At 41.0% G+C, this 72,089-nt stretch overlaps 1 long non-coding RNA gene across 2 annotated transcripts; it reads right to left on the bottom strand.

Annotated features, from left to right (window-relative positions):
- Positions 1–12,054: 12,054 nt before the first annotated feature.
- On the bottom strand, positions 12,055–66,237 carry LOC116499801. 2 transcript variants are annotated; one of them, XR_004254251.1, is made up of 4 exons: positions 66,208–66,237; positions 16,639–16,744; positions 16,013–16,063; positions 12,055–13,329 (listed from the first exon to the last, which is right to left on the bottom strand). It is a non-coding gene; the product is annotated as an uncharacterized LOC116499801 (long non-coding RNA). The 2 variants fall into 2 exon arrangements; XR_004254250.1 differs by lacking the exon at positions 66,208–66,237 and adding an exon at positions 56,454–56,492.
- Between the last annotated feature and the right edge of the window lie 5,852 nt (positions 66,238–72,089).

Below are 72,089 nucleotides of genomic sequence, written 5' to 3'. Positions count from 1 at the left end.
AAGAGGCCAAAAATTCTAATTAATTCTGCATTAACTAATTTGGACATCAACACTGATAAAATTTTGACATGAATGTCACTGAAGATGATTATTCTCCCATGCAATCAAAAGCTTCCAAATCATACAGAGAGCAACAGCGTCTTAATAAGGAGCATATTCTTTATCATAATCACCTCTTTCTTTGTCTCTCACCGGCTTTGACTAGAAAACGCATTACTGCTACGGAGCACAAAACCACAGGAACTCATGCATCACCATTGCTCAGCACCCTGCCATTGCACCGTGCCGTGCCGCAGGTCGAAGCAAGCCACGGCGGGTACCACAGTGGGGCAGGCAGCTGCGTGCGGGGGCAGCTCCACCCTCCACCCTCAGAGCAAGATGGGTTAACGATCCCTCTCCAAACATGGCAAGTGAGTGAGAAACTTCTAAATCAGCCAGCAAAATTGTGGATCTGGGGATAGATGTGTGCCCTGCACACTTTAAATGGGTATCATTGTTTCAGTCCTGTTACATCCTCTTGAAAGCTGAAGTAATTTTTTCTTTTTTTCCTCTGAGTCCAGCACACACATCCGGGGATTCACAGGGCTGTGTGGGCTCCTCAGTTTCATGGGTAGATGCACATACACATGCACCTTTCAGTTTCTACCTTAACACTGCATAAAATTCACAATGCAGGCTGCTGCTGAAAATCCACTGCGTATCCTCCAGTGCACACAGCACACTCAGCCATCTTTAAACACTTCTACTCCTGTTACCTTAGTAACAGCCCAAGGGAAATCCCTAAGTAATTAATCAAGCTGCTTAGCTGGTTAAGGTTTCTTACAGGGGAAGCTGTTCTCCAGCTTCTTTGTCATTGCTGGCAAAAAAAATCTGTATTTAGAAAAGAAATGGCATGCAGGCTCATTTAGGGAACCTCATTTGTCTATTTTGTGGGGGAAGGAGGGTAAGTGTCCGTGTGTACCTTGTCAAGCCATTTATGTGGAGCATGTATACATGCTTAGCAACTGATACCTCAAAGGGCTCTGTGATGCAGCTATCAGGCTGGATTTCTTCAAACATCTCAATACACTTTCAACAGACCATCCTGGTTTCTTCCTCCAGCGCCATATTCAGAAATCACTGCCATGTTCACCAGTTCATAACCTAGCCAGACTGCAAGAAACCACTGTGATCTTTAGTCTGAGTTCCCATACAATACACCCTACAGAAAATCACTGTTTCTTTTTTCTGTATTAGTTTGTAAACTAAAAAACATAACTGAGACTACCAGACTGTAGAGACCACAAGGTCTGCCCTACAGAAAGACATATGCCTTGACTCTATCCTCTAAACACTTAATTCAGAGACAATTAGGGAAAACTGTATGGAAAATGGACTGTCCTCCTTCCTTTGAGGACATCGGCTAACACAATAATGTCAACCGTGTTTCATGGTGTGGATCCCTAAGGATTTTGAATCTGAGGTTCTGTGCAGAGTGACTATAGACCAAGTCACTTTCCTGAGTTACCTGCCAAGGTCCCACTTAGGAGCAGTCCACAACAGTCACAACAAAGATAAAAATCCCAGCCTGGTCCCGTAGGGTATGACTAGGCCAAGTCACTAACTTTTCAGTACAGTGCTGCAACATCCCCACCCCTGCCCCCAGAATCTTCATAGGAGCTTGCATCTTGCATCATTTTTCCATAGCAAGGCTATCCAGACTCTGCAGGGTGACTGAGACCCCACCGGAGGGGAGCCAGTCTGCAGAGGGCACTGACCAGGGAAAAGGATGATGGTGAGTCAAGCCTTTGCTCATCCCAAGCAAGCTTAGTGCCTCAAGCTTCACCTCTCAATATCCTCCCTCAGTGCTCTAAATAGTGGTACCAGCTACAAGGTCTCTCCCATGTGTCCTGACAGCCTTTGAAAGCCTACTGGTATCTTTGTACAGGAAGGGAAAATGTCTGAAGTCTCAAATATGTTCAGAGGAAGAGATAGCAGCAGCTGTCAGATGTATCTTTCTGTGACCTTTGCTGTGCCAGAAGGGTACTGATTAACATTAGTTTGCTTGTTTTGTGTGCTGAACCTCAATGCTACCAGTCTCCACACTGACCTACGCTTTCTGCTCTTTAAGGCTTGAAGATTTGTATCTGCTTCGTTGTTAAGTACCACTTTATTTTTGGATTAGTCAATTCTGGAGTAGTAAAGCACTTCACACCTATTAGAGATTGTCTCTAACATCAATGAAACTTAAGAAAACAAGTATACTTTTAACAAAACAAGGGATATCAAAAAATATTATGGAAAAGCTACAAAGAAGGAAAAATATATACCAGTAAAACTGAGTTATAAATTCAGTTTTATAGTAGATTTTTCCTAAGTGCTCAGGGTCTCGGCTGACCTGTTGGGTGGGCCAGCTTTCCTCTCTCCCCCTGTCTGTGCAGCATTTTGAGCTCCCCACAGCCCCCTCTGAAAACTGTCTCACAGCTTTCCTGTAACAAAGATACAACTCCTTATGCTAAATACAGCTGTGGTGACTCTCAGTTTTCTCCTCCCATTTTCTCAGAGATTTATTTCTGAAATACTAGCAGTGAAAGCAAAATTTGATATTTTTCTCTCCCATAGGACTTTCTCTGCATTTACATTGGTATGCTGTGCCTGAACTAGCATATTTTTTCTACTCTAACTAGTCTCCCTGCTGATTATGACATTTGCAGCATGGCTACAGCTCTCTATAAACATTTTGATAAGCGTTCACTTTATAAGTAATTTACTAATCCCTCAGAATAGGATTCACCCCATTCAACTCTATCTTCTTATAAGTTAGGCAGCTAGTCTCAGTCACCCTGGCTCCCTCACATGGAGGCCCAGATGAACAGGGATGATGCACTCCACCACCCTTTGTCAGTGCCTGTTTTTCTTCTCTGACTAGAGAAGGAAGCCTTTGACTTAGGCTTTCATGGCACTTGCATTTTAGGTCACTCAAACTGGGCAAGAAGAACCTCACCAGTGAACCCTAGGGCCTGTAGAGACTTTACACGAGACTGCAAAATGTACTTGGATATTTCAGGTAATGGACTTGACTTTGAATTATCCCATACCTGTCCTTCAAAGATTTAGTTCACTTGATTCTAATATATAAGAATGTACTATTAGTATCAATACAATAATAGTAGCGACAGGTTTGATGTTTATTTTTCACGGTCCATCTAAAGGACAGATTTTTCACTTTGGAAGATGGTCATTCTTAGATAAACTCTTCCTCCATGAGTCCAATACAAAGGTCAAACATCCATTAGTTTTCAGAAGACCTGAGGTCATTTTGCTGTCATTATCTGAAACTGGAGAAATACAGATTCTTAACTGGGCTGTTCCCACTGACCTCCCATATATATGGGGATGGCTATATACATTCAGGGGGCTAATTTCACAGAAATGCTGAAAATTGTCTATGATTAGCAGTGCCTGCTGCTGTCTGCTCAGAGCTGTTCATCTCTGTCCAGCCTGGGTTGAAAGTTGTCTTGAAAATGAGTCTCCCTTGCATTTTCATTTCCCTGTTTCTTTTGTTTTGATCTAAACCTCACAAAATGTGAAAGTGCTCACTTTTGCACTCCACAAACGAGTACTAAAGAGGTCATTAAACTTTGATGACTGTCCATTTATGCGGCACACCTTTGGACAAAGCTATGGTTTCAGTCCTGAGGGAAGGCAGCTTTTCAGTCCTGAACTCCAGGCAGATTGTAGCTAGGCAACGCCTCGGTGGGCAGAAGGCTCACTTTATGTGGTTGATTAGGAATTCACCTGATGAGAAATTACAAATTAAGTATTTTGGAATGAGAACAGCCAGAAAGGAGGAAAAAAAAAAAAAAAAAAAAAAAAAGGAAATGGAGGAAAGAAGGAAAGAAGGAAAGAAGGAAGGAAGAAAAAGAAAGAAAGAAAGAAAGAAAGAAAGAAAGAAAGAAAGAAAGAAAGAAAGAAAGAAAGAAAGAAAGAAAGAAAGAAAGAAAGAAAGAAAGAAAGAAAGAAAGAAAGAAAAAAATAAGCACCCCCAGCAGCAGCAGAGATCTCTTGCAGGAGTCAGCAGAACACAAAGGAGAAGTCCAAGATAAAAGGAGAGAGAAACAAGGAACAAGGCACTGCATAAGACTTTGCTCTCAATGTGAGAAAAGCTCTGGAGACCTGACAAAAGTGAAACAAGGAAATCTGTGCAGGTTTTGTCAAGATATCCACATTTTTTGTGTTAACTATATAAAGAGTGTTCGGGGCCTTGGAGATTTCTCAGACTTGGTGCATCTATTCCTTTGGTTAGCACATTGATGAGAAGGATGACTTGTGTGCCAACACAAAAAACCGTGAGCTTTTGGAAGAGAGATCATGATGTACCTGGGAGATAAGAGAGTCCCATGGGCTGCTCACATCCTATTTCTGTGAAGAACTCAGAGGTAGGCAGACAGACAGTGGCCAGCAGTCGGGCAAGGCACGAAGCAGCACCGCAGCCCATGGGGATGCTAACAGACTGGCTGTGCATCGTCCCAGCATGGGAACCTGCCAGGGTCCAACCAGCTCCATGGCCATCATCCTGCTCCGACACACACTGCTGCTGCAAAGGCTGCATGGTTAAGGAGCTAAGAAGTCGCCTAATTAGGCATACTGGGTTTTCATTTAACGCTCATTGGAAACAAACGATCTTTGTTCTTTTTCCTGTAGGGATCAGAGGATTAGTTCTCATACACAAACTATGCCTTTGACAAACAAAAGAGAAATCAATATATAGCATAGCAGGTGTCTCACCAGTGGAATATGAAAACATGGTGAATCCCAGCAGAGGCTGCTTTTGCAGAAGTGGCTAGTCATCGATCACTGCCATCCGGCTCTCAGAGATGTGATGTAGGCTGTGCGGCTTACAACCGGAGAACACTAAACCTCTTGATTTAAATGAGTATGTTTATTTTTTTTTTTCAAGACTGAGTGTAGGGGAAGATCTGAGAGTCTCAAAATGGCTGCAGCTTTGCTTCAGTCTCCCTCTCGCAGACTTTGTCTGCACGCAGCTTGCCCAGCAGTCATTGATTTTCCCTTTCTCTTCCAAGTGTAAATCAATATGTCTGCAACTGGAGGTAAAATCACAGTATCTCTAATGAGGAACGTAAGAGAGGATGAGTTCTTAAATTCTAATTCAAATACCCCATGAAAATAACCTTAATTTTAAGCACACACAAAAATAAATTGCTGAATCAGGATTTACAAAGAACTCTGTGGAGATGCATAATAGCTGATGTACCGGGTAAGCTAAAGAAAGAAGATTTAAGGGAAGATTTCCCTTTTGCCTGAAACAGTGTGAAGGATGAGAGCTGCCGATTCCTCTCTCCCCGCCCCCCACCCCCCCACCCCCCAGCAGAGTGATCTCAGCCACATTACAACCAGGCGTTTGTGAAGCCAACACATAGAATATCCTCTCTGAATCAGCCTTTCCATTGCCATTAACTGAATGGAGCTGAGAGCTGGTCTAGGCTGTGGAAGAAAAGTGTAGCATCACACCCTGCAGAGCTGTTAGCTAGCCTGATTAGCCTATCTGCAACCAGTAATTAACTATGGCAAAATAACAGGCCTATTCAAATAATTTCCTTCCCTTTGTCCCCATTTAAAGCATATAATTAAATAGCACTTCAATCTTCTTTTTCATATTACAGCATCCTGACCTACAGGCTTGGAAAACCATCTTGTCTGGAGTTCCTAGTGCGTCTCCATCCGTAGGCTGGCTGAGACATGATCCCAGGAGCACTGTCTGTTAGCGTGGGGCACTCACCTCCATGTGCTTGCTGTGCGTGCACCAGGACTTTATGAACTTCACTTGTGAGAAGTGGTGCTCTAATAGGGCACATTAAGGGAGAAAATTCTCTATTTACATTCTGGCTCAGCTGCTGAAAAACATATTCAGAAAACCACCGAGGTCTGATTCACACACAACCAAGTGGGGAATGTTCAGAAATCATTTTAGGAGCCTCATAGTATGACAAAGAACAGGGCCAGGCAAGTGGATTGCAGCGGTAAGCACATGCAACTACATCCAGGAATTGTGTGTGTGATCCCCCATTTAATGAAGAACCGCTACAGAGCAGGGCAGAAAGGCCAGTCCAGAGGAAAGGGAAGAGCTGCTATTGTGAAATGCAGACAAAAAAAATCAAAGGATGACCACAGAGGTGCCTTAACGACAGCTGAAGAAAACAGTAACAAGCAAAAGAAAAGAAGGATGTGAACTCAAATGAAACTCAAGCTCCTGAAGTCAGTTGACACTTTTATATTTAATATTTTCCATATTCTTCAAACAAAATGTCACATCAAGTACTCATCAAATCTGCAACCACATCTAGGTTTGTTTACCTGTACATTCACTTTTTAAATGACTCTCTTAATTTTATTGTCCAGAGGTTTTCACCTCACAAACCTACACTCAGGACCCAGCCCTGAAGCTGCATATGCCCTGAAGGCTGCTGATACCTACCCCCTGCCCCATGCTCCCCCACACCCTTGCCCACTCTACCATGCATCCAGTCCTGTAGCCACCTGTTCTGCCCTCTCATAAAAAGATGCAAAACCAAACAAAAAAATAAATCCCTGTTTCTCCAATACTGTTTTCCTGTTAGATGACTTCAGCAGCAAGGCTTAGCACCAGCTCCTAGTATTGCTGTTGTTCAAATGAGGAAAGACCTGGGTTCCAGGTATTAGTAGCCACCTGTGACTATTGCATGTGCCACCTAACCACCTCCTGACTCTTCCTAATCAAGACCATGCACGTCTTGCTGCAAAAGCCTAAATTTAGCAAATATGCCACAGGATTTCTGTGCTGTATTCAATGAAAATGCTGATTAAAGAGACAAAAAAATAGAGGAGTGAGAAAGAAACCCCTGTGGAAAATCTCTCTCCATAGCCTGCACATTGTTTATCCTGATATTAACTGCGACATATTTAATACTGCCCACATTCTCAGTTTGCAGAGTGCTACTGATTTTCTCCTTGATGAGATACAATTACATCGAAATTGCTTGGTGTGAAGATGCAAGTTTGTGCAGCTGGGCTTGCAAGCACCTGCAGACACGAGAGGTGGTTCGATACCATGGGATAAAATGGATTCATCTTTTAAGTGATCAAAAGCAAAATACTTCATCACGGTCCTACTTGAGTTGTTAGCTCTATACTGAGGAGGTAATAATCCCACTGCGATGCGTGAGATTGTTTACTTCCCAGAGCTGTGGCTTCATGCCTCCTGCAGATTCGGTAGGACATTGCTATATTTGTTTTGCTTGATTCCCATGTAGTCTGCAGGCAGTGAGCTGGAGCACAGCTTCACATCAAGGGGACAGTCGCTAAAAGTCCCTCATAAATTCAGCAGAAGGGCTTTCCTCAAACCGGGGTCTCAGCATCACTTCTTGTGCACCTGGTTGTGCCAGCTGCTTTGCAAGGTCAGCTGTTTCTGCAACAGGAATCATATCCAGGAGTCAAGTACCAGGAGTCAGCCTGGAGATCTCAAAAAACAGGTTTAGCTTTGGCCCGTGATAGTAAGTGTAATTAATGAAGTTCCTCCATGTGAATCAAGAAATTAATAGATTTCTCCTATTGTCTATCCTGACTGTCACAACATGTGTCAGGTCCATAATGTTTTACTTGTTTCTCTGCACTTTCTGACTCAATTGAACTCATTAAGCTCTGTCCCAAAATGTGCTTTCCCCTTCATACTCCCAATTGTTGCAATTTCCAGAGGAAATTGTCACCTGTCCTGTGAGCTGTGGGTTTGGGAAGGCACACAGGAGTGCTGCTGGCATTTTCATGGGGACCTTGCTTGACCAAGAAAAGCAGGAGACCACAGGGTCCTGCTCCCTCTCCACCTGCAGTTGCAGAACCTCTCTGTGGGCTGCAGCAGGCCCAGAGTCATGCTGCACTGAGATACAGCAAGAGCTGTCTGAGGGCGTGCTCTTCACAGCAGTTTCAGATGACCATCACCACAACTGGTTGAGGCTCTAGGAAAAAGCCTTTCCAGCTATTTTCTGAAGCTCAAGGAGTTTTTGCCACAATCAGGCTCCTGGCCAAGTTTTCTGGCTCTGAGCCCTCGCAAGGGCATTCCCTGGATCTCCGTCAGCAGCCAAGGGATGGTATCTCTCTGAACAGCATCAATATGCATATTAACCTCATCTCAAATCCTCGAAAGTACCTGCTGTGTGCAGCTCCCGTGGCAGCACAGCTGTCTCTCAACCAGCACTGCCCCCCAGTTACAAACACAGCCACAGCTACATCTTAGACATGGCTGTCACTTCTGTGGTCCTGCGAATGGAGTTGTTATGACATTTTGCTGTTGTTGCTGTTGTTGGTAATTCATTTCCTCCCCCAAAGGTGAGTGCCAGACATAAATTTACTGAACCCACTAGTTCACACCCTTTGCAGGGGCAAGCTTCCTTTTCATTCTTCTGTGCCCACACTTCCCAGTTACGGCCCATCTGCATGACTGATCCTCTTCTGACAGAGTTCTGGTATGTGCTCCTGCCCCTATAGCATGTTTTACTCTTTTCTACAAAGAAAGCACTCCTGACACATTCAGGAAGATAACTTTCTCGTGTCTGTCACCTCCCCAGCTTCTACCCTCCCCACAAAGCAAATACTCTTTGCACTCCCCCAGAAGGGCACAAAAGCTGTGAAGAAGCTCCTTCTTTCTCCTTGGATTTGGTAGTCAGCTACTGTAAGTGCTTGCATGTTTTTCCCTCAGTGAGAAAACAACAACACAGCAGCTAAAGCTGCCTTACTAGCTGACTGCAGCTTGTTGTTTACCTGCATCTAACTTTGCAATTGGACAGATTCTTCAACCTGAGCTTACAAAAATAAATAAATAAATAAATAATTATTTAAAAAAAAAGGCAGAAAGGAGAGGAAGTGTTCATGGTTTGAGAGTGGTTTTTTTGTTTGTTTGTTTTTGTTTTTGTTTGTTTGTTTGTTTGTTTTTAATCTCTTTATTTGTGCCTGTTTAACTGGTTTTGGTGACAGGTTGGAGCAGAGCCCAGTCACAGTGATGGAGAGGGCAGCACATCAGCACAAGTGGTGGCTGAGCAGGGTGGAGGCTGCAGGAGCTGCAGCAGCCTTCTCCCCCTGGGTACCTTCCCTTGCAAGTGGAAGTGCAGGCAAACAACAGGGCAGGTTGTTCTTAAGGCCCCCTTACTCAGTATCTATAGGAGGCAGGGACCAGTCAAAGTTACAGCTAGACTAAATGTCCCCTATCATTTTTCCTGGCATGGGAAACTCAAAAGCTTCAAGCAATGCTGCAAAATCATCTCTCTTACTCTTCTGAAGTAATGACTTTCATTTCGCTAAGGCTTTTGAAAATGGCACCAAAAAAAAAGGGAGATGATACTTTAAATTGTGTATACCATGTGAATACAGCTTTATCGTAAGTCCATTTCGGTTTATTGATTTTGTTGTACAGAGTCACCATGACTTGAAGACCAGGATGAGAAATCCAGCTGCATTCCTTGATAGGGGCAGCCATAATATACAGTGGAGGATGCCGAAGATGTCATCCAAGTTTAAAATAACCTTAATAAATTCAGTACACAAACACTGCTGGAAGGATCATATTCTCAGCTAATAACTGCTGTTGCCAAGTTTTAAAAAGTATTCCTCCTCCACATAAAACATCTACAAAGGTGATGACCATGTTAGTTACTTGGATTGATTTAATAGGAGGCAGTGTAGGTGAGTCAGACTGTTCCCATTGCGGCTCAAACCTAAAATAGCTTGCTGTAAATAATCTTTTATGCTTAACAAAAGCTTGTACAATTCCTGATAATTAATTCATCACCCACACTGACATTCAAAAGGCTGAGATCTTTTCTAGTGTTGTCTGGTTCACCGTGAAGACATGTCCAAAGAAATGACTGAAGACCGACATTTTAGAGATAACTGTTTATGTTCTTAGGGCCAAATTCATTACTTGTGTAAACTGACCTATTTCCTTCAAAGCCAACTGAGGCTTTCTGAGCACAGAAAGTTAATTAAAAGCGTTACAGCAGGTCTCTGGGTTTCTTGTGAAGAGGGCAAATCAGCTGACCCACAAAGATGGTCTGTGGGTGCAGCATAGGATAGCTCCGTTGCTCTCAAACTTGGGCACAGCTGATGAACCAGACTGCTGTTGAACTGATCCTAAAATATTTATTGTATTTATGATCCTAAATATTTTAGGATCAGTAACAGGGGAAAATAATCCCTCTGTTCACTCTCTCCTGTTTTAGGTGCAGTTCTCTGTCATTAAAATTAACACCTTCAGCCATGGCCATTCAGCTGCTGCCTGCATGCCTGGAGAAGGTGGTGGTGAACGGGCAGAGATGAGGACAGAAGCAGAGCAGAGGGACAGTGGTCATCAGATGCAAACTGGGTCTTTATCAGAGACACTTAAACCCTTAGAGATTGCTTGCTTCTACAAGTCTTCATGCTTTGCACAACAGCAGTGACACAGGATGTAGCACAGCTCTCCGCAGAGCTTGCGTGCTAAACTGGTGAGACAGGCGTGAGGAGAGAAAGAGGATGGACATAACCAAGGTTATTTGGCAGGACCAGAACAAAGGTGAGGCCAGAGCACAACCTTCATGTTTACCTTATCCCCTTGCAGCTGCACGCCGGGCAGGGACATGCAGCCATGCTCACCACACTGCAGGTTTCTGGATTTCCTGCAGTGTGATGTCCACATCTGGTCAGTCCAGCAAACAAATCCGCGTGACTGATCACAGCAATGATTTGAAACAAAAAGGGACTGAGCTTTATTACAGACTGCAATTTTACTGAGCTAGAGGAGAGACGTAGAAGAGCCTTTCATGGTCATGTGTTACAAAGGGAATTTCTAAATGGGAGAAGAAGGAACTTTATAGCACACAGAACAACTATAAAGCCCGTTTCTTAAAATTACCTAGAAGCATAAGTATTGGCAGCCAGAAATATATTTACCTCCCCATTCTCTCCCCCAATTCTTTCTGTTGTTAAACCCATACAAACGAAACACATGCATATAATTCTGCAAACATCGCATTTAATTCAAAACAGTACCTGTTTCCTTTTAAGGCAAAGTGAAATATGTACTAAAGATGCAGTACTAATTTCATCTGTTGGAAAATGGCTTTTTTCCCCAGGCATACTAATAGTCACGCAAGCATTTTGGTTGATAAATTTCTTTTTTTCTGCTTCATGCTTGCTCAAGTCTAGCCTTCCTTCTCAGCGTAAAAAGCATTGCACACAAAGCAAACAGATGACAATTCCGTCTCTCTACCAGTTTTCCTGTCATGCATTTAAAAGTACATTTTTCCTTTAATGTCCTCTCAGTCACCCAGCAGTGTGGTTCACCACAACTGTGATGGGTAATCATTTTCTGAGGGTCATTTTTGTCTATAAGGGGGTGCTCAAACCAACTCTGGCATGCAGCCAGGCAAGCCATGACACATATGATTTTTTTTTAATTACCATGTTCTGCTGAATAACATTGTAAGAAGTATGCTGGGCATCGGGAACATTGCATAGTCATGAGAAAAAATGACATCCACAGTCCTAAGTAGGATTCAGCTGCAGGGCCTCTGCATGATAGAAAAGGGAAAAGTAGCCACTGCAGTGTTTCTCATAAAAGCCAGCACTAAGAGCATCTACTTAACATACTTTATTTTGGAGATAAAGGAGATCAATAACTTAGAAGCATCTAGTTGCTGTCTTTCATGTCTTCCATTCAGCTTGGGAACATACTTATTAACCTGAAGCTATAAAAAATAAAATAAAATTACCAAACTCTTTTTTCAGGGGGTCCAGAAAAGGATCTTTCAAGGGAAATGACATCTGTTTTGAACTAAGGAAAGGCATGTGCTATGCATGAATGCAGCTTGTCAGCATCACGTGGCCGAAGTGCTCTGGTTCAGCTGTGTGACATTTAGCAGTCCTTGAACACAACACACGCGCTCTTGGTGCATGCACACACAGAGGAGACAACTGGAAAGGGGAACATGACAGTGTTTTTTCTTTATATTTCACAAACTGCTCTGACAAAAGAAAAAAGAAATGGGCTTGACAAGAGAAAATAAAACAGAATAAGATAGGAAGGAATTACCAAAACAGCAGAGCTAACAGCACAGGTTATCCTTTCTCCTCTGGCAGTGCTGCCTCCCATTATTCACAGACCTGAATCAGAACAGGCAGAACTGATTCCAAGGCATAAAACATCATCAAGGAGGATTACTATATGCTGTGCCTGATGGTGTGAATTACATCTGAAACTCCGGGCTGTCTTGGTGATCCCACTGCAAACCAGACCTCCCTCTTCTGCTTTAAAGATACCACTGGGCTGTTTAGGAAAACATGAGCACTGCATGTTCTCATCTGCTACAGCCCCTCTTCTGTTACCCATAATAAAGTTTATATATCCAGGCCATCTGCTCTTTTAGCAATTTATATTCGTAGGGATAAATGCAGCGAAAAAGATGGTGGTGAGAGAGATTTCACATCGTGCCCAGGTGTGCAATTTCTTCTTTGAATGCTGGAAACCACAAACAGGCAGCTACTGCTAGAAAAGCCACGAGCATAAAAGGAAGAGAGAGGGCAGAGCCAATGTAGGTAGCTTCCTTGTTACTTTGCACTGACAATAACAAATCAAAGCAGATATCATGCGAAACTGGAGCTACAAGGTAGAGTACTCATCTGCACTGTACCTGGGATGGATAGTCCCACTTCTCAGAAGTGAACCTTGATGCGATGGCTGAAGATGCCCGTGGTCCTCAGAGCTAACTCCAGATCTCCTATGCGTCTGCTTCTCCCATGGCAGGGCTGGCAGAGGTCAACATGGTCTGTGGGCACCATCCAGTGTCTTTGAAGCAGCTCCTTCAGTGATTTGTGCTCAGGTATAGGATGCCATGGAAAGAGATGCCGTCTTGTTGACTCTGGGACAGTAGTGACCTCTGGCAGAGGGGCAAAGCAGGCAACTGGCAATGACTTTTTACCAAACAGTCATGCAAGATTATCCATATATTATGGGACAACACCCAAAACCATTCTGCACAACTCAGGCCCCTCTCTACCTCACCTTGTTTGAAGGAAAGGATTTACAAGCCCAGCCTGGAGCAGGAGGCAAGACTGCACCAGGTGCTGTTCCTCTGTGGGACTGTGTGCTTGGCCCATGGCCTCGGCCCATGCTCCTGCTCAACGTTTGAGTAGGAGTTCAAACCCATTGTGGGCCACTCCCGAATAAACATGGAATATTTCTTCTAGTATAAATGTAGCCTGAAAAGCTGTACTGTAATTCTGTCATGTTACACCGAGGTCTCAGAAACTTCAGGTCCAGTCCATAGCCTGTGAAAATAATGGTAAGAGCAATAGTGAAGAGAGCTGTATAGGCTTTCATGGGGTCTAAAATGAATTACATGCTGTTACATTTGTGATCAACCTATTGAAAAAGGAAGGACAACTGCCCTCCGAGAACAGTTTCACCCTGGTCACCTGATTTTCAGAACCTTTTCAAGCAGTTTAGATTAAAAAAACCTTCAAAAGGTGTGAGTCAAAAGGCTTTATCCACGCAGTGCTGGTTCTCCCATGGTCACAGCCAAAACTTGCAGGGGCTCCAGGCATTCTGTGCAGATCCCAGCTCTGGCAGGTGCTGGGCCACTGCTGAATTGATAACTCAGAGTCTCTGTGTTTTGAGTTAAAATGGTGTTGATTTGCCCAGTAGCTAAAATAAACATTTCCCCTTACCTCCCCAGTATCCACTAAAATGGAAATTGGACAGAAGCCTGTTATTATGTATAGTCTACAAAAGGAAAAGCGGGTTTCTGAAATTATTATACATACTTATTTTGAAGTTTTATGCCTTACTTCACAGCACAATCATATCTACGCTGCTGTTTTGAATTTGTGGGAGTAGTTTGAACAGTTTAAATACACTTGCAATCTCTATTAAGTAGGAAAGAAAAAGAGTGTATATTTATTTGTTTCTTTTACTTTCTACTCTTCGCTGGTGCCTTGTGACTGACTTCAGCAATGAACATGTGACTCTGTGCTAATAAGTCTTCTCCATAATTAGGCTGTATAAGGGGTGTATTTGATGGAAAAAAAGATATTTGTGTGTATGCATACATACAAATGTTGCAGATACATACATTTATACACACATATCTGTTTGTATGCACCCTTTTCCCCACAAATAGTCTTCTAAATCTATGGAGATGAAGAAAAATTGTGATTGTGGGATATATATGTATGTTTTTTATTATTTATTTATTTTTGTGAGGCTACAGTAACCAGAGCTATTGCAATTGCAGATGGAACGGAGGAAGCAGGCCTTTCACAGGTCAGACATCTCTGTGGCTGTTGTATGAGCACAGAAGCAGCAGCCTTTGGGAAACAATAGGCTTCTCAGCTATGCACAAGGCTATTCTCTGTTTGGCCAGTGTTCAGTGCTGTCTGCACAACAGGCAACAAGCAGATGCTTCTTCCCACAGGTTTAGACTTTATTTAGTGCCCTGCTTGGTGTCTTCAGACATAACTTCAGACATAACTCCCCGCCGCTGATCTACATTTTGTGATTTTTTTTTTTCTTTTCTGAAAGCCCAGCTCTGCTAGTGTATGGCCGTAAATGAAGTCTTTCTCTCTTCTTCTAAAGCTCAAACCTCTTTTGGTTTGAAAGTGACTCTAGCTGCAGCGTGAGTGATGGGGAGGGGAAGGAGGACAGCCAGGTGATGCTAGCACAGGGATGCAGCCAAGTAGATGCTTCCCATCAAGCGGTTCTGCTGGGGCAGATGGGGTCACCCTGCCTGCAAGTGCCAGCCTGGGGTGACTCTCCAGAGAAGTATGAGGTCCAGCAAAACTGAGGGGTCCTGCAGGCTGGGGAAACCAAACCCACAGCCACCACAGCATTGTGAAGGTGCTGGATTCTGCGCAGGGACAAACACACACTCCCTGGCTTCAACTTGTTTTAGAGAAGCAAAGCCTAAGAAAGCTTATAGCTTTGAAAGCATTGCAGTAATAATCTATGAAGAGAGATAAGCCATTTGATTGTTGGTTTCCACCAAATCTGCTATCATTCAGCAAAGAGAAGCGCTTATAATATTTAAAAGGGGCAGCTGTTATTTTATTGTAGTGGAGGGAAAGTTCATTAGATGTCATCAACTGCTTCCCTTGCTGATGTGTTTTGAGGCGGTATATCGTGTGTAGGCAATATGCCTGAATCCTTGGGAGATTAGCAAAGACTGAAGACTTGGCAACACTCTAAAAAAACTGCTCAGTCTTAGGTAGCAAGAGCTCTTGCACAAGCCAATGAAACTTATGAAAATTAAATATTTAGGATAAAACATTTGAACTTGATTTGAACATGGTTTTCCACCTCTCCCTCCCACAAATGTACAGTGTCTGTTCTGGTCTGGTGCCTGGGCTTTAAAAGCTCTGTTAGCAAATTCAAGTAGTTTCAGGGAAGAGCTACAAAAGTGATTCCCAGAAGCCTGAGAGATTAAATGGAAGTCAAACTATTTAGTTTATCAAAGAAACGCTTTGCAGATGACTTGAGCTGGTGCCAACTTACAGGGAATGGGAGAGGACTGAGGAGGATGGAGCCCACTCGGCTGAGCCCTGCTTGCCCCACGAGAGCTGAAACATGCCTAGAAGGGTGCTGGACTATCCTGTGCTCCCCCAGCTGTGGGTGGCTTCCTCATGGCCTGGGGACCAGGAGAGAAGCTGTGGGGCAGGGGAGCAGAGGGGAACATGGCCACAAATTTCCTGCCTGCTCATGCAGGGTTGCATTGCCCTCTGATATGAGGTGGGGGCACATCCCCTGGGACAACACTCATAGCAAGCTCCATGGCCCCCGCATCCGTCTCAGGGCAAGGACAGGCACTTATATGCAGGGAAGATTTCTGACCTCAGCAGCCATTAATATAGCAAAAGACAGCAGCTGGAGGCCGAAGATAGAAAATACCAGACCGTGGATAAAGACAGTTTTCCGACACATGCAGCAATAAGCCACTGGGACAGCATATTTACTTACAGTTGTGTTGGATTTTCTGCCCTTTTGTTTCCATAAATCCAGTTTGGATTCCTTTCATCAAAGGTACAAGCACAATCAGAAATTATGTTTGGAAAAAAAAAAAAAAAAAGAGATTGAATTAAAATCTATAGTTTGTGTCATGCAGAAAGCCAACAGAGAGGGCTGTTCTCATCAGCCTGCAAGTCTAAAGCATTCCTCCATACCAGCATAGGTGGGTGCGGCCAGGACAACACACAACATATGACCAAAAGGAAATAATTCATTCTCTATGATACAGGATGAATAGATTTTCACACTATTCAGATCCATTTTTTTTAATCATCCACCATATGCCAGGAACTGGAGAGGATTGTGCACAGAGAGTCTGCATCTGCTTCCTCCTTCATGCTGTGCGTGCTTTTTATAAAAGTCCTGCTCCGTAAAGCAGCAGAATGCCTGGCCCATAGCACCTCCCAGGGTCTGTGTGACTGCTGCTGCAGAGGATACACCATGGTGATGGTCAGTGCAAACGCTTGGCAAAGAGCTGCAAGACCATGGCTTACAGGAGGTGTAAGTGCCTCCTCAAGCAGCTGCAAAAGTTAACAAAGCCGAACATCTTCAGAAGCAAGGAGAAAGAAAATGATCACCTTGCTAATTCTATTGTGGAGGAATAAATACTTATGAGCCTTCATGGTGGTTGGTTCTGGATCCAGATGATCGACCCACCTTTCTCTCACTGCCCACGAGCAAGATCTAAGAGGAGAAGAAAGCAAGTTATGGCAGAGGTCAGCTGTTATTACAGCACTGTTTATCATGCAGGCTATATTAGAACTGCGGCTCATAAACAACGCACACAACTGTCTCCTTTCTCTTGGCTGCAGTATTCATCCAGCTTTACACAGATCTCTGCTCAGGGTCAACTGGAAGCCATTGAACTATTTAACTGCTTTGTTTATTCAGCTTTTATTTCATGTCATTGGGCCTTAAGTCCAGCAGCTTTTATAGGGTGCTTGCAGTAGATGTGCTTGTATGTGTCATAGTTGTTTTGAGTAATGACGGTATATTACCAAACTTATATACATTTGCTTGCTCACAAAACTGCTTCGGATTTTACAGTCGCAGTACTTGCCAACTTGCTTTTTCTTTAATAAAGTGATCATGGTATTAGTAGAGCATCAGCAAAAGGAGTGGCATGCCATTCATAAAGTTCACACTTAGTTCAGGTGACTAACTATAGAAAAAAAATACTCCAAAATCTATCTGTCACAGATCTACAAGCACCTTGTCTTCCATTGCCCTACAGCTCAATTCCCCTGGCACTTCTACAGCATCAGTGAATGAGAATCTAGCCACCCAACAAGCCCTCTGCAATTATTCTTCAACCAGATCTAGAATTACTACCTAAGTGCCTTACTACCCCTACACAATAAACAGGATTAGGTCATCAAGTTGGCTTTCTGCGCCGAACGTTGCATGTATGACAGGGTTTATTTCCTAAACAAAAGACTGTTTGTCAGTGTTACTTTTGCTCTCATGCATGCAGCACATCTGTACAAACGCAGAAGTATTTCTGCACCACCTAGCTGCTCAGCTGCTGAGAGGTGGCCGGTGCCCCGAAGCGGAGAGGGGGCATCGAGCTGCGTTTAAGTGGGGCAGGGATTTGCACTGGAAAGCCCAACCCAGTTTATCACATGCCAGCCCAGAAAGTATCCAATAGGAGTATATCATGTCACAATTTGTTCAGCTAGGCTTCTGGGCACCAAGACAGACAGATGGTTAATTCCACTTTTTTTTTTTTTTTTTTTTAATAATAAAAAAAAAAGGAGGAGCGTGGAGGAGGGACATAGGACATCCCTTGGCACCGGGCTACTCGCGCAGCAGGCTGAGCCCCTGCACAGCAGTTGGGATTGTTGACCCAGTGAATGTGCCCAAAGATCCTTTTGAGCTGCACAAAACCGTTCAGTTTTGCTATTAGCATATCAGAGGTGGAGCGGTGGTGGGAAATGGTGCAGGCAACAAAGCCTCCAGCTCGGCGGCTTTGTCTGCCTGGAGCTTAGAAAGGCAGAAAAAAAATGATAATTGGCCATTTGCCGTGCAGTGACGGACAGATGTTGACATTTTCTTCCCTCGGCTGCTTCAGCCCCACCCTCGTCCCTGGGTCCGGAGGAATGTTGCTGTCTGGGCCACTGGGGCAGGCAGCTTTCGCCCGCTCTCCTGAGCTGCTGCAGCACTCGCATTTGCATGTAAACAGGTATCGCCTGCATGGAGAAAACGGGGAGGGAGGAAGAGATTGCTTCTGACTTTTTTTTTTTTTTTTTTTTCTTTTCGTCACACTTTAAATCAGACCTTGAATAAGAAGTTAATTCTGATTCAAGAGGGTAGGACATGCACGTCAGCTACATGCTGCACCCTACATCACCTTTGCCCCATGGAAAATGCATGGGAAGAGGCCAACCTGCCCAACACAGCCTCCAATATTTTCTTTATAGAAAGTGGGGGCTTGGGGACTCCATAGACTGCACAGAGACTCCCTGCTCCCACACACCATGGAAATCCCTGAGGAAGACTCCTCTGAGCTCTGTCAGGCTAGGCTCTGTAACTGTGTCATCTGAAGAGACATAATATTTCTTGGCATAGCATTGAAGTCAGCCAGCACACTCAAAGGACAACACCGCACCATTTCCACTTGCCACCCAAAGCACAGATCAATCCATATGGATGGAGCAACTGCCAGTTCATTGCATGTTGGACTTGCCCTAAATCCAAGCAATGTTATTTCTTCTGGCATCATTTATTTGCACTGACTATCTTATTTAGCACTTTCTCCAGGGTTGTTATTCTACAGACCTTTCTCTAAGTGATAGCCCTCACTTCTGCAACAGTGCTGGGATAAAGCATAAGGACAGTGTGCTCACTCATGAGCACTGCCTAAAAAACTTCTGTGACATCCTTGTAGTGTTTGCAGAGTCCAGCCTGACTGGTTGGAGGTAAGACCAAGCCTTGACGGGCTCCAAATCACATATGGCGTTCAAATGGTACCCACCAAGGGAGAGCACAGTGCAGATGCAACATCAATGGCAAAGGGCGACCAAGCAGTTTGTACCACTGAAATGGAGCCATTTCCTGTGCCATCATCACTGTTCTGCTCTCATTCATCAAATTAACCTCCCACAAGCTGGGCTTTCACCCAGCTTTTGGTTATTGCAAGTGATAAATTATGATTTCATAAGGTTTTTGTTCTGCTTTAAAAGGTCATCATGAAGATAGTACCTAATGCATCTGTTTAGAAAATGCTTATGGGTACAATGAGTCTATTTAATGCTGTCTAGATGCAGAATGGAGAAGAGGAAGTTAAGTCACCATCTGAAGTCCCCAGCTGAGCTTGTTTTTAGAGTTTAATGGATAACATTAACTGCCTTTTTATGAGATCAAGGGCCCTGTCCTCAGCCTGACTGATGCAGAGGGGACACAATCTCACTCCTGCTGACTGTGTTTCCTTAGGAGTGGAGAAATCCTCAGTTTGAAGAAAATGCTTTTTGCACCTTTTTTTTTTATTAAGTCAGCTGACTCACCCACCCTGGACAAAGTGTCCACAGAGAGCTAATGCTAAACTCTGCAAACTCATGTCTCAGGCTAAGCTGAGCTATTTGAGAGGCCAGAAGGTTTAGGTGACCCCATACATCCCAGGGTAGGGGGAGTCAGGCCTGTCAGCACACACTTCTGATCCTAGCTCAGCAGCCACTGGAGTTTTGGGAGGGTCTTGAGATTCAGAGTCAGGGTCCCAAACCACAACTAGTTTCAAAGGTTTGTGCATGGTTGTTAAGTCCTTCATTTGTTTGCAGATATAATGCTCTAAGTGAATATAAAATGAGACTTCGGTATGTTGGATAAATTATTTATTGCAAATTCATTGCAAATTCATGTAGTTCCTAGTAATTAGCCTAAGCAAAGTACAGTGAATATGAGGAGTCATCATTCTTCTGCCTTGTCCCAAAGGAAAGACACAACCACAGCTACCATTTGTCATGGAGCATAGATCTTCCATGTTCAGTATTTCTTTACACACACATCTACAATCACAGCATTGGAATCACAGCTTTTATCACTTCAAATGCACAGGGTCCTCAGACAAGTTTGTTCTGCTATATGCTTAGTCTTTGCATGCTGAAGAATTTATCACTTCTTACTAGGGATCTGCAATGCAAACATTTCTTCATGAAGACAGGTGTGTGGTAATGTTTCACTTTTTCAATTCTTTCTACACCAAAATACATGCCCTACACTCAAAAGGACCCTTTCTTAGGCAATCCAAACATGGGCCTGGATCAGACTTAAAACTTCTTATCTCATATAAATAGCAAAAATATATCTTGCCCTGCCCTGTAGCACCAGGGTTATTAGACTTTTAGCCAGAACCACCTGTTACAAGTAGAGAGGCTTAACAGCAGTTAGTCTCAAGACCCACAGAGACAGACAGGCTCTGAAAGGGGTGAGAATCTTAAGAAGTAACTTGATATTCAGTGGGCAGTATATCTAAATCAAAACTAACTTTCAACTGTGATGTAGTTGATTACAAACAATAAACATAATCTTCTCCCCCTGTTGCCATCCTCCTAGGGGTATTTGAAGAGAACACTTATTTTCCCTTAAAATTCGTAATCTTAGAGTTCACGCTAAGTTATGTTCTGTGCTAGGATAGAAATGTCTGTAGTTACACAGTTTGTTGACATGCTCTTAGGTTATTGTACTTAGAAATGTAATGGAACCTGCTCTTTAAAAGAAACCTAAACAAAGTAAAACAAACAAACAAACAAAACCACAGAACAAGTAACCTTCAATAATCATTAATTTTAAAGCAATATCATACAATTCAAAGTAGCAATTATATTGCTCTGACACCTGAATTTAAATTTAGCTGCAGACTTACAGCTGTCTTCTATTCACATTAATAAGTGAAAATTACACTCTAGCAAGCACAGCTGACCATATACAGACTCAGACTCTGCAACATCTACCTTTTTTTTTTTTTTCTTTTTGAAAATAGTTGTAAAGAGGTATGAGAATCTGGATGAAAAGATGGGCAAGAAAACGAACTTTTAAAAAGATCTCCCAACTGCTGAAATTAATGCACCTTCCCTTTATACCTGTAACAATGCACTTGCTTGATATGCTCAATAAAGAAATCCTGTGTTTTTCACAATTCAGTGTCAAAGTTGTGCTATGACCCCATATGTCACCTTGCTGCAAATGAATTAAAAATAAGACATTTAATGATGGTAGCAGAAACATTACTGGCTGGCTTGATCTGAATTCAGATTAAGGAAGGACAATGGCTGATTCTTAAATAAGCAGCTGCTAAAGAAACCCCCAGATCAGCTCCAGTGCTTGTAGGAAATCTCTTAATACTTGGTAGGAGTGAGCCTCAGATCATTTAAAACATGGATGCTTTTCCAGGGCTCACCTCAACTACACCAGGCTGCTCCAATGCTGCTGTGAGCACAGCCAGACCTGCCCTCCTTTTGTGTCTACATGCCTATCCCACCTTATGCAGCCCCTGCCTATGGGGAAAGGCCTGGGGAGGGTCCCTCTCTGGCATTTTTGGTAGGTTTGGTCTTCACCTGGCAACCCCTCTGGCATCTCCTTACTTCTGTCAGGGAGCTGGCCTGACAGCTCCCCCACTCCCCCAACCTCCCCACCCCCCCATGTGCAATTTAATATCTCAAGTACGATCATCACCAACCAAGATGGAAAATGTATGGTGTGGTTTATGTTCAAGACGACCACCTCAATATGCATTTTTTTCAGGCTTAAAAGACCATTCACAGCACGGGGTGTGGCCTGTGGCTTGAAATCCCTTGTTTGATCAAAACTCTTCATTTTCCATGTTCGTGGAGATGCAGCATGAAGAGCTAATTCCTTCACAAACTCAGTGTTAGAGGGTGGAAAAGCAATGAACGTACTTGCATCAGAGAGGGCATTTGATATCCTTGGTAATCACTGCCCAAAGGCTGCTGGAAGACAGATAAAGTGTCACGAATGAAACTCCCGTCTCCCTGGAGATGAGTTTTGCTGCTGAGGAGGTAGGAAGGAGCAGTCACACTGTGAAGCATTTCTGGCACGTTCAGGCATGAGATGGAAATCTGCACGGGGAGGGCCCCTGCAGAAGAGTGACAAGTGACTGCCACTGCAGGGCATTGGGAACAGACAGGCTTGGGTGGCCAGGCCCTCACTAAGAAAGCCTCCTCTTGGATGGGAAAATGTGGGACTTTCTATTTTCTGTTACATGCTGTCATCCATGAGAGACCCAGACACAGGAAAGACATAATAGATTGAGAGAAGAGAACCAGATAACTTTTCCCAGTGCTGTGCTCCTATGACCTTCAGCAGAAATATCTCCAGAACTGAAATGCTGAAACAGTGTGATGATGGGAGGAAAGATATCTTGATGTATCCAACCCATTTGTCAGCCTTTCTCAGAGTTTCCTGTTTAATTAGCATTACCTTGGTCTGCCCCACAGTGATGACCACTAACGGTTTCCCTGTTGTATCTGAGCAGCACTTTCCCCTTCACATTTTCCATGATACTTACACAGATCTGTGACGTGGAAGATTTTGAAGTCTGCTGATCTGAACTGTGAAAACCGTAGCTTGCTGGGAAAATAAATAATTAAATAAATACATAAATAAATAAATTAGCATCCCTGAAAGCACAACTGTATTCCCCTTTTGGCTAAATGGGTGATGAAGTGATAGCTACACTTGCTTTGATGACAGAGATCCTGTAAGTGTCTCGTTGAGGATAGTAGGACATACAAGCCTTGCTCAGGCCCCCTTCTGAGATCCCAGCCAAGAAGAAAGCTGCTTCACAGAGCTGCTGAAACAAAGAGTGCATCCAGATTAATTTCTCTTTATGGAAGCATGTGCTAGAAAATACATGCAGAGCTAAACCTTAGCTGGGAAAAATATTTTTAAAAGTTTGTGAACAAATGCCATCCGTTCCTTAATGCCATTTGCTTCTGGAATAAGACATGTTTTCATTCTCAGGCTCTGCATTTTCTTCTTCCCTTTTCAGTCAACAGGAATTGAACCTGTAAGTCAAAATAGCTTTCTGTCTCCAAACATACTGAGTCAGTACCATGTTTTAAGGAGACAGGGCAATGCTATTGACAGTTTATGAGGCAAGAGATGGGGAGAATTTCCTGAAAAATGGGTTATGATGCTATAAAACAAATACTGCAGCTTCAGCGCTAATCTTCAGTTAAAGAAAACCTTACTGCTGTACAAATCAGCTAGGCTGCTTCCACAGCTGATACTGCTGTGAGAATATTTGCCTTTAAAGATGTGAAATGCTTTCTCACTTCACAGATCCTGCACAATGCTCTTGCAGGAGCAAAATGGAAGGGTACTGTTCTTCTTGGGTATTTTATGCAATTAGCTCTCCCTCTTTGCAAACAGATACTTTCAAACAAGCCTGCCTACTGCTACACATGTATCTACATGTATGCTTGTATCTACTGTGGGTATGGGAAATTCATTTACATATGTGCATTACACTGACATCTACATCTGTGCAGAGCAATGCTCATGATGTAGGCAAAGGGAGAGAGGTTGCCAACACCCACAGCATCACTGCTAATTTGTCTACAACATTCTTTGGAAAGAAGGTTAGTTTTGACACCAGCCCAACTAAATGTGAAGTCAGTCAGTGTCTTGTCCATTCCTCTTTATAAAATGACCCAGAGGAGGTGGGCACAGTTGGTAATCCATGCTGGGGTTATGCTTCTGGGGCTTGGTGCCCAGATTATTTAGCAGTCAACACAGCTGTGGCTGGGGTTGGCCTCACAGAGGTGACATTGCCCCAGCCTCAGCTGGCTGTGGAAACCAGGCCGATAAGGTGAGAATTAGAGGTTAGGGGGGAGTTTAGCGGTGAGGGCAACATTTGTTATGAAATGAAAATATTCAAAGAAGCCATTTGGAATTTGGTGTAAAACTCCTTTTACTGGAAGGAGATTGCAGCAGGAAGGGTGTCAGTCTCTTTGAAGACAAGTGAGAGGATGCGAGGAAACAGTCTCAAGTCATGGGAGGGGTGGGGGAGGAGGAGGGGAGAAGGATGTTAGATTGGACATTAGGAAGAATTTCTTCATGGAGATGGTGGTAATGAATTCAGAGTGAGGAAAACCAGGAAAAAGGCCTGCCTCTGGTGGGCTGGGCCATGTGGCAGCACTCCTGCACCCAGAGTGAAGTGGTCATGGAGGCTGTACCATCCTTTTTGGTCAGGTAAGAAGGACTCCAGGGGAGTTCCCCATTGCTCTCCTGTTCATGAAAAGAGCCCAGAACTGTCTTCTCCTTTCCCCAGAAACACGGCCCTGCTTTGCTCAGTCTAATTTTATCAGCACTGAATGAAACCACAGCTGGTTTAGATCTGTGGACCTCACGATGTGTTTGGAAGGCAGACAAAATACTCAGGGAAAAAAAAAAATGGTGGGGAGAAGAGGAATCCAGAAGCAGCAGCAGTGTTTGGGATGCTTATTTGGTGAACAGACCACAGCTCGGGGAGGCTTCAAAGAACCGCCTGAGGGCTACAGAAATCCTACTTCTGCACTGATAATGTCACCTCATGTTGGAAAAAGAAGCCTCACTCATTTTGATATTATTCAAGAAAAAAACCTCCAGATATCACTTTAAAGGCAAACTCCTGAGGCATAAATATTTTAGGTGCTCCACATTGATTAACAAACTGCACTTTGGGTGATGAAATGCATTAGCACTTTCAGATTTGACTTTTTTTTTTTTTTCAGTATTTGTTGTATCTGCATTTCTCTGCTGCCATGAGGTTAGGCAATTAAACAAAGCAGTTTATCATGGGGTTTCAATCAATTTTCCTCTCAGGTTCTCATGCATGGAGATAATGTTGAAGTGCTTAGCTTGTAAATACTGCAGGATAATGTTTATTTGTTTAAAACTGCTTTCATAAAACCCTGGAATGCTTTGTTAACCCTAGATCACTTACGAACAAACAACCATCCTCAGACTATGTCTTCTTCTATATATATACCATGGTTTAATCCCCTACTTAGAAGTGATTATATAAAAAGTCCTATGATCTTTCAAATGCTTCCACTATTTTTTGTCTCAATCACCAACACACAGAGGTCACTTCTCTTCCTCTGCAGTTACCCTTCCATAGAACCTACTTCCCGCTTCCCATTTATTTTTAATACTAAGCTTCATCCACATAAATACATTTGTTATAGAAACAAATGCCTATACTGTTGGAAACCAGAAATGGCTCTGAGAGGCAGTTCTGCCGGAAGAGCTTCCTGTCAGAAAATAGGTACGGGTTTAGCAGCAACCACAACTGTACATCGCCTTTCATGTTGTTCATACTTATTTCTTGTTTTATTTGTTCTTCATAGTTGTTTATTTCATCACAGTGCTCAGCTGTCTAGGAGAGCAGCAGGGCTGTGTCCATGAGGGCTGCCACTGTGGCTGGACCCATGGGTGTCTTCGTCTTGCTCTATGATCAATCACCTAGAGCCTCACCATAAGTGTGTAAGGGTGTAGGTAGGTAGGTATCTTCTGGGCATCTTCTTTGTGTCCTAACATATCCTTATCTACTACTGCTGCCTTCTCTTTATGCCAGAAAGTTTTGTGATTGACAGAGTTGAGAAATGGTTTTCCATTGCATATTTTAATGAAAATTGTAGAAAATCAGTAGCTGTGGGTTATTTCTGCTAGCTGAACTTGGCCAATGGATTTGAGCATGAAGCACACCTGCACATAGAAAGCAAGACTGCATCAGACTAATTCTTGCTAGGAAACCAACCTAAAATATATATGCCATGTTTCTAAGCCCCCCTCAGTTGTCTGGTCCCATCACACAATTGACCTTTCCCTTCCCCTCAGCAGACTATTCAGCCCTTTTTGGGGCCTGATGATTAACCCTCTCCCATCTGCAGGAAGGTCTCATGAGAAGGAAGACACTCCAGTAGCCCAGTAACACATCCCATTCTCTGATGTCATGGCAGTCACCAAAATCTGTCACATTTCCCACCAATGTCCCACCTTCTTCCAGAAGAAGGAGCTGAGAAGAGATAGGGCTGAACCACCTTTTCCATCTTCCAGTACCCTGCAGTACTGATGTTAACCACACCCAGAGAACAAGGGCACTGGGAGCTCCTTGCAGGAGGAGCTTGCAAATTGCAAATTGCATTTGTTTTGCTCCTTGCTAAAGTTCTCATAGAGTGAGCCCTCAACTGCTTGCCTCACCCCTACATGGCCCCCTGCCTGGGCTCTACAGCCACTGACATTGAGTTGCAAACACTGTTGGAAAGAGCAGCAAATTTTTTTTTTTTTTTTTAATTTTTTCCTGATAAAATCACCACTGGATCCACTATCCATTATTTGGTGAGAGTCCTTCCTGAAGCATGATTAGTTGTGAACACAGATGGGAAATGACGTGCTCCAGCATCCTTCTCAGCTGACGTAGCTCAGAAACCAGGCTCTGTCATGTCCTACCTCCTTGTACAAACCTGCCCTAATGCAGCTCCAGAGACAATGCAGAGGAAGTGTCCCAAAAGCAAACAAAGAAATCCTACAGTGAATGTGCTGCTGCTGTGCATGAACGAGGACCAAGAGCTGCAGTGCTGTTGAATGTGGGGGTGTTTTGGTGCTGCCACTGATGTTTTGGCGAAGGAAGCACACATTCACTGCCTTACAGCTTTCTGTTGGAAAAATGATTTATTTCCTCCTCAAACTGCTCTGATACCAACTGGCAGTTACCTGAGTGAGCCTCATTCATAACCTGTGGGTGGGTAATTGGGGAGGGGGGCAGACCTGCTTTTCCCCCAGCAGAGAGAAGGCTCTTACAGTTCAGCTTTGTTCTGAGCTCAAGAGGAGCAGCGCACATGTGGTCTTCATTAGTGACGCTCCTTTGAAATGTCTCCAAGCCCTTGGATTGTAACTCTAGCACACAAAGGGGTGGGGGAAGCAAGAAGGGAGGAAGGGAAGGAGGGAGGAATGAGGCTGCTGGAACCGTCCCTGTGAAATCCAGCCATGGATGGAGATTTTCTTTTTTCTTCCCCCCCCCCCACCCCCCCCCCCTCTTTTTCTTGTTCTCTATGTTGTGTGTTTTTTTTTTTAGCCCTACAGGCACAGAATTGTTCTTAACCTTCTGAACTGGGAAAATACATTTCAGAAAAATCCACTGCTCTTCTGTCAAAGCAAAACCAACATGAATAATCTCTTCTAAATTACAAGCATTAAATGACAGAGGGGAACAGTTATCATTTTGTGTCTCTTTATGCATATGTGCTTGCGTATATGCTTTTGTGGTTGTGTGAAGCCTGTGAGTCTCCAGCAGCCTGGAGTTTATAAATGCTTTTGAAGGAGTGGTTAGAGACCAAGCAGAAGAGTGGGGATTGATCTGGCAAGCTGAAGTAATGGATGTTGATTTCTGCTCATTAGGAACCATGTCACAGAACTGCAGCCTGATCAACATGCATTCCCTCTGACTGCCTGGCATTTCCTCATGCTTTAAAACTGTATTCCACTTCTCCTTCCCAGGAGCACTAATGAAGAAGGAAGTCATTTGGAAAAAAAACATACTAACTCTGCATATATTATTTTTCTGTGATTGTGCCCATCAAATTGGATTTCATTTGGATTTCAACTCCCTTAAATTCACAGCTGCACATGCATGGCTTTCCATACCAGAAATCAATTAGAAATTGATGAAAGCTAAAGAATATTAGCAGAAAAAATAATGAACAGCAAATACAAAGTGTTTCAATTGAGCCCAGAGGCGATCTAGTTTCCCCCCTACTGCCTGTGGGAAAGGAGAATATTTTATGGTACGGAGAAAATGACATCCACGTTTCCAGTAGTGGAAACTGCTGAAGCATCCCTTTCACTCCTTAAAGGTTTGGGGCACACTGATGCATTCGGCTGACCAGTCATAAAGCATGAACCTCTAACCATCCCTCACGCACCTCTTTGCCTTCTGTGCTGCCTCCCCGGTGGCCTGACTTTTTTTTCCCAGTGGCAGATATTCACACGAGATGGATGGATGGCAGCCCAGACACACAGGCTGGAGCAAGAGGGTGCTGACATGGGAGAGGCTCAGCCTGCATACGTGCAGGGACGGAACATCCCAGAGCAGCATGAGGAATTGCTGTCCTTTCAGGGCAGGGCCTAAGAAGATGATCAGATGATTTTATAGGAAAAACTTTTTCCTGTGCAGTCCTCAGCATAACTGCTGACATAATGGTATTTCTGCCCATACATAGCTAAGAGTTACTATACTTAACTGGGCACCACTTGTGGCCTTGCCTACATGAGGACTTCCCTTCTAACATCAACATGAAGCTGCTTAACATCACTTAACTCAGCATATAAAAAATTTGGGGTCTTGGGTTAAACCCTGTGTTGTGGAACTGAAACTTTGTCAAAAGCTGCTCTGGTTCATCTGCTTCTGCACATGGAGTGACATTACCTTCCCTCCACTCTTTCTAGGACGTGGCACAGAGGGTCTCCAGCACTTTGGCAGAACTGGGCTCTCCATCCTCCTGTTCAGGGTTCCCTGATGACTGCGAAACCATGTTGTGAAATGTAAGAATATGCCAAAAAGGTTATAAAAGTGAATATTACAGGTTATAACATGCTTACAATATATTAATGCAGAGAAAAACACTTCAATAGCCTTTGTTAAGAGAAAGCTCTCACAGGATCAGTATAAAGATGTGGGAGTCACCTCCTTTGATTCCTTCATTCTGTAGTGGTCATGAATTGCAGTAAGATATTGTTGACCCATAAACTGTTATCTACCAAATGGAAATACTGAAAACTCCCTAAATTTCAGGTGGGCAGATAACCTGTTATTAAAAAAATGCTCAGAAGAATGGCTCCAGTGTTTTGAAGCATGATTATGACTAATGACATATTTTAGGAAATCAGTGCACAAACAGCTTCATGCTAATCTCTCAGCAGGTTCACAGCAGACAGCTCTCTCAATTGATAACCAGGGAGATCAGAATCAGGCCCAAGACAGTCATTTTTATACCACTTGGTATCCTAGTAATGGCCACAAAAAGGGAATATAAACCCTTTGTCTCTTTACTTCTACAGACACATTTTCTGTGTATTTATTGCACTCCATTCACGGGTATTTCTAAAAGCTTGGGACCACTCCTGCTCCTGTAGCTCTTTAAATACTCATTCATGGCAGAAAAACAGCTCTGAATAACATAGGGCTGCCATAGCCTGCTTCTTATCTCACCTTCCCCAGCCTAATCCTCTTATAATGCCCTTGGCTTCAATAGACACATCCCTGATTATGTAAATTGTGGCCACTGTAAATAAGATCAAATCAGACCATAGCCCATGTTGTTCTATGAGAAGACATACAAAAGAGAAACAATGAACATGATAGTCAGCTAAAATCTTACATTCAATAACAGAACTAGAAATCTTTTTGTTCTAAGTAGTCAAAAATGTTGGCTTAGGTAAATACCGTCCACCAAACAGGCAAAATGGATTAGCATCAACACACACCTGAAAGTCGATAAACAGATTAATATAAGCCCAGCAGCTACGATGCTGTTTTGTTTGAGGGCAGGTCCCTGATGGCCACAGCCACAACTGAAGTTCACTTGGAGGTGTGGTACCAGAGCACACGGGCACTCATTAGCCAATTTCAGTGCCAGGTACACTGCCATACAAAGCAGTGCTGTGCGCCGACATTGCTGTTAGAGCTCTCACTACTATTCTTGTGTCCAAGTGGCCCACTTCCTACTACACATGTGCTCCTGTAAAACATCTGAGGCTATGCTGGCAATCCCTCCTAGCAAGCTGGGTGCTTGCCAGACCTTTCTGATGCAAAGGCAAGGAGCTTCAGTGAGCAAGGAGTGAGAAAAATGTAAAATTCTGATTGTAAGAAGTAATAAAATAGTTCAGCATTTCAATCCCTTCTAGAATGAAGACTTTAACCTTTCCTTTGATTATTTTCCTGTCGCATGTAAAATGTTACAAGCAAAACAAAAAATGTGCTTTAAAAAATGGGTCCAATAGCAAGACCTTAAAAGTTAAAGCTCATATATCTGACAGAAAACCATGAAATAAATCTGTCAGTGAACTTCGTTGCAAACTCTACTGGCCACTGGACAGCTTCCTTTACTTTGACTGAGGATTGTTTCTGTAGTGTGCAGAGGTACTGTTTAGATTAACATGCATCAAGGGATGAATCACATTATATTTAAGAAAAGCACATATTTTCTTGAGATAAGTTCACGATTCTGTTTGTATCAGAGTATCTATGATATCATTTCTTCCCTGTGTTATTTTGAATATATATTTTTTTTTTGCCTAGAGGGACTAGGAATCACAGATGCAGGCAGAGATTTTTTTCTGAGTTAAATAAACATTTTCAACCAGTTAGAAGTTTGGTTTCAGGTTTCAAGTTCAGACTGGTCCTTATGTTATCCATATGTTTGCCCACTCTTAACAACAGAGGCTTTCCATAAGCTATATAAATTTCCCTTCAATAAAATCTTCTGATCTAAATTTTAGTAATGTGACCACTGTTTTCACATGTTAAATTGGAGATGCGTTATTTTCAGAAAGTAAGGGCTTAGCACTTCCTAACACTTCAGCAACTGATTGTGTCTCAGGCTGGGAGTCTGACTATTATTAAGTGCTCTACAAAAATTGCTTCTTCCTTCTGTAATGGCACTGTTTATAGCAGAAGCACAAAATTACTACTTTCTCCAGGCATTTTGGAGGCACTTACTTGTACTATATGGTTCATAATATGCCTAACATATATTTAGTGTTTATTAATCAGAAGTAAATACACATTCTTTATTAATCATTCAGATCTTACCATCTCATCCATGAAAACAAGAGTAACGTACCTAACCCTTTCACTGCTTTCTGTGCTTTCATCATGGTACTAATTCTGACTTTTTCTCTGTGATAAAGCAACCTCAGCCTTTCTAGTGTCTCTTCAGAGGAGTTTCTTCCATACTGCAAATGTTCCTGTGTTCTACCTCTAAACCTGTCCTCCTCTTCTTCTTCTGCACAGTCCTTTCTGCCCCAGGACTGAGCATGGTGTCACAGCTGCAGGTGAGACACTGCAGTTTCTAAAGGCCCTGCAATATTGTCCCAGCATAATTTCAGTCTCCCAAGTATCTGTATTGAATTCATGCAGCATTAAAGGTCTAGCTTTTTAAAACATCACAGCATAAGCTGTGATAAATATAAGCAAGCCCCAGGAGAAGGAAATGTCAATGTGCAGAGGCACGATCAGAGGTGCGGAGAGGTTGGGCACATGAAGGCACCTCTCCTCCTCTCTACCTCTCTGAGGGAGAAGCCAGCTGAGCAAACATACACAGAGCAGAGCTCCTACGGTTGGTCCCATAGCTATTGCCCAGGAAGAGGCACGAAATACGCAGGGCGTTGGGCTGGGGAAGCTGGTGCTGAAAGGAGCTCCACGAGGTAAGGAGGATGAGAGCTGTACCTTTCCACTTGCAATTTTCTTTGTGATTTAGTGCAAAACAGCAGCCAGAATCTTGAAAACACCAATTTCATGCACTTTGGCATCCCTATAAAAGCAAATGGATCCACAGGCTGGACCGTTTTCCTACCCCTCTAGCTGAACTGCAAATTGCGTTTATCCTGATAGCAAGCTGCAAGGTGCAAGACCACATTGCAATAATTGGAAGATCAAAAGGTAGAGGAACTCTGGCATGCTGGCCTTCTCAATATGCTGCTCACACCACTAGGCTGAATATACTGGATTACTTTTTGCCTCTCTTCTAATTACTGTTCTATGCTGCATTGCAAATAAATAAATGAGGCTTTGCTCCCTTGCTGGTCACATTTTACTCAACTGGTTATCACTACATGACATCATAAAAAAAACAATATAGCAAAACCAAAAGCTACACTGGATGAGTTAAATATAATTAATGAAAAAGGCAACATTGAGTGTTCCAGAATCTCCAGTTTTGTGACACTAACTACACATAAAGTTCCCTTCCCTGTGCAAGCAACGTAAGTTCTTATTTACAGCGTGCACCCTTGAGGAAAAGATTTCCTTCTTTCCCATTTCTCTACTTCTTTCATTAAAGACCACCTGAAGACAAAAAGGCTAAAATATTCGAAAGAAACCTGTGTTAGATTACTTTTAATGAACTGTAAAGGCTCCTTCGTGACAAGATAATTTCAATTATACAGAAGTTAAGCTTCCATGAATTCTCAGCACTTCTAAATGAGGTAATAGTACAACTTTCCAGACAGCGATTTTCTGATCCCTGAGAATTGTATTTAGATAAATAACTCAAAATAAAAGCTCCCACAAGTGTTGGTGGCTTGTTCTGCAGCTGTATGTTCATCATCCCATATGTATTACCTTTCCCCAGAATTCTAGCAAATGAGGTCACTGGCAGGAATGCTTGTCAAAGGACCAAGCTGCAAGCAAATGCTGCTTAATACTCACAGAAGGCAGATTTTATGTTTGGAACTGATAATATGCACATGAGAAACCTGATTCCAGATGTTATGCTTATGCAATGGGGAGAAGAAAAGTGTAATGTGATCTCCATGCCTAGACAAATCAACTCCAAATTGGGACGAATGGTTGCAACTGAGTGCAAACATGGATTCTCTTAGGTAGAATTGGAATATAATTTTCAAACAGGTAGACAAATTGCAGGCTCTTTGAAGACTATTTGCAAACAGAAACAAAGAGATATAATGTACACAAAGATTCATTTGATAATGTGAAATTTTAAGAGCAGCTGAGTAAAGGACAATAGACAATTCTATATGCTATTCTTTGTATTGTAGTTAAGTTATAGTACTAACCAGAAATGAAAGATTTAATATAACTTACAGGGAGGTAATCTAGGATGTGCTTAGATATAGACTAAAATAGTAAGTATATCTTTTGGTAAAGGCTCAGTGTTTGGGTTGTTAGTCCAGAGCAAGAAGCTCAGCTCAGATTTGGAAGTGTTGAAAATTTCCAAGCTTTTCCAGTGTGATTCTGTGCCCTGACACTCAGAGTCTACAAAGATCAGCAGTTGTGTCTCAGGAGTATTTTTATGAAACTTCATTAACATTCATGTAAGAACTGAAATGGAAACCCTCTGTTTTAAAGACCCTTTCAAAGGCCCTGAAGGATAAAATAAATAAATAAATAAATAATAATCTTAACCCATTCACCTTTGTTGAGACTTCTAGGGGTTTAGATTCAGAATTCTGGGAGGTTTTCTATGTTTTAAATACCAGTTGCTGTCTTGGAGTGTGTAGCAGACAGTAAATAGCTAAGACCACAGTAGCCAAGGAATTCCCAACTCCAGAACATGCCCCAGGCTATATTGTATCCACTCTTGTGCTCAGCAACTAGGGGCAACAGCGATGCTGCACACAGAACAGCCGTAAATTGGCAGCAAGACCTGGAATGTGTAATAGGAGTGCTTGCCAGAGTCACCAGTGGTGCCAGCAACCTTACAGAAAATGTGCCTGTGCCAGAGGGAGCCTGCTGTGCTACACCTGTTGTACCAGTATAGCAAGTCTCTGTTCCCAGAAGCACCAGAGCCCACCCATTTATGCAGATTGAATGGAAGAAGGCAAAGCAAATTATATACAAAAAAAAAAAAAAAGAAAAAAAAAAAAAGAAAACCAAAACAAAGGTGCCACCACAAGATAAATAAATAAAGGAAAGAGCTGAAATGTGTTTTATGTGCCCTTATAGACATTAAAGAATGGAGGACAGAGACCTTATAAGAGACATAAGTACTCTTGGAGTCTGAGAGAAAACATTGTGCACAAACTCGTGAAAAGAAGATATGGGAAAAGTCAAAGTACAGTAGCCATATTACTCCCCATTTGGAAGCAGCCCAAAGGAAATAAATGCAGCAAGTATATTAAAGCAAGCAACAGTTCTCCCCTCCTTGCTTTCTATTTGGAGGGAAAACTACAGTGTCTTGGTACGCACAGAGCATCTTTAATCCTTCTCTGGTCTGGTATTCAGTGGACAGACAAAGCTGCATCAGGATGAATTGGCTTCATACTGGTGAGAGCTTGTTTGCCTCTGAATATATGGTGTTCGCCATTCACTTCTGAAGCACTGTGCTGGGGCTCTGCTTATGTGGCTGACTCTTTCCCTAGTGGGAGTACATCTTTTGTGTATGTGATTACTGTTCCTTAGTTACTATCTATCTGTGATAACCCACTAAAAAAATAACCTTTTGCTGTCCAGTCAGTTTTCAGCTGAGGTACATGAACACTACCAGCATATCAATGTGGAAGGGAGTGGCATTGGAGAGGCCAGAATAGAAGGCAAGGGAAAACACATAGCTACTTCAACTGCAGTACTGCTTTGTGCTCACTTAAACATTCAGGTAACAGTCTGTGTATTGGGTTTTGGTTTCCTTAGCTGTGCAGTGTATCTAATGGCTCTGAAGCAGGTAAATGTACCCACCCTCCAGATCCTCTCTCAGTTCTTGTCCCACACTCTCAGCTACATGGACCTTACATGGTTACTCTTCATACCAGCTTTGGGACTTGTTGGCTTCTGTAAACCAAGCTAGTTCATTATGCCAGCATAAACTTGACTATGTGGATTACCCTGGATGCAAAAAGAGAGCTAGTGAGCTTCCTCTCCACTCACAGTTGGTCTGGCTAGGGTCAAGGCAAGGGAAGTGGCAGGATCATTAAGATGAGAGCAGGACTTTCAATTTTTCACAGTAGGCACTCAGTTCACTTCACTGCCTCTCCTGAAAGACTTAGATAACATATGTAAAATAACAACTCCTGGAAGCATCTAATTCAGCCACTGCCTCCATTTCTAGCCAAGGATCTTCCTTAGCTTGGGCTCCTACGCATGCTCAGAAGCATCCAACTCTGAAGCTAAGCAGGGAGTAACCAAACTTCAAGTCTTTGGCTTTCAGTGGAAAGTGGCCTTCTGATCAGGTTTCAGAAGCAAAGTCATATTTTCTTGTGCACTCTGACTCCTTTACTCTTTTATTCTTGGTCACGTAGTGGCAAATAGTCTTCCCTTTGCCCAGATGTCTATGACTCATCTCAAAACCTTGGAGTCAACTGCCTTCTAGTGGAAGACAATGACCTTTAAAGTAAGACCTCTTAATTCTCATGGACTTGTCATTGTTTCAGTCTTTCTCTTCTCCACCATACTGGTCTGCAGCTTGGAGGCAGTCAGACATCCAAGGCACTCAGTACTTCCTGTGGTCATATTTAGCCCAACATGGCACTGCATTGACTCAGCTTCCATTCCATCAGCTTCTAGTCTTAATGTTTCTGCACAGAAGTGCCATGTAAGATCCCTGTCCTGGTTCATTAATCAGATCATTACACAATTCATGCAATTTCGAGCCTTAAGAAAAACATGAATGAACCTGCTTTTTAGCAGTTTTGTAAAACTCCTTCATTGTGTTTTGCTGGAATTCCCCTACTTGTTGAAATGACATCCACTAATGATAAATTGCAGAGGGCTGCTCTTAGTGGAGAGCAACACAGGGTAGATGGATTGCACCAGGCTTGCATCAGCTCTTGCCATTGACTTCCCACAGACTATCTATGAAATGGCGAAACCTTCAAGGCACTTACTGGGTCAAGTTCAGCAAATGCAAAAGCTCAGCTAAAACTCTGGGTTGAGAACTGCAGCTAACATCACTGCTTAAGCAGAAAGGAATTTTGTACTAGAGGGTTACACCTCTTCTTATGTAGGGACAGCTCTCTTGGGGTGGTGCACAGATGATGGAATGAACTTCCTTGGGAACTTGCAACTGACCACAGCAAAGCATGCTCTTTTTGACTTTGGTCTCTCTAAGATAAACACATATCATTACTAAAAAGTAGGAGCAGAAAAACCATAGCAACAGGCTAACTATCTAAACTAAGCCAAATCACCATACTAAAACATAACATCTCCCCTGAAGAAGAAATGGGTCCCACATGACAGATTTTAGCCCCATCAAAGGCACAAGGTAAGTACTTTGACATAACAGTGATGAAGGGGTAACAAGATAAAGCCTCACACAATTCCAGCATTGAGAGAAAAAAAAAAAAAAAAAAAAAAAAAAAAAAAGTAATATCAGATCCAAAGGGATACAGATTTGCATTCATATGAAATTCTCACACATTGTATGAATACAGAAGTTTTAATGAAATAAAGGCACAACCTACACACTAAGACCACAAGTCATGTTAATAATGCTTTGTCTTGAAAGGGGGTACTTTGATATGGTCACTATCAGTGTACAAGTGGAATGACCAGTATTTTGCTCTAGTGTACTCTGGAGGAAAAAAATATATATTTCTCTGGTCCTATTACCAGCATACAAGCTCTTTGAGATGTAGAACCTTATGCCTAAAGGGAAATATATTATACTTCACCAAGTGCTACTCAGCTGCATTAAAACCAAAAACCAAAACCACCAGTACGCTTTGTTTGTTCAGTGGATGACAAGGCAATATTTCCTCTAAATATAGAAAAGCATTTTTTATTTGAAAAAATAGATCACCAGATTTATGTCTGAAAGACAACATAAGAAGAAGGCTTGTGCTAGACTGGACAAGAACAAGTGAAAAAGAAATGCCCATTTGTTATTCTTATTTGTTATTGGAATATAAAGAGCCTTACCTTTTAAGTTTGGGGCTCTTATTTATTTATTTATTTTTCACTGCTGCAGCTGTGTACAAGTTTCTTGCTTTCTATTGAACAGGTGTTGACTTTTGTTAATGGATTGTCAACACATCAGTATAACTTATTGTTTCAAGAAATGGACTGACTGCGACTTGGAGCCACATTCAAGAGGCATTTTAATTCAAACCTCCAACTGCATTTAAGAAACCATATCTAAAAGCTCCTATCCAAGAGGCTGGAATGTAAAGTATGCAGGAAATGTTATCTTATTGGCCTTGTGTCTGCCAGTGATTGTGAAACAGCTTCATTATTCTGGGAAAAAAAACAACTACCATTCCAGGCAAAGAGAGATTCATGTAAACTTGTTAAACCTTTAGGGAAAACAAATAACAGAGCCTGGAGAAAGTCTTTTGTGCTCCATAACATGAAGATAGTTTTGGTGTGAAAGAGTGCCCTTTGTAAACACTTCCAATAAAAATTACACTTATAAACATGTATGTCTAGTACTTCATGTTGGAACTATTTCTTCTTCAAACCAGGTATTCTCAATATAGACTATATTCACTGGAGATGACAGACTATTCACTCAGAAGTATGTCACACAGGTGAGAGAACAGAACAGGATACTGAACCACAGTGGCCGTGTTTATCTTGCATTGTAGCCCCTGGAGGCAAAGCTGAGTGGTACCTATCCTTTGTGGTAGCTGTGTACTGTGGTACAATCTCTTCTCTTGACTCAGCCCAGTCAAAAGGCATGGAAGCTCTCATCCAACCTGTGGGGCTTAGCAAGGAAATGAGCATAGTCCTGCACACACATAGACCTAGAAATTCAGTTGTGGGTGTTCCTCAGGTCTTCATTTCAGTTACTTCTCAATGGCCCTGAAGGATGGTGTAGTGGGTGCATCTACCAGCATACATCATGTGATGTTTCTGAGGAGATACTAGCTGTGGAATTAGGATTGAGGATTACCATACTTCTGCCTCAGATCCCCCAGCATCCTTTTTCACAAAAGTGGTAGACTTCCTTTGCAGACACTGAAACATATTTCTGTACAAGTATTTCTCTCTCAGGCCAGGTGTAAAGAGAATAAAGCAGTGAGATTTTTTAGCTCAGAGACCTAATGTAGGGCTTAAATGAAAAACTTGTCTCTGGGAATAATTTTAAACATCTTTTATATTTACACAACCAAGCAAAAGTTATATTATGCTGTGGAGCTATTTCCATTTCTGTGGTCTGATCTTTTCAGCAGTGTTAGGATTTAATTTTGGAAGTTTCCCAGCTTTGCCTTGAAAATCATGTTGAGCTCCGTATCAGCTACACAATGTCAATACACAATGCATTACGTATATGCTGGTTGCTGGCCAGCTGGCATTTTAAATGAGTAGTTCAGGGAAAAGCAATTTTGGTGAGGGCTGACCACAGCTGGCTTCTCATTAGACTAAATTTTCAGGATTTAACATTGCCAAACCTTTAAAGTCTTAAAGACTTATTTTAAACTTTCTCTGATTGAACATTTTCAAAAACTGAAGGCAGAAAAAAAAAAAAAAAAAAAAAAAAAAAAAACAACAAAACATGTCAACTCTCTGCATATATAACTCTGTGCACTTTATTTACTTATTAAATGTGTTTCTGTTATGCTAATCTGATGGTTTGAATGTCATGCTTACTCTTGCCACAAAGTAAGTGTGGTAGCTGAAATGCCTCCTTGAACAGATGTGACCACTAAATAAAGTAAATATTGCCAAATGATGCCCCTTGGAAGACCCTTAGATAAATATAAATCTGCAAAGAATAATGTATTACTAAGCCTGTAATACACTAAAAATGGTCAGGAGTTGTCAGAAAGAAGAAATGTTTGAGAAATCAGAAGGTAGGGTCTTATCATCACTTTCTGCACATAAGAATTTCACTTCCAATTATTCCAAAGTAATAGAAGTAATATTATCAGTGATTTAAAGCATGGCTTTGCAGGAAATGGTAATTGAAAGGCAATTATAAATCACTGTTTACCAGTAGGGATCATTCCTACATTCAGCCTAGGATATTTTACTTAATTCTTTAAATAATAATAAAAAAAAAAAGTCATAGACTATTTGAAACTGGCTAGAATATGTCAAATGGAGAAGTGTTTATAAGGAGGTTAGGCTGTTCTAACTTTAAGAGTATATTCTTGTACTATACAAATCTCTCCATAAGCAATAAAATGTTGGAAGAAAACAGTTTAGTACAAGTCTGGATGCATCATTTGCTAATTACCTCTGGTGAGCAATAATATTTAAAAGACTTTTAAATAATACTTTTCTCTCCTACACAGTTTATAATTTCAAAAGTTAATTGATTTTTTTCAAGTGTGAAGGAGAATTTGGAAAAACTGTTGTCCTCTTCTAAAGACTGAGTGGGAAACAGGAGTATCTCCCAGAAAATAAACAAAAAAGCTATGACAAGAACTCAAAAATTCTTACCTCAGAGCTTGGCAGATGTCTTCTGCCCAAAAGGACACAACAAAAAGAAATCTCAATAACATATCTGAAAATAGGTTTCAAATACATTTAACAAGAGATACATAGTGACTAAGAAAGCAATTACAACTAAAACATGTAAATGGTTAATAGTTAATAATTAATGATTAAATTGTGGCATATCATTTGCAGTGTTAAGAATAACACTGTATCATAGGAAAACACAAGAATTAATACATCTCCATGTATTTAATGATGCAAAGAGTCTTAAATATGACTTTTCCTAACTTTTGAATAGTTGACTGTTTAGCTTTTTCTAATTCCAAAATTCTATCGTATGACATGAGTAAAGAAGAAGTCATTGATTCAGAAAGTTACTGATGCAAAGACACTGTCAAGATTTAAAAAATATGTAGCCATTTGCATTCATTAGGCTAGCCATGAAAATTTCACAAACAAAATTTATCAGTGCTCACATGGATGGACATCTCAACAGCAACTAGGTGAAGAAGACTTCTCATCCCCCTGCGGTCCTCCAGCCCATCCTTCCTCCAGCTGTAGTTCAAGGAGGAAGCTGGTTGAACATTGAGGAAGATTTTGTTTCCTCTCAAAGATGCAATAGCAGTGCATTCTCAGAAAGGGTGATGCAGGAGTTGGAACAATCATCATTTTAGACCTTTTCCTAGAGTGGATTGCACGTTCATACAGAGTTGGTCTGATGCACACTTCTCATTGCAAACATTTTTTTCTGACTACCTCAGTAGCTTCCTTGAGAATGGGCTTTTCAGTTTTTATAAGCTTGTCAGAAGCAGTTCCAGTGTCCAGTGACCTTTGACCAGGTTACTTTATTTATTCCACACACAGAGGGTTTTATGTTTAATACCACATTTACACATTTCATTATATTTGATTTTACACAGGATTTCAATTCAGGAGAGGGATACAGCAATGTGATGAAATCAGTGTGAGCACAATATATCATTTGCAATGTACAACATGTACAAATGTGATTCCCATTTCCAGTCTCTATATGTTCACCATAATGACAGTGAGTATCCCCAAGGAAAGGAATGCATGGCATGAAGCCAGTTCAAACATGTTGCCCTTTTTGAAGTTCATTTTGTTGATTGTTCAGTTTTTATACTCCATGCTGGTCTGAGCCATGCACACACTTTCCTTGTAACTGGTCTGGCTAACTCTGAAAGACATTCACACTCTTTTGATTAACTCAGGGAAAATTCAGTGGATCAGTTGATCCACTGCACTGATACAGTCATTGCTCTGAAACAAAAAGGCCACCCTCCTGTTCCCTTTGTGTTGATATAAATTCAGCTGTATGTGCAATAGTTGTGGTCACTCCCTACATTCTTCACTGAGCTTCATGAGCACAGTGCTTGTGCCTATCTCCCCTGAGTCTTCCGTTGTAGGGGTTTGTCCATCAGCCACAAGCATATGATGCCAAAGAGTTACTTGGAGATTATCAGTGATTGCTCCATAGACTACAGCTAGCAAATGCTTGAAATACCATAATTGCTCTCGTGTCATGAAACCAGTTCCAAACAGGAGGGTCAGACTTCACTTGAAAGATGTTTTGTAAGTTATTCTGGGGGGATGGGAAACAGAGAGAAAGAAGAAAAAGCATAGAAAGCAAACATCCTCCTCTTCTGCCCAGAGCTTTGGAAGTTTTTTTTTTTGTTTTTTTTGTTTGTTTGTTTGTTTGTTTGTTTGTTTGTTTTTCTCTCTCTTCTAAAATTAATTGAACATGTAATTACATGGAATCTCTCTTTTTTTTTTTTTTTTCATTTTCCTTCCCTCTTTTTCTTTTTTTTTTTTTTTTTCCATTTTTACTTAGTAAATGCATTTAACATGATCGTGACTCAGACAAAATATGCTTGGCCTCTGTAAGTGCAATATGCCCCACTTCCTGTAGCTAGTAGGGAATATCAGGTTTCTAGCCGTGGCTGAGCAATGCCTGCTGCATTTGGCTTCAGAGGTCTGAAACAGAGTGCCTAGGCTCACTGCTCTGCTCTCCCAGTTTTCAGAAAGTTTGATTTATGCATCACAGAATCTCTTCAGACATGCACTATGAGCAAAATCTTTGGTGTGTGCTTAAACAGCAGCTCGTCCAGAGGAAAACCCTTAGAAAGAGGAATGGTACTAAATCCATGCTCTCATATTTGCTACAGTTGGGACTGTTAGAATATTTGGATTTTTAGATCAACAACCAGAAGAAAACACACAAATAAAGCATTTTGGTTTGGATCAAAATGAATTAAAAAATTCCTGTATCTTGCCAAATAAACACCAAAAACAAACAAACAAACAAAAAACAAAATTATGGTATTTGAGGCATTCCTAAGAAAGTCAAAAGACCAGAATGTGTAAGTTTAAAAAGCTGTTAGACAGTAACTCATTCAGTTTTAGACTCTGCCCAGGGCTTAAGAGATCTAGGTCCATGTTCTCTCCTGCCTGTGGCAGCCTGAATTCACATCCCAGAAAAGGATTTCAGCTACCAGCCCATATGACATATGCTGAATTTTCACTTCCTTAATTTGCATTTTTTTTTAGGGTTGGTCATACCTATACTTTTCAGACAAAAGAGGGTGAAAATAACACCTTAGTCTACTGGTAGGAATCTTAAGATGATGTGGCCACAGAAATCAAGAGTAAACACTATCTAGCCCCAAGGTTGCATGTGTCCCCAGTTCAGCTCCAGTTGAAGGACTATGACACTCCTGCAAAGCATCAGCCACCAGACTTTCAGCTTCTGGTCAGCTACACATCTAACCACGTACATAAAGCAGAAACATAGACATAGGAGAGCAGAAGTTTGTATACACATATTTACACAGCTGAATAGTCCAGAGGTGTGGGCCTGTCACATACACAAGCGTTTGAATCCAGCTCTCCCAAATCAAGAATGAGTTGGTCCAAAGAGACTTTTAACCATTTTGTCATTCCAGACATATTTTTAATAGCTGAAAGTACAAATCCCATTTACCTTCAATTCATAATATTTTCAAGAACTCTTTTTCAATAAATCAGCATTTTTCAAGACTAATTTCCTCCATCTCTATGCCTGGCATTGTGCTGATATGCAAAAGCACATTATATGTACAATGCATTAGAGCAGAATGTCTGATGGTTCAAGAATTAATTATGGAGAAGGGTACCATAAGGACAACTGTTTTATAAGCTTCTCCTTGATAAATGCAAACAGATAATGTTATAATTTATATAAATATATATCCTGAATAATAATTTTCATGTCCTAGCTGTCCATCTTCTATCTGAAAGAATGTTGACCCAATGGTCTTGCACAAAACCCAAATATTGTTATTCTTCTGCATTGTTATCAAGTTAATTAGAGAACAGGGCATTTCTCCCACTTCAGTACTTCCATCTGTTTCTGATTTACCAGTTTCACATATTATGAAAACGTGCCAGACAGCAGCTCTGTCCAATATGTTTCACGTTCACAGTATATATATGAAAGATGGTTTAGTATCAGTAATTAAGCATTTACTGGCCTCCATTTTAGCTCAATATTTCTTTTCTGGAAATGAAAAGCTCCAGCTCCTGAACAAATTGTCACAGTGACTCTGCAACATGCATATGGCATAAGGAAAACTGCATTTCATCCCCACTCTGGGCCTTGCCAGTAAATTGTTAAATGGTAAAATCCTGATTCATATAATTCTTGTTTACATGATTACTTGCCTACAAGTTCCCCCATCCTTCCCCCACTCCCCCCAAAAAAAATAAAAATCTACATCTCATCATGCTATACCTTGTCCAAATATTTACTCAAAGGTAGCCCTATAACACAAAGAGCTTATACCCAACATGGACAAGAGAAGAAGCAGAAGAGGCTACAGGATGGCAGGCAGGGAAAGGCTATGAAACAGATTTCCCCCAGTAACCAGAAAGTCCGTGGCACTGCCTGAATTCCAAGTCATTGCTCTAATGACAGAAAAATGGAGCTACCAACAGTGCTAACAATGTTTCCAACAATAGAGTTTTCTAGGAAAAGAAAAAAAAAAAAAGGAAATACCACAGACAAAAAATGTGATCAATTGCTACGTGACACACACACACAGAAAAATCCGTTGTCTATCATAAGACTGGGTGGAAATGGCAACTCAAATCATTGCAGGCAAAGGAAAACACACCTATGCAAAAACAGAAATTGATGGATTTCTGGAATCAATGGTCCCTGTGCCAGGGAGTCATCCCAATTTCACTGGTAGTTTTCTGTCACAGGTATAACAAGACATCAGAATGAAACAAAATATTCCACCAGATGCAGCATATTTATATTGTCATATGGGGAAGCAGAGGAAATATCTTCGTGTTTCTAACATGGTAGGCTACATCGAAGAAATCAGGTGACAAAACAAAACTGTATGGAAGCACACACACTTCTGAAACAAGAAGCACTCTTTCACGTACTTACCCTCTTCTTCATTTCTATCACCTCCAGAGCTCTGATAAATATATTAGGTATACTCAATAGGTATCATGTTTCTGCCTCATAGAGGGTACTAAAATTCCCTTCAGAATTAGATTGTATGGTATACCTTATCATCAGCTGATAAAACACAAAAACTGGCCTAATTCATTTTGATGTTCAGGTTTGTCTCAGACTGAGACATGAAGGATTTCTCCTGCTTCTCCCCCACCAACTACCAATTACGGTGAATACCTTGTAAGGCTTTGGACAGCCTGGTGGGTCTGCAAAATCATACTTACATGCAACTGGTATTTGTCAAAGTGAGTACTGTAGTTATTAAAAGTATACATTCCTTACCCATATAAGGAATATTTCTATCTGACAGTGGCATACTAATAAATATGAGGATTATGTAGTCTTCCAAATTGCAAGAGAAGATCACCTGAATAGCTATGCTTACCAGAACCTTACACTTTGAAAGAAAATAGCAACCGCATTTATTGATATAATGGCAAGCTTCTTCGTTATACACGAACCTGACATTTATGCTTTCTAAAACTCCCCGAGGCTGAATATACAGTTTCTTGAGACTTTGGGTTCAAAATGGAAAATCTCTTCTGGTCTGAGTTTTTCACCTGGGTGTGTGAGTTCCCCAGTCAGCTGATGTAGCCTAAGATTCCTTAAGCTGCCCTCCTAACTCTGTATCTGTCCACTAGAAGAAATAGCCCAATTTAAAGGGACTCTTCATATCCACCAAAGCCCACTGTACTAAGGATTAATAAAGATTAATTTATTCTGTGTCTCTAGTGAGACGATCACATTGGCATTCACAGTGGATTTATTTACATTCAAAAAGATCTACAACATACCCACTGAAGGACATCATGTGTTAATGTTGATTCAAGGGGTCTTTTTTCAGTGAAAATACATGTTTTGTTCAAAACAACCTTTTATTTTATTTTATTTTATTTTTTTCTGGAGTGCCTTCTGAAGAAGGTAAGCTAGAAAAGCACAACTTGTAAAACTGTGTCTAAATGAGCAGAAACATGTCTTGCACTTGAGTGCAATATGGCTAAAAATGGTGCAAGAAGTTGGTGCTACAATGGTGGAAGAAGTTTCAAACCCTGTTCCCAGCTGTTTATAATTGCCTCTGCATGCAACTCAACAGTCATCCTGTCTGCCAGCTCTAAAAAACTTAGGAAGGAGGACCCAGGCAACTCAGGGAACTACAGACCAGTGAGTCTCACACCTGTGCCTGGCAAGATCAAGGAAAAGATCTTCCTGGAAACAATCTCAAGGCACATACAAGACAAAGAGCTGACCTGAGACAGCAGCAGGGATTCACCAAGGGCAAATTGTGCCTGGACAAACTGGTGGCATTCTGTGACGGAGTGACTGAATCAGTTGACAAGGAAAGACCTTGTCAACCTACCAGGTATGATGTCACCTACCTGGACTTCTGCAAGGCCTTTAACATGATCCAAAATGATCTTGATCTCCAAATTAGAGAGACATGGATTTGATGGGTGAACCATTCAGTGGATAAGGAGTTGGCTTGAAGGCCTCACCCAGAGAGTGGTGGTCAATGGCTCTACATCCAGGTGGAGGCCAGTAACAAGTGCTGTCCCTCAGGGGTCTGTCCTGGGACCAGAGCTCTTGAATATCTTTATCAATGACACAGTGGGATCGAGTGCACCCTCAGCAAGTTTGCAGTCAATACAACAGAAGGAAGTGATGCCATCTCACGGAACCTACACAAGCTTGAGCAATGGGCCCACATGAACCTAATGAGGTTCAATAAGGCCAAGTGCAATGTATTGCACCTGGGTTAGAACAATTCCAGACAAACTGGGAGAAGAAATTGAGAGCAGCCCTTCAGAGAAGGACTTAGAAGTTCTGGTGGATGAAAAGCTCGACATGAGCCAGCAATGCAGGCTTGAAGCTCAGAAGGCCAACTGCATCCTGGGCTGCATCAAAAGAGGGATGGCCAGCAGGGCCAGGGAGGGGATTGTCCCCCTCTTCTCTGCTCTGCTTATAAAAAAGATGGAGAATGGCTCTTTACTCATTCAGATTATGACAGGACAAGGGGGAATGGTTTTAAACTAAAAGAGGGTAGATTTAGATTAGAGGTTAGAAGGAAATTCTTCACTCAGAGGGTGGTGAGGCACTGGCATAGGTTGCCCAGAAAATCTGTGAATGCCCCATCCCTGAGGGTGTTCAAGACCAGGTTAGATGAGGCCCTGAGCAACCTGATCCAGTGGATGGCATGGTCTAGTGGATGGCCCGATCTAGTGGATGGCCCATGGCAGGGGGGGTGGAGCTAGGTGATCTTTTAGGTCACTTTCAACCCCAGCCATTCTATGATTCTATGAAATTGCTGAAATAATAGGACGTATCTGAGTCATTCAGACTGACACCCCTCCACCAGAAGGTGCTCTACATGGCAGGTAGAAGCACCATGGTAGAAGGCTGCCATGGCATGGCAGCCTTCAGCTGAGGAGCAACAACAAAGTAGTGCCAAAGGTAGTATAGGGACAGACAGGAGCAGAGAAGGATGACTACCCAAAGCTAAATTTCCCTTTCATGGGTTTAAAAGTATTTCATTCATTCTCTTGTCAGAACTCCTGGGGAGAAGAAATGTCTGTAACTGCTCTGTCACCACACCTTTTGTATTGGATTTGTATTTTGTATTTTAAAGAGCCCCATGTTTGCAAAGTTTTTATTATGCTAAAAATGTTCATAATAATCAAGTGAAATACTTCATTTATGGGTGGTTGGATAAAAATTAAAAAGTGTTAGTGATTTGATGATTCAAAAGGATTTTTTGGGGGAGGGTGGGTGAAGGGGTGGAGGGGGATGTTGAGTTGACATGAATAAGCAAACATATAGTGACCATTGCCTAATATTTTCTCCTTTGTGTGTACTATAGTTCTGCACTTCATTTCTCTTGTGCTTTCGCTGAAATTTTCTGTTTCCTCTAATGCATAAAACTCCTTTCTTACAGAACTGTAGGATTTATCTTGGAAGCCCTGTGATTCTGAGTGCATTACAGAAGACGCAGTCAGGCCAGGGACCCTGCTCACAGTGTGGGAATGAATGAGATTTGGTACTACAGCTCCCTCAAGACAATGCACCATCGTGATCTGCAGTTCAGTGTTGAAATGAATCAACACAATCCATTGTGATGCTTTGAATAAGTAAAAATAAAACATTTCAATGAACTCCAGATTTTTGTACTAAAGTAATATTTTTCCTAAGAATTTCAGAATTTCTATTCTAAAGAAGATTTTGAAATTTTTCAATTCTGTCCTGTTGTGCAAAGAAACTAACTCCTAAGACACCAGCAATTTCTATGGCAATTCTAAAATTAATATGGGTCTAAATATGCATAGCACTTTTTGTACTGTATTGAAACAGACTCATGGGTGCAGCAGCAGATGTGTTGGGACCCTTACAAGACCAAAATGCTCAGCGTTCCCAATAAGCCACATGATGACTATGTAAGTATACAACAATTCCTATGGGGGTTATTTTGTTCAGTAAAATCAGAAAGAGATTTTCTCATTTGTATTTTTGTATCTTGATTCCCATGTACTGTAATCCCAACTGCAAATACAATCCACCTAGTTATAACAAAACGTCTTTGTAGAGCACACATATTCTTTGTTTCTGGGCCTGATGTTCGAGGAGTATAAAGGCTACATTCAATGCACTCCAGTCTGCAGCTGGAAAAATGACTGGAAAATTACTTCCTGGCTTGAAGCCAGCACTAAGTTTGCTCAGGACATAAAGCAATACAGGGCATGCAAGGCTCGGATCCGTATCTGGTTTTAACCTGCTGTGGGGGAAATCCAGCTACTTCTGCATCTAGAATTTGTTACCTGTCACTTACTGACAGCCCAGCACATGCTGGCCACATTACCTGCCAGGGTCCTGAAGTCCAGGTGGCCACCCCAGGGCCAGTTCTCACCCTAATACACCTCATTGGGCCGGGGCCTGATCTTCACCCACAGGCCCACATCCCAGACTGCTCTCAGCCTGTCCCTGTACCCAGGGAGGTACCCAGGGCTGGGGCTGTGCTGGTGCCCACCAGCTGCTTGCTCCTGGTAGGGTGCTGAGACTTTCCTGTGGGCTTTGCTAGCACTCTACTTATTGAAGCCAAGATCATTGCCCAGCTGGCTTGTCGGTTTGCTTCCTCTGTTCACTGTCTAAAGTTAATGCCTTGATTATTGAGCTAGGGAGTTGATAAAGGTCAACATCTCCTCAGTTTGGGGAAATCCAGCTCTGGTTTTATTAAAAGATTGACTTCTCTTGGGCCCAATGGGTCTTCATGCACCCAGAATCAAACTTATTCTGAAAAAAGGACCAGCGCACGGGACATAAACAAATGGGTTAGACAAACACAACTTCCTTCAGCAACCCAAAACAAAAGTGGCCTGACTCCAAAGTGGCCTAATGCAGTGCCTTTCTCTACACAAAGAAAGCAGGAGAGACCACCTCTACCTCTTGCTTCATGAGAGCTCCCTGCAAGAGGGACTGGTCTCAGCCTCCATTTCTTTGGTAAAGCATGTCATCAGCAGCTGGGGCATGGACACAAAGGAGCCAACAACCCTGAAGGATGCAGGAATTTGTGTCTAAAACATGAATGGGACTGTGGGAAAAATGAACTTGACTTCTATCTGAGTTTCACCCTTCAAGCACTGAACTGGAGACATGACACAGGGACTAATTCAATCCCAACATGGGAGGTCAGGTGCTGGCATCCCATCTGACTTGGGATCACCTTTGCTCATGACATGAGACTGTTCCTGCCGAGTCAGTTTCTCCAGTAGTTTATCACATGTGCCAGCAACATGGAGGCCTTTACTCAAAGAGGCCTCAGGAACCTCCCACTGTGATGCAAGGATGCTCCTTGGCCTCTTCCAGACTGAACACCTCCCCATCCAGATACAAGTCTCCAGCACCCAGCTAGGTCCAAAAGCAGGAGACCTCCAGGGCCTGAACACATGGAGGGGACAAAAGACATCCCCTCCTGCAAGAATCCCACAGCCCTAGGCTCTCCCTGGCAGTCACAGGGAGCCTCTGATGAGAAAGCCAGGGAAGAGGAGGACAGAAAACACTTGCAGGCAGCTGTCTCTGCAACGAGAACAGAGACCCTCAAGGACATGGAGGCAGCAGCTGGTGTCTCCACAGACAGTGGTGTCCAGAGCCCCTCCAATACCTGCAGGGCAGGATATTCTTACCTGTGAGTCACCAGCTCTCCCAAAAGAGGCGGGTAAGCAATTCCCAGGTCATTCCCACTCCAGAAAGAAGCAGTCACAGCTTCAGTCCTATCAGGAGCCATGGGAGCAAAGTCAGACTGTCAAATAAATGGTAAAGTCAGTCAAGCCTTATACTCCACACTCCTGGGAAGAGTGAACAAGGATCCCTGAGGCTTCGTGCACAGCCCTTGTCCCTTCCTCCTCTGCTGCAATGCTGGCTTTCTGTAGTGGAGGAATTATTCCTAATGCTTCTCATAGGCTAAGCAAGTGCTCTGCCTATCATAATGCCTCAGTGACTATTTAGACCAGCAATGGCCTCAGGAGGTCTCCAGTCCAACCACCTGCCCAAAGCAGGGCCAGGCCTGGGGTCAGACCAGACTGCTTATGGCTTGGTCCAGTCAGGGCTTGAAATCTTCCAAGGACAGAGACATCTCAGCCTCTTGGAGTGACATGCTCCATTGCCTAAGTCATCACAGGGAAACAGGGAAGTCTTTCCTCATACCCAAACTGAATCTCTCTTATTGCAACTTGGCCCATTGTCTTTCTGCATGCCGTGAAGAGCCTGACTCCAGCTCCTTGATGACCCCTCAAAAGGTTCTAGGTGCTACTTAGTGTCACCACAGCCTTCCCTCCTCTGGGCTGACCCAGCCCAGCTCCTCAGCCTTTCTTAATGGGGCACGTGCTCCAGCCTCACCACCCTGGGAACTTCTCCTGCACTTGTTCTATTTTGTTTCTTGCATTCGTGAGCTTTTCCCCTTTTCAGCTCTAAGCTCCTCTTTTATTCTCTGGCCTGGTACAGCAAATTTTGGGAGCTGAAAAGAAGGTGACACTGCAATAGGAAGGCAATGATGCTAACATTGCAGCAGCAACACAAGAGTTGTGGCCTAATGGGGACTTCTGCCATTTGCAGGTCTACATCCTCACAACTAGGAAAGCACGGGAAGGTTGCTTTCCTCCAGCCCCACTACACAATCTTCTATTTTCAATTCACGTATGGACTGGGGACACAGGTTGCCAATACCATGGAAAATTTTAACCTAACCTTAAATGTTTAGAAAGAAGAGAAGATCACAGAATAAATGTCATAAATAAATCAAAACCCACTACAAAGCAGAACATGTAATTTGAAATAGAAATCAAAGATAGGCCAAATGACAGGTACTCTGAGAAATTATGTATAAGTGAATTACCAGTTATAGTGGTAATTATAGCCATTATAGAAAGATATGGAGGAAAAGAAGAAAAAAAAAAAAAAAAAAAAAAAAAAACAGAAAACAGAAAACAAAAACAAAAACAACAACAACAAAAAACAACTAACAGATATCTAGGTCAATAAGGCAGAGATCTGCTTTAGAATAACACAAAGTATAGCAGTATTCATAAAGGTATTGAAAGATTTCCAGGGCCATGTTGTAGCAGGTACCTTTACACAAGCATTGAAAACATGAAGAAAACTGCTACTTGTGTGTATGGTGAGGACAGTGATGGGTGGGGATGTTTATGTCCCAGGAGGGCTAGCCTGAGCCCTTCACATTACATTCTACACACAGTGTTACACTTGCGGATGAAATAAGTGTTTGAGCACTGCCCAGAAACCTGTCTGTCTGGCAGTGCAATGCAATGAAGAGGTGTGCAAGCTAGCTCTAGCTACAGAAGCAACCAACTCTTCTATCAACACATGAGCAGCTTGGATATGTATTGTTCCTTTAAATCTGCTCAGAGATTAAGATGAATATTAGAAATTTCTAGTTCAGAAAAAAAAAATAATAAAAGTTATCCTGCATTCCCTTCTTCTGTATATGAACCCTCTTTGGTTCATGATGTATATTGCCCAATTTTAAAACAGCTCAGGTCAATGTGAAGGAGACACCAACATGGAAGTGGGGTCACCGACAAGAGGAAAGGTCTTTGTAGGAGATGGAAAGAAGCAAACACAATAAGGCTTTTGCATAAAATTTTCCAAACTCAGAGCTAATTTTGCCTAAGTGGAACTTACTGCTGAGGAAAGTAGCTTTGAAAAAACTCAGAATGTGTCTGTTTTTTCAACTGTTCACTCTTTGCACTCCAGTGAGAGGCTTTTATTAATTAACCAGAGGGGAAAAAAAATGTGGTATTTCAATATATCATATAAATGAAGAAGTTCTGGTCCAAGTCCAAGAGTTCAAGAAGAATGGAATGTGCAATCTCACTTACTACTATGAATATATATTTCTCCCTTTATTCTTGCTTATTGTTTCAGCTCCAATAAGGCCAACCCTAGCTGAATACTAGCCAACTTGCTGTATTGGGACCCCAAGGATGGACACAGGTTTCATCTTCTCTTGGTTCACTGGTCTTTGTCCCATTCTTGGCATGTCTGACACCTTTCTAATATGAAATATGGATGTCTGTTATCTCCTCTCAGAAATGGAGCTAAATGGCCTCTAGGCTGTCCTAAGCTTCCAGACACCACAATGATTTAAACACTGAATTCCTTAAATCTAGCCTGCAGCATGTTGGATTTACATGTTACTATTTAGTGACATGGGACAGATGAAAGTTAACAGATGCCCAAGATGTCTATGGGTTTCTAAATACAATTATCCTCTACTTCAGTTAGCACAGGAAGGATACAGTGCTAGACAAAATAATAAACACACATGCTTCTGTTTCCTTCTCCCAGTTTTTTTCCGGATATGTCAGAATCTTTTTGTCTTCTCTATCTCAACTATGTATGATTTGGGGTGGTAGTTGTTCTTTGGATCCTCTCTGTCTGCCCCTCACCCCTCCCTTATGCAGCTATTCTTCTTCTTCCTTGGCTAATCCTACCTTGAGAGGAGCGTTACTTTCTCTCCTGCACAAACTCCTCAGGTTTGAAATCATGTTCAGTTCAAGGGCTGCAAAATTATATCTAAATCCTTTGCTCTGCCTCAGGGAAAAACTCAACTGCTCTAATCTCGAGCTTCCTAAAAAGAAGTCAGAGAAAACTTAATGTGGCAGATTTTGGTTATTGCATTGCTCCCATTTACTTACATTTGAATGAAATTTCCTCAGGTTAATGACTTTCCATCATTAATGCTGTCATCAGCCCATTGAATTTCAGCCAAATAAGGCAGTAGAAAGACAGTAGTGAGGGTACCCACTGGACTGGTTTCAAACTGGAGTTTGAAATCTAACATAAGGCTCCTAATTTAAATACAGTTTATAAGCTCTGCATCAACCCTCTCCTCTAGACTGTCATAGTTACTCATCATATGAAATTGATTTTGTGCTTTGTAGAAGACCCATCTTTACCACAGCAACCCACAGCAACAAAACAAAAAGTTCATTGTTATACATGCCTATTGCCAAGCTTACACTTACAGAGACATGTTGCAGTCTAATTCAACCTGTGGGTGCCACACTCCAGTGCTGATCAGGGATGATACTGAGCTCACCAGCCCCGTATGTGGTGGAATGACTCAGCCCAGGCCAAATACTTAGCTAATGGTAAGTACAGTTTGGGTTTGTTTGATCTTTGATAAAAAGTTTCAGATCATTTTTCAATCGCATGATGACAACAAGGCCATTCTAAGCAAAACCAGGTACTTTTTGAAATATGAGATTCTGCAAATCTTGAAAGCAGATTAATTGCTTTTGCTTTAAGAGAGGAAGAATACAGCTACAGTAAGCTAGTTATTGCTGGGAGGGAGAGGTCAAAGGGGTAAAAGAGATAAAGCACTCTCTTTTAATGATATTTTCCTGCGAAGGCAACAGTGCATTTTTACATTGTGGTTCCAATATAACAGCAAGGAAGGACAGACTCTAGTGTACTACTGACTTTAAAAGGATGCAACACCATTAAGTGAATTACTCTGTTTTAGTGGTGATGGCATTTATAATTTTGGTTTTATAAAATTATGGAAGTTACTCCAATGATTAATATGATTGCAAAATTTTGTGCAGAAATCATCAAATGAAATATTGCAAAAACCTCAGTACAGAAGGCCTAGGTCTGCCTTTGACAGCCAAATAATTGGGACAGTTTTCAAATAGGTATGTTGATAGCCTTGTAAAAAATCAGTGTAGGGTCTGATGGATGTTTGTCATTTTACCCATTACAAATTATCTTACTGCAACACCTTGAGACCCCAGCAGAGATCAGAGACACACTGTAAAAAACAATCTGCTGAAATGACAGAAAAAAAAAAAAAATATATATATATATATATATATATATATATATATATATATATATAACCCCAAAACATGCAGTTCAAATACAAAGACAAAGATTGCACAGGAAAAGGGGAGTCACTGAGTGATGTGTGGTGACAGATTCCAGTTGTACTTCTCTTCTGGCAAGTTATTTTCCCTCATTTCTGCTAAACTGAAAAATCATTTTTGTGATGTTTCTTATTTTCCCGTAAATATTCTTACAAGGTTTGTTTTTACAGGCCTTGCTAATCGTGCCTTTTCAACAGTCATGAAAAAGAAATTATTATTACTCTTACTGATATTTCTGGGATGTGCACATTTTTCTTCTGTCTTTCATACTATGAAGAAAACCCCATAGAACAAAAGAAACTGAAATATCTTGGGGGGAGGGGGGAGGGAGAGAGAGAAACAAGGGGAGAGTTTTGCAAATGCAAATGTTTTAAGAATCATGTTTTAAAATAATAAGGAAAAATGGTTTTTAAAAAGTTCACTTTTACTTAAGAACTGTATAAAAGTAGATAAATATAGCAGAATGATGCATATTTTAGAGATATGTGAATAACAAAATTAAGAAAATAAACCTATTTGTAAAGAATAAATAACTGATGCTAGTCTCTTTTACTTTTTAGGTTAATTTGAAATTATATTTGAAATTCATTTTAAAAACAAACAAACAAAACAAAACAAAACAAACAAACAAACAAAAACCACACAACAGAAACAGAAAGAATATTCTAGATATTCTAACCATCTCCTCATTGTAGTATAAGGCTTCCTGCAGGGCATGAGAATAAGGACATAAGAATTCATTTTTCTGTGAAAAAGAAAAGTGGTGATGTAAACCTACTTTTGAGTAGTAACCAAACCTATCATTTCCATGTTCATTTGTGCATATGTGGAGGAAACATTTCATGTCATACATATCACATCAGTTAAAAATCTTAAATGAATTAAAAATAAAAATAAAATCTTCACTCTTTCAACTATAATACACAAACTGTTAAGTGCATACTGGAAACACATCTTGTTTGGTTGTTCGCTTCAGCAGAAGTGGTGGAGATAAGAAAAGTAGAGTAGAAAGATGAAAGGCATCCACACTAACCTCCCAAGGTCTCCTCTACTGCTCTCATTAACTGCTCTGTTAAACTGGCTAAAAAATGTTTTAGGAGCTTAATGGAAATGTTTTTAGGTAATTGTTCTTCTCTAAACTTCCTCTTACTTGAAGTCTAAATAATTTGGAGTGAGAGGAGATCAGAGGCAAGTCATAGGTTAGGGATTATGAGATTACAGGGTGTCCGCAGGAGGGTGTAATCCTCGACAAGGCTCTGCAGGGAAGTTCTCTCTCGCTGCTCTGTGTGACCACACTGAATCCTTTGGGGCTCTCTTCCCCCCGACTGAGCTCAGGCATTTCTGAAGGTCCCACGAGATGGCAAGGCCCCGGCACCATGCGCCCCTTTGACTAACAGACAAATCACAGAAATGCACAAACTACAGGGGAAACTCAATGTAAACAAAAGCAGGAAGTGCTGCCTTTGTGCGTGTGCACACCAGCTATGCCTGCAATGTCAGATTAATCAATGTACTTTTGGACATGGCAAAGTCTCATTATCTATTTCTATTACCTACTCCTATTCGGCGCAGCAGTTAAAAACTGTCTGCTTAGCTTTACTTTGCACACAGCTGCTTGACTGATTAAAGTCATAAAATTTACCAATCACAGACCATTAGCAATAAAGCAAAATTGGTGAGTCATAGTTCAAAATACCAAGCTTTCAAACTCAAATATGGAACATGAAAAACAGGGTGTGGAAAGACGACTTTATTATTACAGGCTCTGTCCTTTGCCTCTGCTCCGGCTATTTTCCCCTCAGCTCAGCAACAGAGCACTGACTGAAACAGATCCTAAGAAAGCCCCTCCCTTTCAAGAGGCCTCCAAGCAGGGAAAGGGACAGGGCTGAGACATAATCAAGGTGACTGTGGTGACACAGGGAGGTTCAGGAAGAAACCCAGCTGCTCACCTGACCTCCAGCCCAGTCAGGGTATCTCTGGAGCAAAGATCCCTGAGGAAGCTTTAAACAAGCTGGTCTGGGTGCAGAATCAGCCAGACCACGGAAATGTAGAGTTCTCTGAGATGTTTACCGCTCTATGTCTTCAAATGAAATTAAAAATTGTTTGTAACTCTGAAGCAGAAGATTAAGGTCCTTGGCAACATAGACTGGGAACAAGCTATGATGTGTCCCATCTTGACTGCTAACAGCACTATGTATTATCTTGGATCGTGCAATACAGCAGGACCAGATGGGATGTGTCACCATAAGTGTATAGCAAAAAGCAAACAAAAGAGATTGGAAAGGGGGGAAAAAATATGCAGGATCTGACCCACGTCCATGGTTCTGCTTTCCTGCAAAACCATCAGATGTTGAAATATAAAAGAGAAAAAAAAAAAAAAAAAAAAGGAAAAAAAAGAGAGAGAGAGAGGGAGAAGAGAGAGAAAATTACATCTTTACTGGTAGAAAGAGTCAGAGGTCAGGCAACCTCCAGCTGACTCCAAGGCTATCTCCTTGACATTTTAGCTACATAGATGTATCAAAATCATCTAGGCCTCAGAGTGCATATTCCTTTCAGTGATGGCTTGTGTCTGGAGAGAGGACGCTACCCAAGAGTCTAGTTTTATCATTAGTATTATCTCTTTACTGCTCGTGCATGAGAAATGAAAATATTTTGCTCCTGTTCTAATTTTGTTTACCCTGAGGTCTCACTATGCAGAATGCACTGCTGTTCCTGTCCAGCACTGATGGACTCCTTACCTACATCTTGCAGAGGGTCAGATCCTCCAGAATTTCTTTAGGAAACAAAACAAATTGCCTGCTGTTCTTCTCTTACTTTTTAGTCACTCACTTCCTCTTCAGATCCCTATTTTTACTCCTCTGTTGTTGACTCACTTCTGCTTGTGCCCTGTCTTCATAAAACTGTTACCCTGTCATGCCTGTATCTCCTAATACTCCATCAGCAACTAACAGAATTTTGCAAGATTCATTCAAACTGCAATAAAAACAACCGTAGTTATCATGCAGGAGTTTAGGGACATTCTTGCATCAGGGCCAATCTTTACAGGAAAATAGGAGAGAATGGTCCTAAACTTTTTTCCAGGAATAATTCAATACAGTTACTTTATTTTTTCTCTCTACTTCCACATTGTGTTTAGCTTTCTTGTTCAGATGAACCATATAAAAGTAAACACATCCTCAGAAGATTAATTAAATCAACACACTGAATTAAATTTACATATCCAGATATGGTTATTGTTGTTGTTTTAAGATTGTGGAAAGTTTTCCAACAACTTCTGCTGGCTTCTATTACATGCAACAGTAGATATCGAAGTGCAGGTGGACTACAAATTCTTCAAGACAGGAATAACCTCCTTTTCTGTGACTAATATAAACTGACCTGATCCCCAGTCTTCATTTGGCTCCTGTTCCAAAAGAGGCCCTATGAGTAAAGAGAGGCATAGACACAGTCATAGGCTTAGTAACTTAGTCAGAAAATCCCTCAAAGTAAAGAAAGTCTTGCAAAAATTAAGTATGAAACACTACATATGATATCTTGTTTCTGTTTTATTTTTAAAGACTAGAAGCAGAATGTGTATGTTTGTAAATGAATCTAATTAATCTGTTATGTCTTGTGTATGTCAGAAAACAGCATTTGCAAATGATTAGAAATTAATAACCTAAAGGACAGGACAGTAATTGGTCCTTTTTCTAAGAGACTGAAGCTTTTTTCTAAACATATCATAAAGTTGCCTGCTTGGATCATCTTGGATCTATGCCCTTGCTGTATTCTAGAGCACACCTATCTGATTGTACTCACTATCTTGCTCTTATTTTTCTCTTGTTGGAAAAAAACCAACTCCTTATGTGTACTCAGATTTGTACTGATGGAGTACTTGCCTATGCTTTTGCATGATTGAAAGTTTCATCCTTAAAATTGAGTTGTAAATGAAGAGGGATAGTCATGGACTTCATCCATCACTAAAATAAAACCCTTTTTAAAATACAGTCTTCAATATCAGAAACAAAAGAGCACTTTGAAATGAAAATGAAAAACATACTCAACTGAGTTAGAGAAGGGTAATGAGATAGGTAGGGGGAGTAGAAGAAAAAATCTTATCACCTCTTCCTTTTCCTCAGATAAGAGCAATTTGGGATGTTCTAACACCACGGGTATAGTTATACTTTTAAAGATAATACCACAACAAAGTATGAATAGGCAAAAAATATCAGCTGTCTATAGCCTCAAGATAAATTAGTTCAAATAAAAAAGCAGGACTAAGAAGCCAGGATTGTATTGTAACAAAGAACTTCCTGAGAAACTTGTTTGTTCTGTTATGAACCTCTGCCTTTGCACTGATTCATAAGATCTGTTAGTACAAATATTTTATGGCAATAATACATACAATGTAATCGGTCAATTGACTTTTGGTAGTATTTCTGCAATCAAATATATCCGTCTATAAAAAGGCAGGCACCAGGCCTCGTCAGTGCAGGGAAACAGGCACTTCCAAAAGATATTCACCATGAACAAAGATGTTCTGCAGAAGCAGTACGAATCACCTCAGAGAGGCCCTCAATGGTTAAATGCAAAGAGAGATGAATCCAGCCTTTGTGGTTTACTGTAGTATAAAACCTCAAGGGAACCTCTCCAAAGATGGGAATAGTGTAGGAGAACTCAACCTTTGACAATAAATAAAAAAATATATAATTGCTGAGTTTATTTTTTTAAAGGCTATTTACCACTAGAAGTTTGATCCTACACCACCACAGGAGACTAGATCCTTCGACTAGTAGCAAAATAGGGGAGAAATTGTGCAGCTGGAAGACAGCTGGAAGGAACTGGAAACAAGGGTGTACCAAAGCAAGTTAATGTCGTTGCAGGGGTATGAGGCCATAGGTCTGAAGTCCCCAGAGACCTTGTCTGACCATCAGTCAAACAAGTACGGGATGGGCACTTTTTGATTCACCTACACCCTGCTGCCTTAGAGAAAGGCAAATATTTCATTCAGGAGATTTTCATCAGTCTGTTGCTAGCTTCAATTTTCACCTACAAACCAGGGAAAGTGAAGCATCCAAAGCTTTCTCAGCCATGGACTTTCAGTTAAGAACAGGTACCTCCCACAATTCCCAGTGAAATTAGGCAGAGATATCACTTAATATTGCCACTTTTTAAAGTAAATTCCAGGCAAGAGATCTTAATTAAGACACCTTACTATACAACACAAGGAAGCACAGCCATGGGACATCTTTAATAAACTATGTAAAACTGATTGCCTAATTGTAGCCCTCAAAAGAACTGATTCACCTTACTGAATTACAGAGTGTTTTCAGTGATGGGCTTCTAATGGATGCTTTTCTAAGATCTCTGCTTTTGTTGAAGCTTTACCAAGTTAGTCATCCTCCTTGACCTGATCAAAAAAAAAAAAAAAAAATTAAAAAAAAAAATCGGACGGTCTCATTTTAAAATCTTTTAAGTTTTCTTCTTCTGCAGCCATAATCAATATCATTTCTTTTCAGCCAGGTTGACGATGAGTACACAAAGCAAAGCTGTTCCAGCCTTCTCATGGGCCAGGTAGGAAACTTGGGTCTCATCTCCATGGGTTTTTCAAAGCCAGTGTTAGGTCCTGCCATTCAACCTAACATTTTCTTCCTTTAGGGCCTTTCTGAAATGTCTCCACAAAATACCTCTTTTAAAACTGCTTTTCAAAACAAAAAATGCAATAAATAAATAAATAAATAGATCAAACAAAGAAAACCAAACAAAATAAAAGGACTGCTCAGAACTTAACATAAGCTATCTTTTCACATTTTTGTTGGGACCAGCCGTATGCTCAGAAGTGGATTCCTACATTTCTCTGATGCGTCGACCCCACTTCCTCTTGGGCAATGGCTCCTCTGAGGAAAAATCCATCCTTAGGCTATTTTCAGATAAAATTTGCTGACTTCTCCAAATCCAGTCCCTGAGGAAATCGTGGATGGTTGAGAGAAAAGGCACAGACAGAGATGAGCCCAAATTGTTTAAAATGTCAGTTAAACCCAAACATGTAATCACCTTTTCTTTGCATCTCAGTTTTTATGGATTTATAATCCCATGTTTTTGAGAGTCAAAATCCTGCTGCCAACGCAATTTACTAGCACTCCTGCAAGGCTCACCAATAGCACAGCCATTCCTGGGGAAGTGGTAGGGCAAATGTCTGAAAAAGGATGGATTTAGTCTGTTCTCCATGGCATGCTGTAATTGATCCTTCCCTGTATCCCGCTCCCCTTTCTTTCTCTTGGCCACTGAGCTGGCAATTACTGCAGACTAAAGCTGTGTATTCAGTGTACTTGGAAAGAGAAAAATGAGCTTGTCCATGTCAGAGGGGAGGAAAGAATATAAATTGAGTCATATCAGCCACACAAAGGAAGGAGGAAAAAAAAAAAAGCAACACAAAAACACAGAAATGAACAACAGTCCAGCCACCCCCCAAACTAATGGCTGAGTAGGCTTTAAGCTGCCCCAGTGAGACTCCATGTTTTATCAATAAATTGCATTATCTCTGCCTTGATTATTTCTACTACAGAAGGTATCTGCAAAGTTATCAAGACCCTTGTGGCTTAATAAGATCCCGAAGAGATAGAGTTGATAATTGTTTCCTGACAGCTTTATGTCCGCAACTGATGCGTCTTTTAAGGTTTTGGTGTTCTTGCAGGCAAGTCTAAAGAGGAACATATGTTGTGTCTTATCATGTGTGGATTGTAGGATGGTGCGGGGGAGAGCTGGAGGGGGAGGTGGCATTGATTTGGAGCAAGGAAACCCCTTCTTGTCAGTCAGCCTTGAGAGCTGCTTAGTGCCTTGTTAAATACGCTGATAAATGCATATCTCAGTGAAGCTCCAGGAGGACTACTTTATGTCAGGAGATTTTATTTTGCAGATTGCCCTCTAGACAAGAGAAATCTGATTTCTGAACCTACACAAAAGGCTCGCTGTGCTTTGTGGGTGTATTGATCTGGCAGCACCACAGCAGCTGTGAGCTCGCATGTCTGTGCTGCCGGCATAATCAGAAACATGCTACATGCAGGATGCAGCAAGCTTCGAGAGCTTAACAAGCCAGATAGGGGGCCTGTCAATTCCTTTCAGGGCACACAGCAGGGTAAAGAAGCAGCATATATGGGGAACTATCAAAGCTATTGCAACAAAAAAGGGATGGGGAAATGACAAAAGAAAATTAAAAACCACAAGAAAATCATTGAAATATACAAAGTGTCAGCTTATTCACCTATCATATGGATATGGTAGCTTTGCATTACTCACACAAATACAATGTGCAATAGAATTACATTCTGAAAACCAAAAACCTCATTTCAAAATAAGTCTGGGCGATATTCTAGTCTGTTTTCCTTTCTCATATTTTCCAGCCATCATGAAGCCCTCCTGTGTCGAGCAAAGCTTTTTATGGTAGGAAAGAATCTGCTTTGCTTGTCTTAATGTTTTTCAAGCACCTTTCATCATCATAGAACATCATATTTTTGGCTTGTGGATATGTTTATATATTATTTTTATCCTGCTTTCAGTACATATACATTTTCTCAAAATGGCTTTCTGCTAAATGTATGGACTGACTTTCATAGTTCCCATTTTGCTACAATACTTATACCTGACATTCTCTGAAATGATGGTTTTTGTTCAGGCAGTAGCACAGTGAATAAAAGAAAGGTGATACTGGTAGTTTATAGCATATGGACTTGGCTTTGAGGTTAGTAAGTAAGTCATTAACATATGGTTTATTCTTGCAAATGCTCACACACAGAGCGCCTTCAGGCGTGCGAGGAAGCACAATGAACTGGGGGCACTTCCTCTGCATGACTCTGCAGAACGCCTCTCAGTTTTCCTTTTTCCACTGACACACTGTGGAGAGAGCAGTTGAAAACCTGTGTGTTCTGGTCACAGCTAATGTTACTGCAGTGATGAAATGCGTGCTTTTGTTTGTTCTTTATGCTTATGATTTGTGGATGATGTAAAAAGTATAGTAATCTTAGTTCAGCTTTCTCGTTCAGTGTGTGAGCTTTCTGTGTGATCCCTTAGGCATGCTTTGTTCCCAGGTAGCTACCCTCACTACACATTCATACTGCTCAAAATCAATCAGGCTTTTAAAGCAGCTATCGCCTTTCTTTGTGTAGTTAAATGTAGAAACTCCTTTCATAATTTTAAATAAATGAAAAGGTATGATCAGAGGAGAATTAAATTAAAACTGAGAGTGGGAACAAGTGGTTCTGACCACAGTGGTAGTATCTGGAAACCAACAATTATCTATCTTGGTAACTGTGTAGAAAATAGAAACTGGTAGGTATAGAAAATACCTACCAGTGAAAATGCACAGTAATGCATCACTCTCCTCTGATGGCTGGGTCATGGAAAGCATCTATTAACAGACATTCTGGATCTTATTCATCCAAGAACACCAAGGTGAATTAGACCTAACTATGTACCAAAAAGACATCATTCCTCTGTCTTTGCATTGATAATTAACACCAGCAATTTAGAAAGATAGATGTATTCATCACAGAGGTACATAAACCACTCACATATTCATGGAATAGCCTGTCTTCCCTCTAAGCTGTAGATATGAGTCATTTTAAAATTTCTTTGTAGGCCTTAAGTGTCAAAATTGTGGCTGTCAGCTACGAAGCACTTTTGAGCTAACAAACAGGGCCTTGTCCAGTAAGCTACAGAGGTCACAAAGCTAAGTCACTAAACCTTTCTGTTCTTTAGTTATTAAGCTGTAAAACATGGACACTATTAAGGACTCATTTTTTAATGGGTAGGGCATGGGTAAGGCAGAGGGCTTCACAACTCCAAGACCTCTTGCTCAGGAGACAACATATTTAGAACTCACAGCCCTGTACACACCGCGTGCACCTCTCACCTTTGGAAACTAGATACTAGGATATTACTTCCCCTAATCAAGAGCTAGAGGAGAGTAGCAAAGCCAAAGAACTTCATGCCTTTGGTATCAGAGAACTCAAACTAAGGCAGGTTGGGCTTTCCTCCAAAGAGGAAACCATATATCTCCATAGACTCAGTATGGAGGTCAGGCACTTGCTTCAGGAGGACTGCTTCACGAGATAGCAGAAATCCAGGTGTTCTGGATCACATTCCAAATTCTGCTTTACTTCTGCAACTGGAAAAGCAGCACTGACTACAGAAGAAAAACCTTTATTGTTTTACGTGTTCTCACACATGCCCATACTGCATCTAGATCTTGGTCAGAGACACAACCTCTCATATTACAAAAGGACGTGAAACACTCACCACTTCAGCCAGGCATGGTTGGGTTGGTGATGGACAAATAAACTGTACCGCGGTCTGTCCTCTCTCATGAGATTGGAGTACAAGTAGCACTAAGCAGAGCTAATGGAGGGTTGTCTCAACCCCTCTCATTTCTTCCACATCCCTCTGACAGGCCTGAGCCAATGTAGTTGCCATAGTTGCCTACTTACTTGATATGTTGTTTCACCTGCCTCTTCAATTTCTCTCTCTCCCTTTAATCTCTCACTATATGTTGAAACTGCTAGATCATTGAGAGAAGAGTTGATACTTGTTTATAACATCTAGTACTTTGAGGTGTTAAATATCATCCGTAGGCACTTTCAAGAAGCAAGCAAGTAATGCTATGCCTTTTGAGCAACTGCTGTGGCAGCATCAATAAATATTTCCCCTGCTTTACAAAATGATGGTTACAAAGCAAACGCAATTCACTCCACCATGTGAATGGTAGTAAATCAAAGTAAGAAGTGATATTTTGGGCTATCTGGTTCCTCTGCAGACCTTGTGTCAGCTTTTATCTGTTTGTTATTATCTACGCTTCTTTTGTTCAGGTCTCAGCATCTGCTATGTCCCCACACAAGCACTCATTAAGCTCTTCCTCCCACAATATTTTAAGTAAAGACTTGTCTCCCAGAGCTTTCTCAAGGTTGTAGCTCAGATAAATGCAAAATATCAGAAAAAGCTCAAAACGGTGCTCTCATCTGAACTCTGACAGTTTTTATCAAGGTCTTCCAGGTCAGTAAAATTCAATGCTTCTTTTTCTTTGCCAAATTTAGGAGCTGGTCACAATTCCTTATAAGCAATTACTACTCATCAGCTAGGTCATATCTTTGAGGTAGTAGCAGTTGATATGAATGGAATTAATCAAAGTTATGCCCCTTGGGCCTTATCCCTAAAATCTTCAGTGAGAACTTGACAGACCCATTAGTTAACAGTGAAGTCATGGCTTCTTAATATAATTCTAGCTTATTAATTAATGAACCATGTAAATCACATTCAATATAGTGATGAGGTAGCCTCAAATCAAATTGGTATGGAGGTCAAGGAAGGAAGGTGAATAAGCTCAAGCGTTTTGTTGCCTTTGGCTGGATATGCTTTCTCTTCTTCTCTTCTTTGACTGGACTCGTTCACACAGAGAGCACTGGCCAACTGACTGGGACATCTCTGTCTGCACATAAATTGATGAATTTCTCCTGACCTCAGAGAGAAGCTTAGAACATCCCCTGGAGCAACCTGAAGAAGTAGTGTTATCAGAAACCACACTTTTCTTCTCTCCAAACATTCATTGTATGCCTGGCCACCTGGGCTTGGAGAGGATCTGACAAATAGGTATTCTCCTAATGGTTATTGCTCAGCCTAGGGCTGGCAATCTGAAAAGCTGTGGAGTTGGATAGATTCTGCTCTTCACCCATACAAAACAAAAAGGCAATAAGCACATCCATATCAAAGGAGAATAGCATCCTCACATATTGCAGAAGAATCAAATCCAGCAGATCTACCAGAGGATGGCACAAAGTGAGCAACAGGCCCCCTCCCCCTGGATAACAGACAGAAACTAAAAGCCACAGAAGATAAAAGATAAATTAAGAAGCACAGATTGTGAATTATCGGGCAAATTACAACAACTGGTAGAGTTGTCACAAGCCCAGCACAAGAAACTACATGGAGCTCTGAAGTGGTAAGCTGGTGGAGGGGAGCTCCGAGGAGAGGCTGTCCTCCACCCCAGAGCTGCACTCAAGGGGAAGACAACATCACTGCAAAGGGGGCTGACAGCTCCCAAAAGGTCTCCTGCCTAAGAGGCTGCCTGCATCCTGCATCTCAACTTCTGGTAAGTAAGAATAGACTGTGAAGTCAAAATGGGGACATTGCAGGAGCATATGAAGTGAGAGCACCTTCACCAGTCTTACGTAAAGGTAAGCCATAGTGGAAAGAAGCAGGCATGGAGACAGTTGTGGTGTTATTTGTTTTCCTTGAGTGCATCAGCTAACAAACATTTTCCTGGAGTCTGGCTCTTACTCTTACAGTTTTGCTTGGGCACCTTCAGAGGACAAAAATGTAGGTGCTGAGTGTGACTCACACCTGCCGACATGATCTCAGTCAGTATCAGGAAATTGCAGTGCAGGCCAAGAAAGGGAAGATCGCGTCACCTCATCCCTTGGGAATGATGTCCCTGGGAATGTCATAAAGCCCAGGGAGCTCAGAGCATATCTGAGCTGTCATTAGCTAGGATAGCCTCTGTGTAACGCAATCTTGACTCTTTAATCTCAAGCTATTCACAGGACTATTTCACTAGCATTTTCTTTTTTTTTTTTTTTTTTTTTTTAATTTCATCTTTATTTTTTGGAGGGAAGAGAGCAGAGGTAATTGAATAACAAGACTGGCAGCAAAAACACAAAGTTCTTTAACTGTCTTTGCCAACCTCTTTTGTGACTGACAGCATGTCATGTCACCTTTTTGTCTCAGTTCTCTACTAGTATATGAGGATTACAATAGTCCAAGTGGTTTTGAGAGACTAAATTCAGTAATGTCCCAAGCCAAAGCCCATTGAAGTCAATGGAAAAGCTCTCAATTACCTAGAAGGGCTTCAGGTCAGATCTTGCTTATTCAGCATTATAAGAGGCATTTGAAAACCCTTTAAATAGTGCCATATGTGTGCAAAGGTATTGCTTATTACAGGACTGTAGAACACACTTTTCAGCTGCTACAAGCACACATGAATAATACCTTTTCTCAGCCTCATTTTTAACAATCTTTGCTCCTTCTGAAAAATCATTGCAAATTATGTCAATACTAACAATTGTCTTCAACACCCTATCAGACAAAGCATTTATTCTGTTGCCTACAGACTCCTTTGAATCTGCAAGAAATGCAGATCTAGATAGGTCTGAAGGCAATGAAGTAATGCACCATAGCTGTCATTCTTTAACAGTTTATGGTCAGTCTTTGTAAACTTTCATGACAAGTTTCAGTTGATTGACAGGTACTGGGCTGGAGCCCCACAAACGGGTTTTAAAGGTCCAAGACAGACCTAATTTTCTCTAATAAGATTAGATGCCACAGCTCAAGACTGCCCTATGAATAAAAAGCCATTACTTATAATGGTCTGTCTGCTTGTTACTCTGCACGAAGACTGACAAAATTCACTGTAGCTCGAGTGAAGTCAGTAATCTGTTAGACCTGTTGAGAGCCTTTATGGTCACAAGGATCAATCTGATGTCAAGGTCAAGGTCTCTAGTCCATACAGAAAATTTGGTACAGAAGCTCTGCAACAGATTCACATGCAAGGGACAGAAAGCACCAGTGCTGGCGTTTAGTATTTTTCTGTTCAGGCAAGAGCAGGACAAAACACTGATGACGCAGTTCATGTTGAATAAAGCAAAGAGGAGAAGGGAGAAAGATGACATTTTGAAAGCACTTGGAGATGCCCAGTGTTATAACTCTGGGCTATGTGAAACTTCTTACATGAAATCATTTTCTGAGAGAAATAAATAAACAAATAAAAGTACATTTGACAATACGAAGCTCATTTAGATATAATCATGTAGTACATTTAGTTATAGACCACAACAAATACATTAAGCTAAACATTTTAGTGTTTACTATAAAAATATGTGCTGTTTCTTGAACACGCAACTTTATAGAAATCTTTACTTAATTTTTAATGGAAAATTTCAAATCTGCTTGAAAAGATTTTAAAACATCAAAAAAAAAAATACTTCCTGTTGAAATGAAATGTATAATTCAGAAGAGTTTGCTTGTCCCTCTGAATTTTCAAAATGATAAACAAATTAGAAAACAAAACACAAAACACCTTCCACACAGTTCTAATAAAATAATTTCTTACCACGGTTGTGCCTGAGGGTTTGGACTCTCCAGCAGTTACAGAGTATAAAAAGAGAGAAAGTGGGAAAGATAAGGTTGAAGGGGAACTCTAACCCAATAACACAGACATTTTGCAGGCAGTAAATGCTGAAGTATTATCATAGTAATTGACATCACAAATGCTCCAAGCTAAATATATTGATTGTCAAGGTCAGCATTTTAGGCAGCAACAGCAGACATCCTCATCCATTAGCCCTGAAATATTGATTTCAGTCAGGAAAATAAAAGCCAGGAAAAGGAAAATACTTGAGCAATAAAATGATCTTTCTCTATCTTTGTTTTCCAGACATGGGAACAGACACCCTGTTCAGAGCATGTCAGCATTTATAGAATTGCTGAAGACTCGCATGAATTTCCCATTCCTCAGCCTATTCAACATGCACTTGTATTTGAAATGGCTAAAAAATAAAATAAAATAAAATAAAATAAAATAAAATAAAATAAAATAAAATAAAATAAAATAAAATAAAATAAAATAAAATAAAATAAAATAAAATAAATAATAAAATACCACTCAAAATGCAGAATCCAGAAAATAGACAAGGGCATAGCTTTGGCTTTATCTTGCTTGACAGAGGAGGGTGTATCTCAAAACCACAAGTTCTTTTGCTAATATTATCATAGAAGTTACAAAGAAAATGCCTTATAAATGAAACCTGGTAAGTGCCAAACGCTTAATTATATAGCAAATACCAACCATTAAGAAAGTGTCCCAAGGCTAGAAACATTCTTTAAAACTGCTTTCTCAGCAATTGTTTCCTCAGCTGTTTAAACTGTATTACTTAAAATGAAAAACAGCATGAACTAGTTTTAGAAATCTGGACAGAAGTGGAAAAAAAAATCCCAAACACTTAAACAACTCATAGCATGCACTTTTCAAAGGCAAATAATTGTCCATGTGTTCTTTGACTATGTGTGTGACTAAATGTTGTTCAACACTACCTCATATCATTTGGTGAAACCCTGTTGTAAAAAGGTACCTTATGAAGCTGACTATTGTTATTTTTTAAATTTGTATCTGTAAGGCAAAGGTAAACACAATTCTCAGAACAGCAGACACTCCAGGGCTATGATCATTTTTTTTATTTAATAAACATTCTTTTTCCCTGCTAGAAATAATTGTCTTTGTGCTTTTTTTCTGTCACACAGCAAATTTTCATGAGGAATGTAGCAAAGCAATCAGTGCATGCATATGGATGTAGTGGCCAAAGGCAGGCAGACAAATTACACTAAGTGCATCTGAAGAAGCAGCTGCCATCTATAAGAATGAAACCATGCAGCAAGAGCTGCAGTGGCCACAATTACAGTAAGAAGTGCACAAATGGAAAGTGATTGGAGCACATAACATGGAGCACATAACAAAAGACAACATAGCAGGAAACAAAAATATTGCTCTCAACTTTGAGGGTATGGTTAGAAAAGATAGCACCTTAAGTGTTTATACAAAATAACGGTGAGATGGACTTTTTGGTTTGGGCATTTATGTCTGAACTATTGATGGGACCAAAACAATATATGCATGACTTGTCTTCTTTTTACTCTAACCAAGTCAAAAAAAAACTAGTCCTCCTTCCACATATTTATGTACCATTGCACTACAGCTTGGAAACTTTAATTATAAAGGGAGGTAATGAATCTTACATTTATGTTGTCTCTTTCTTCCTGTAAATTTGCATTATATATCAGCAGATTGCTATGCAGATATAGCTATTTCCTAAAGAAGAATGTGACAGCTCAGTATAACCACAACCTGGGCAGCAGCAGAGGGAGGAAATTTTGGCCAACACCAGGGAAAAGTGCCATGGGAACCATTAGATTTACACAGAGGAAACACATTGTTAATATGAATGACCAATGCAATAAAAACCTGAAATACATTCCTTTATCTGTTTATTGCCTTGGGAAAATGGAGGAGTGAAGCCACTTACTTAGAAATGCATAAGCAGCTCTAGGGCTCCCAGTCTATCCTAAGCACTTTAGAGAGAAGTTAGGAAGGCAGGAGGGAAGGAAGGGAGAAGTACAGGAGAAATTACTAAATTCTCTTTTTACAGAAGAATTAGGGCTTCAACATAATGGTGGAAACAGCATAAACTGAAGATGATATCTACATGGATGGGCACAAGCAGTACAACACCTTCTCCACCTGTGCTCCAAGGCAGACAGGTAGAAGGCAGGAATGGTCTGTGCAATCCTAATGCCTACACATGTAGCTAGCTGGCTTCTGAAGAAAGAGAAGCTCCTACGCGCTACAGTGATTATGTAATCTCTATTATGTACTGATTTTCAGTGCAACTCACAATACTCAGTTAAAAGAAGTCAGGACTGCTGCTTGTACATCAGGTCAGTGGTTCCTATCTTTCCTTTTCTCAAATGCTCTTAAATGAGATGAAGCTATCTACAGTTATTGTTATGTTTCCAATTTTGTACTGCCTACCATGGGCCAAATAGCCCTGTGAAAATCATCCAGTCTGCTCTCACACCAGTTTTACAGCAAAGACATGAGCCAATTTCATTTATAGTTTCCAGACATATGTATTCATAAAAGAAAGAAAAATTGTATTCACTGTATAGAAATAGAATTACTAACAGACAGAACCTAGCCACCCTCTTTTATTAATTTACCTGTCAGACATCAGGTTTAACAGTTCAGCTCAGGTGGAAAAAATCTTTCGAGACAATTCTCAAGTTTTTCTTTGTCTTCAGAAATACTTTAGGAGAATTTTCTACCACTTCTCATTTCTCAGAGAGTCAGCCTAGATAAACAACAAAACCATCTGCAGTATTCGCAAGTGAGACAAGTGACAAATGATTAAACATTTAATGCCTTTAAATTGGAGCAATTTCCTTCAATAGGAGAGAACATTCATTTCCCTGCAGCAATTGGCTTAAAAAGGAGAAAAAAAAAAAAAAAAAAAAGCTCATCTTTATCAATATTATAAATGTATTCTACCTCTAACTGACTACAAGGTAACTAGAATTAGTGGAGCCCATAGCCTGATTTCATCAGGTACACATTAAACTAACATTGCAAGGACGGAAGCAGGAAAATTCATTAATTTTGTGCTGTTTCCTAAAAAAAGTGCATGAGAAACACATCACAGTAGGCTGAAAATCCCAGAAATTTTCACTAATATCCAGAAAAATCCGAGTCCTTGTTGGCTCAAGCTTCACACAGGCTTACAGTTGTTTTGCCCTTTTGGTCTCATGTTTTGCTCTAAACCAAATGTTATGCAACAGTCTGAACCTCTTTTGTGTATGAATACAAATGAGAAAAAATGACTTGAAACAGAGTGACTGACAAGAACTGGGACTGAGCTAATGAAAAGCTAATATGCAGTCTACATAGCTGCAGGTTGTTCTGCTTACTGGGTGTACTGGGAAGAACTAACATCCTTGGAGAAAGACTCCTGGGGAACTGGAGAACATCCTGGGAAAGACTCAAGGACACATAAGGAATATGCAAGTATCGGAGGAAAGAGTTGCGCAGGAGGCACTCCTGGTAACCACAGATCTCTTTAGAGATGTGCGTACAAGAACAAAATATTCTAGGCTGGTGGCAGGTCTCCTGTCTACTGAAAGAGAAGTATTTTTCAGTCAGTTCTTGCCAAGACCTAGATTTTTGATGTTAGCACTCAAGTATAATATATGTCCTCCATAAATATGAGGAAATGTCTGGGTCTTTTGGCAGTTACAGTGGACATTGAGCTCTCTCTTCTGGTTTAGAAAACTGCTAAGCACAGATTCAAAAAACAACACACATAAATAGGAAAAGAAAACAACATTTTCAGATATACATACCACATATATACAATGACAGCAATTCAGACACATTTATAGCACTTTGTATATGGATAGATATTGATTCCTAAGCTTTCATTACCTAGATCAGACACTGTTGAGGTTAATAGTCTACATGAGTAAAGTTTAACCCAATTCTTTTAAGGGACCAGCTCATGCTATGACAGCACCTAAGGAGCAACTTAATCATAACCATTCTGTTATTCACAGAAAACAGCCTTTTCCTGCCAGCAAACAAAAACAAACATTGTAGATGCTTCATGAGCAGTTCTCTCTCCTTTTCAAAAGTGTCATCTATCAGCCAGATCCAGGAACAACTCAACACTCTGAATACTCTCATCCACTACCTCTTTCACAGGTAAAACATAAAATGTAAAACAGAAAGAAGCAAACAGCCAAAAACATAATTGAAGTATTGGAAGACAATTTATATCTAGTCATAGGAATTTCTCTGATGACCAACTCAGACTGACCTAAACAATTTATTTCCACAAATATAATGTCACTGCACATCAAACACATAATACAGTTGGAGGAGCTAGGCCAATTCTTTCTACATTGGCCTTTTGCATCAATTCCATTACCTTTCCAGCAGATCAGCTCTGCATGAGATGAGTACTTGTGCATTACCTTGTGTCCTTGTCCACCCTCTCTGACAAACTAGAATCTCACAGTCTCTCAGAGTATTTATGCTTATTAATACATCCTAGATTGCCTCTCTTTTGCTTTGCTTCTAACTATAATACTCCCATAGAAAATGGATTAGTAGGAATACCCCTTTTGTGAATTCACTAATTCCAATCTTTATTCCTTAGAATAAAGAGAAAGCCACAGAAACAAAGGTATAAATTATACTATATTAGGGGTTTTATGTGCAATACTGATTTATAAATTCATGTTTCTCCATGTTAGATTTATTTTTAAAATAACATTGACTATTTTGTTATGTACTGCACTACAGATGTTTGCATAGAAATGTTGAAAAATTGTGATCTGTCCCTACATAAAAATTGTGACACCTTGTGTGACAAATTAGGAAGATAGTTTAATATCAACAGCATAAGCTATAGCACTTGACCTAGGATCCATCTAAGTAAATAGAATGACAGTAGGATTTATCTGGCCCTTGGTTTGGACTTCAACCCAGCTGACTAGCAGTCAAATCATGACACTGTTATTTATGGTGACAGTACTATGTTATCAGTTTAAATCAACTTCATATAAGATGATGGTAACTTTTTTTTATCTATTCTAATATAAATAAAGCTACATATCTGATCACAGTGCTTCATGTAGCTTTTAGAGTAGCACTGATATTGAGTTCTGCTCATTCTGCTATTCTAAATAAAATCTTTTTTAGTTGTTTTTATGTCCATTTTCAATCTGCAGACAAGATTCTGGAACATGGTCTTCTTCTACTCTCAGCACAGCACTATTGACAAAATCTGCCCACTCACCAGTTTTGCTTCAAAACACTCACACTTCATGGCATAACAAATCTCATCTATGAATTCACAGGGATCCCTGCAGTTCCTGGAATCTCATGAGCAAGAAGACAGGTGAAACATTTTTTGAAACTGGAGAAGAAGACCAATATGTTCTGCAAAGGATGGCTTGGGGCCAGATTTTAAAAGTGTCTCAAGCACTGTGATAATGAATGGCATATCTAGCACAAGGGTGCCCAGCCCCAGGAGCAGAAGACTCAGTCTTGAGTCAGATGTTTATTGTTTTACACAACATGAGGAACATGCGGTGTCTAGAAACGTGACTCAACTGTAAAGATTGTGTTAACTGTTTTTAATTAGATTTCCTTTTTCAAAACAACTTCTTTGCATGTAGGTGCAAAGGTTGTCTTCCTTCTAACAGAGCAGAAGCATATCTCACTTGGAAATGCACGAAACTTAATATTTCTGAACATTGCAACTGAGCTAGGTTTCAATACTAATTAAGTGGGAAGACCTCAGCACAAGCTTATAGTGGCAGTCTTGTTCTTGTTACGTAATATGGCCCACTCCATTTTAAAGTATGTCTCCAGGGTTAGAGAAG

This window comes from Aythya fuligula, chromosome 1 (genome assembly GCF_009819795.1).
Source record: "Aythya fuligula isolate bAytFul2 chromosome 1, bAytFul2.pri, whole genome shotgun sequence".
In the NCBI taxonomy this organism is placed as follows: Eukaryota; Metazoa; Chordata; class Aves; order Anseriformes; family Anatidae; genus Aythya; species Aythya fuligula.
The sequence above is the reverse complement of the archived record's forward strand: the minus strand, read 5'-3'. Positions and strand labels throughout refer to the sequence as shown.